Genomic DNA, 72,089 nt, shown 5'->3' with positions numbered 1-72,089 from the left:
ATCATCATACTTAAATATTTGAAATTTTTTTTATATATTTAATTAAATAGGAAAATTATTTTTTTGTTGTAAATTAATTTTATTAATTAATTTTGGGCCAACATTAAATTAGAATAATTTTTCCAGGATTAATTTTTTATTTTAACATGAATTTTCGAAAATTGTATTCTTAAAGACTTTAATTTTTCGAAATGCAATATATATTTATAGAAAATTAAATTTGAGTTGTAAATTAATATATATTAATTTTGTAACAACTTAAATTGAATATTTTTCTAAATATTTATTGGAAATTATTACTAAAATGGAAATAATTCATGTTATTTTTATATCCATCTAAGTAAAATTTATAAATATTAAATTAAAATTTATATTTAGAATTTTTCATTCTAAATTGGAAATTTTAAATAAATATATATTTAAAATAAATAAATTAAATAAAGAGAATCAAACAAAATACAACTCACTTTAAATAATGAGCTTGATTATTATTAAGACATTCGATCTCCATTGTGGGTTTTACACCGCGTTTGTTTTAGTGAGTAATCCTCCCTAATGGAGGAACGTTCATTAGCAATTTCGCACCGTTTAACCTCGCATGATAAGTAGTTTGTATGTGTTTTGTATGGTATGGATCACCCTAATGGTGGCGACCATACTTGACTTGCAAATTATGAAACAATGGTGGAAGCTCATAAGATAGAATTGCCTTGACTCTCGCCTAAACGGGACAACGCTGAATTCAAATCTTGATCGAATAAAAGGTTGCTAGAATAGTTATCATTTTAGATGAGCTGACAACTCTATTCAATGAATGATGATTTGACTCTCGCCTAAACGGGACACTGTATCAGTTTGTTGAAAACCTTGGAAATTATTTAGGATTATAAGTTTTAGTATTTTCACTTGTCATTCCTACTTGCTATATGCTTATAATTTCTGAATTGTGTATGAATTTATATTGAACCATGTTATTTTCTGTTATTAAGTTGTAGTTTAATTTCGAATCTTCATTGTTGGTCTAACATGTTTGTTTTTCAAATGAGATAAATCCCTAATGGATTTTCACCATTAGACATACATAATAGTGTAAGATCTCGAAAGATAAATATTGTATATGCGACATCTAGCTGTTCATCAATTGATGACACCTTAGACTTGTATTTTTACGATATGAAACAAGAAGATTGTATAAATAAGATTACTTTGACTTTCGCTAATCGAAGCATCGTTGGATTCTTATTTTAAACGAAATTATCCTAATTCCTCTTAGCTTATTCATTTCAAATTAGCTCAATAACATATCATTGGATGAATGGTCTATAAATCATTTCATGTCATTATATTTTCTCTTAAGAAATTAAATGACGCATATGATTATAATCCCGAAATTCTATTCCCAATTGATATAAATCCTCAATCTTAGAAATCTCCTACTTGTATGGGGAAATTTGACTTAGAGTTTGTATTAGTAGTGGTGGTCCAAGATAGAATTACTCATAATATTTGGTATAAATTTAAGTCTTTGACTTTAATTTTAGATTCCAAATAGAAATTTTCTTATATTTCTAATTCCAGAATACAATACAGTTACACTTTCTCAAGTGTTTAATATCCATCTTCTATTAGTGGATTAAAACTGTATGGAATATGAGTTAGGTATTCTGTGGCCAGGATCCACTTGCAGTATTCTAAGAACTCTTTGATGTAACTAAACCTATGTCATCAAAAGACACTACCACATTTTTTTTAATCTATGGCATTTGTATCTTGTTCATAGTGGATTTGACAAGATCCATCTCTGCAAAGAGTTAATATGCCTATATCCACTGAAAGTAGTTCATCTCATTCGTAGATGGATGTACATTCAGGGGTGGATATGAGTTTTTTCATTGTATTCTTAAAACGATAACTCTAGATTATACCTTTTAGCAAAGAAATTTGAAATGTTTGAAAAATTTCATTAATTTCTAGCAATGGTTAAAACCATTAAGGTAAGTGGTTAAGATCTTGCGAACTGATAGGGGTGGAGAAATAGTTAGTAGATATGCAGTTCAAAGATCATTAAATTGATTTTTGAATTATATCCAAACTTACCTCCTCAGAAATTACGAGTTGCATATTGATGATTAGTTACTAGTCGTTGCCTAAATCCTTCTATGGTAATACAATTTCAGAATGATGTAATGGTTGGGTACTTAATGTAAATCATTACTAGATTCATGGATGACCTAATCAAAATCTTAAGAAAAGCTAGAACTGTTAACCATGGTTTGTTAGCTATTCTAAGTGATTAGGGGTGGACCATCCCATTGTCAATAGATAAGAAAGTGTTTGTTCAAACAAATACTACTTTTCTAAGAAAATGACTAAGTCTAAAAAAAAAACAAGTAGCGAATAAAGGAGATATTTAATTCTTGATTCCAAAAGTGTTCTATCATCTTATTTGACATATGATGATCCCACTGCCTCTGTTGTCTTGTCACAACCAAAGAGGTTAATACCATTTTCTTAGACATAATTCACGGTACCTTGTCGTAGTGGGAGAGTTTCTAGGAACTCACCTTCTTATGACTTGGGAGACACTAGTGACTAAAATCCATTGTGAGTTTAAACAAGTAATGGATTGTCAAGATAAGAAACTAAGAAGAAAGCCAATAGAACTATGGTTTAATCCATTCACATGGAGTAACCTAAAGTTTTCTATTACAAGGACATAAATGGAAATTTTTGTTTATAAGTCCATTCAATGGACTTAACAAAACTTCCTATTCCTAGTATTATAGGTTTGAGTTTATCTAAACCTATGGCTTGTGGTATACCTGGTAATTACTTACTCTAATGCAAGCAACTTACTTTAGTAAGATGCTGAAGCATTTTCTTTCTAATGGAAATCTATAGAAGTTTCACAACTTCTTAGGTATAGATTTTATTTATCTAAGGAAAAGTCTTAACTATTCCAGAAAAGATAAAGCCATGAAAGAATTTCTTATATCAACAGTGAGAGGTCTTAGATATGCTTTTGTATGCCTTAGACCAGACACCTGCTGTTGAGTGGGAGTAATGAGTAGGTATCAGATTAATCCAGGAGAAGAACATTGGAAGACAATCAAGTAAATCGTAAGATTAAGAAGAGGAACTATATGTTAGTCTATAAGAGTGTGTTTAAAACTCTTAGACTACACCACATCAGATTTCAAAATTTGTCTATGTGCTTAAGTAAATCCTAAGATTAAGTAAATATTTCTGATAAGATGGTGGTTACTCTGGGGGTGGAATAGTGATTTTGGAGAAGTGTAAAAACCTATCTGAAGTCTCTAGGTCTACCAGAGAGGGACTGAATGTTAAGGTAGCAGGAAAGGTACTTATTCAGTCTAAGGAAAGTTCTATACATTTTTGGCATCATTCCAAATTGCCTTAAACTACTAGTGTTAATTTCCTGATTGACCAAAAGTAGTTTCCAAAGATATAGAATCCAGTATCCCAAGAGAGTAGACATATAGAAAGGAATTTCACATTATCAATGATTTTGTGATTAAAGGAAGAGTAATGGTGGAGAAAAGGTTGTGTTTAATTCAACCTTTCAGATCCTATTACGAGGAGTTTACTACTACTACACTTGATTTGTATATCAAGGTGTTGAGATTATTTGAAACGCACCTTTTGTTTTATATTAGTGCAAGTAGGAGTTTGTTGGGTTTTATGCCCTAAATAAAACTCATTTCAATATAATCAGATTTACTTATTAATATAGATCAGAAATAACATTTAATGTTGCATGGTTCACATGATTTATTTCATGATTATATGTACATAATGTATGAATTCATCTGAAACCCTTTTCACATACTTGATCCTGTTTATTGTGCTGTCATCACATTGGAAAGTAAACATGACTATGTGAATAAAGTTTCCTAGATTTATCAGACATAGGGTTTTACTGATATGATAATCTACAACAGAGTTTACTTGCATTTGGAGAAGTGCTATGTTCTTTCCAGAACATTGGTTAAAGTAAAGCTCAGGTTGGATGCATGGAGTATGCATCGGAAGGGACCGATATTGAACTTTGACTTAGATTTACTTAAACTTACCGTAAAATCTATTCAAGTCAATATCGCCAAGTTGATCCTAGATCAAATGATCTTAATCCTGTTATGATTAGGCTCAATCTTGAAAGGCTATTCGTGTTCTTTGATTTGTTAGTTAAGCCTACTTTTAGGTCAGGGTGATACGTACATTTTGGGAACACGGTAGTGCAATTGAGTGGGAGCGCTAGCATAAACATGGAATCTATAGCTTCTATCTGGCGAATAGTAAGCAAAGGATGATCTCCTTCGAGCTTGACCAAACGAAAATAAATGGTGGAGATCTCATTTCACATAAGCTGAAATATCATTTATACGGGGTCAAGTGTTTTAAGGATAAAATACATAGTAGGGTATTACGGTAATTTAATCCCTTTACTGTGTAGATCATTCATATAGAGGATCATTGATCACATTAGGATTATAACAATGGATAACTAATGATGTGTCTATATGGTGGAACATATAGAGCATTCTATATACTGAGAGTGCAATTCTAAGTTCTATGCGTGGATTCAACGAAGAATTAATAAGTTAGTGAATTTTAGTGCTAAATTCTTGATCTACTTATTGGAAGCTCGGTTATATAGACCCATGGCCCCCCACTAGTTGAGATAATATTGCTTGTAAGACTCATGTAATTGGTTTTGATTAATCAATTATAATTCTCAAATTAGACTGTCTATTTGTGAATTTTTCACTAAGTAAGGGCGAAATTGTAAAGAAAGAATTTATAGGGGCATATTTGTTAATTATGATACTTTGTATGGTTCAATTAATAAATATGATAAATGACAATATTATTTAATAATTATTTATATTTATTAAATAGTTAGAATTGGCATTTAAATGGTTGAATTAGAAAATTGGCGTTTTTGAGAAAATCAGATGCAGAAAAGATAAAACTGCAAAATTGCAAAAAGTGAGGCCCAAATCCACTAAGCATGGCCCAGCCAATTTTGTAGGCAATTTAATCTGATATTTTCATTATTTTAATGCCAAATAATTCAAACCTAACCCTAGTGGAATGTTATTAATAGATAGTGAAGGCTTCAGGAAAATTACACTTAAATTTTCTATTTTTCCTCCAGAGAAAAACCTGAGCCTTTCTCTCTCCCTATCTTTAGCTGCCACTTCTTCTTTCTCTTCCCTCTTGAATTTCGAAATTCTTAGTGTATGAGTAGTGCCCACACACAGCAAGTGATACCTCAATCATAGTGAGGAAGATCGTGAAGAAAGATCATCAGCAAAGGAGTTTCAGCATCAAAGATTCAGAGAAAGAGATCCAGGTTCATATATTGATAATGCTCTGGTACAGAAAGGAATCAAGGGCTAGATATCTGAACGGAAGGAGTCATATTATTCCGCTGCACCCAATGTAAGGTTTCCTAAACTTTATATGTGTTTATTTCATCGTTTTAGAAAGTTCATATTTAGGATGTTAATAAACATACTTGTGAGTAGATCTAAGATCCTGGTAAAATAATTTCCAACAATGACATACTCTCATTTTAGTTGTATTTATTATTGAGATAATACCAAGCACTTAGCTTGGCTCTCTTCAGTATTACAATGAAGTTTGCAAGTGAGAAGTGTGAAAAGAGTGAGGACTTAGAGATTATGAGAAAATGTTAAGAAGAGGTGGTCGTGGTCAAGAGGTGATGAAGGTGAGGAAGAGGTTCCTTTTCACATATGTCTAATGCCCTTTATAGAGTACCAGGGCTTACAAAGATGCAGATAGAGATGTCCCTAGAAAATAGGGACATTACAATATACATTTGAATTACAAAGAGAATATCTCCTAAAAACTAGAATTGTTATTTATTGATGGAGAGTCCCATCTTTATGGGGTTTGAACTGATCTGGAGTCATAGGCATGTTGAAGTTGAGTTGGAAGGCTTGTGAGAAAAACACAGGTGTTGGTCTGTTCTTGCACCTATGGCCGACTAGCCTTGCTAAAGGCTTCCCAATGCATGGAAGCTGGCACTCCAGGCCGACAAGCTATAGGTCTAGGTAGGACCTGTTTGGCAGGTACATGGATTCTTGTTGGCCTATATATGTCATGCAACATATAGTTTCCATGTCTAGAAAGCTGCTCGGCACTAATCTTGACAGGTTAGTGCTGAGATGTCTTCTATTTACTTCTTGCTTTTTGCCACGTGGAGAAGCCACATCAGGTAGACAAAATTTTGGATAACTAATTTGTTTTCAAAAATCTCAGTAAAGATATTGGTGCTTTCATTAAGAGTTGTAGAAAAATTTGAAGCTACTTTGCATCTACACAAATGGTGATTACTAGGAAAACTGTCGTCACTAAGCCTACTCCTCTAGGCTAGGTCGCCATCATGGACAACGCTAACCTACTCCCTCTAGGGTAAGCCAAGCTGAGCAATGTGAGGGATGGGGAAGTGTCTGAAGTTGGCGAATAACCGCTTGATAAGACCTATCAATGAGAATAGCATCTTAAGAAAGACCTCGAAGACGATGGAGAAACAGAAAATGGCACATGGTAAAAAATCAAGGGTGGATACTACCAAGATGGATATTATTATGAGCAAGACCCCGAGGTGGTTTGATTATCTAGTGAGTTAGCTAAGACCCAACAGAATTTGGTACATCAGGAAGAGTTTTCTCGCCAAATGGAGAAAACGATGGCACAACTACAAGTCAGACTTGGCGGTATAAAGGAAGACTCAAAGGAAGATGCTTCAGAAGAGCCTGTGAAACAGTTTATATCTGTCAAAGACTTTGACGGGGAGATTGGATCCTTGACCAACCTCAAATAGAAACCAGGTTAAAGCCTAGAAAACGTCATCCAATACATGATGGAAGTAGCAACAAAAACTAAATTCAGCGACTACATGAAACTTGTGGTCGTCTAATCTGGATTGACCATAGGCTCCTTCTTATGGAACTAAATGCAAAGAGAGAGGGCTAAGGCTCTGTCTGAGTTCATGTCCAGAGCCTAAGGAATCATTAATTTGGAAGATTCTTTTGTACAAGCTTTTAGAGTTGTTCCATTTCCATCCCCACCAGTTGCAACACCCACTTATGCTCTGCAAGTTATATTTTTGGCCATCACATTCGAGGAACCCAGTTTACAACTACTACAGTCTATGGACCCGCTGCCTCTGGGCACGCGCCTACACATACCAATTTCTCTAGGTTCAAAATAGCACAAATCGAATGCAATATCGCTCCCAAACGGTCAGGCAACAAATGGAGGTTCAAAAATCAAATGTGAGCCATTCCTAGAACAAGAGAGGTGGGAGAGCTAGAGTCGAAGTGAGGCTCCAAGTAAAGAAAGGAACCAACATGATCCCAAGCATATCGAGTACACTAGCCTAATTGATACTCAAGAAAAATTTTATAGGGCAACCTACAACATGTTCCACTACAGAAAGCTCCCTGAATGTTCCAAGGAGGAAAGCTATAAAGGGACCTGAGTAAGAAATGTGAGTACCATGGTGATATTGGTCATACCACCAAAAAATGTGATTATTTGAAGGATGAGAGTGAAATGTTGGTCAAATTAAAGCACCTTGGCCAGTGGGTACAGATTCCCATCATCTATCTTAGACAAGGTATAGTTCACGGACATCTCGCCATTCCTGGATAGCGCGGAGCCATAAATCCTACCCAGGGGGTAGGTCTCCTTCAAGCTCCCAAAACATGACTTCCGTCTTTACTTGCTCCAATAGTGAAAGCTGCAGTACCAGTCCTAGCTTTAAACCAGATTATCCGTATTCGCCAGGACTGGCTCCACCACCTGTAGATGGCCACGTAGCAATTATCTCTAGAGGACCACACCTTGCCAGAATCACTTGCAACTCACATAAGAGATACTTGAAAAAGTTGGAACATGAAGGGGAAGTATATGCCCTAGTGTAGTCTCTAGCCCAGCATCCACGAATGATGAACCTTCTCATCACCTTTATAGAAGAGGACACCAAGCACGTGCACTTTTCCCATAATGGCTCGTTAGTTATTGAAGCCCAAATCACGAATAAAAGTCTCTAGAGTTCTATTAGACAATGGCAGCTTTGTCAACATCTTGTTCAAGTTCTCCTTCCAAGTGATTTGGTAATTGAAGTTGGTCTATCACCATGTCTAATACATCTGGAAGACTTTAACGGAGATTCCCTAATGTTGATGGGGAAAATCCAGCTCCTAGTCACCTTAAAAGGGGAACATAATGTCACTGCTTTAAAATATTGCCTATTTGTAGTAGTAAATTGCTCCACTGCCTACAATGCCATACCGGGACACCCTGTCTCAGTTGAATTTGGAGCGGTCACCTCCATTCAACACATATGCATGAAGTTCCCATGTGATAATGGAAGTGTTGGAGTGATCAGAGGTTATTAGAAAAATGCAAGAAAATTTTATAATGTCTTCACCCAACCGATATTTATGGTTAGAGAAGAATTTGCAAATGATCATAGAATAGCCATCCAGTGAGGGACAGAGGCCATTTGAGAGGATTTACAAGATGAATTGGATCCCCGAGTTAGGATAGAAAGAATGATTGAGCCACTAGAGGATGTTGAGGAAGTTGACATCAACAAAACAAATCCTACTAAAGTTATCAAAGTGCGAAGAAACTTATCTTTAGTGGTGAAAGAGAAAATCGTGTACACAGTAAAGAAAAACCAAGATATATTGGCATGGAATCATGCGGATATGATCGGGATCAGTCTGAACACCATCTATCTTGCCCTGAACATTAATGAAAATGCGATGCTAGTTCTCTAAAAAATAATGCCACTACATGCAGTAAGGGCAGAAGCAGTGAAGGCAAAAGTTGAAAATTTAAATTCTATTAAGTTTCTTCAAGAAGCACTATATTTTTTTTTGTTGGCCAATTCGATGCTAGTCTCAAAGCCCAACAAAATGTAGAAAATGTGCATAGACTTCATGAATCTCAATAAGGTTTGCCTAAAGGACTGCTTTCCACTTTTGTTGATTGATCGGAGTGGACACCACATTTAGATATGAACTATTAAGCTTTATGGATGCATACCCCAGCTATAATAAGATAAAAATCCACGAGGTAGACCAGGAGCATACCAGTTTCCTTCTATGTTGTAATGCCATTTATATTGAAGCATGTTGGAGAAACTTACTAGAGGCTGGTAAATAAAATGGTCAAGGTGTTGGAAATTATTTTACCAGGATCTTAGATCTACTCACAAGTATGTTGATTAACATCCTAGATATGAACTTTCTAAAACGATGAAATAAACACATATAAAGTTTAGGAAACCTTACATTGGGTGCAGCGGAATATAATGACTCCTTCCGTTCAGATATCTAGCCCTTGATTCCTTTCTGTAGCAGAGCATTATCAATATATGAACCTGGATCTCTTTCTCTGATTCTTTAGTGCTGAAAGTCTTTCTTCACGATCTTCCTCACTATGCTTGAGGTATCACTTGCTGTGTGTGGGCACTAATCTAACACTAAGGATTTCGAAATCTCAATGAGGAAAAGAAAGATGGAGTGGTCGGCCAAAGATAGGGAGAGAGAGAGAGGCTCAGTTTTTCTGAATGAAAAAGTAGAAAATTTAGTGTGTTGATTTCCTGAAGCCTTCACTATCTATTTATAGCATTCCACTAGGGTTAGGTTTGAATTATTTGGCATTAAAATAATGAAAATATCAGTTTAAATTCCCTAAAAAAGTGGTCGGCCATGCATAGTGGATTTGGGCCTCACTTTTTGCAATTTTACAGTTTTATCTTTTCTGCATCTGATATTCTCAAAAACGCCAATTTTCTAATTCAACCATTTAAATGCCAATTCTAACTATTTAATAACTATAAATAATTATCAAATAATATTATCATTTATCATATTTATTAATTGAACCATACAAAGTATCATAATTAACAAATATGCCCCTAAAACTCTTTCTTTACAATTTCGCCCTTACTTAGTGAAAAAATTCACAAATAGACATAGTCTAATTTGAGAATTATAATTGATTAATCAAAACCAATTATATGAGTCTTACAAGCAATATTATCTCAACTAGTGCGGGTACCATGGGTCTATATAACCGAGCTTCCAATAAGTAGATCAAGAATTTATTACTAAAATTCACTAACTTATTAATTCTTCGTTGAATCCACGCATAGAACTTAGAATTGCACTCTCAGTATATAGAATGCTCTATATGTTCCACCATATAGACACATCATTAGTTATCCATTGTTATAATCCTAATTTGATCAATGATCCTCTATATGAATGATCTACACTGTAAAGCGATTAGATTACCGTCACACCCTACAATGTATTTAATCCTTAAAACACTTAACCCCGTATAAATAATATTTCAGCTTATGTGAAATGAGATCTCCACCATTTATTTTTGTTTGGTCAAGCTCGAAGGAGATCATCCTTTACTTACTATTCGCCAGATAGAAGCTATAGATTCCATGTTTATGTTAGCGCTCCCACTCAATTGCACTACCGTGTTCCCAAAATGTGTGTATCACCCTGACCTAAAAGTAGGCTTAACTAACAAATCAAAGAACACGAATAGCCTCTTGAGATTGAGCCTAATCATAACAAGATTAAGATCATTTGATCTAGGATCAACTAGACTATATTGACTTGAATAGATATTACAGTAAGTTTAATAAATCTAAGTCGAAGTTCAATATCGGTCCCTTCCGATGCATACTCCATGCATCCAACCTGAGCTTTACTTTAACCAATGCTCTGGAAAGAACATAGCATTTCTCCAAATGCAAGTAAACTCTGTTGTAGATTATCATATCAGTAAAACCCTATGTCTGATAAATCTAGGAATCTTTATTCACATAGTCATGTTTACTTTCCAATGTGTTGACAGCACAATAAACAGGATCAAGTATGTGAAAAGGGTTTCAGATGAATTTATACATTATATACATATAATCATGAAATAAATCATGTGAACCATGCAACATTAAATGTTATTTCTGATCTATATTAATAAGTAAATCTCATTATATTGAAATGAGTTTTATTTAGGGCATAAAACCCAACACAAGGATGTTCTGGGAAGAACACTGAAATGTATGTGGATGACATGTTGTTCAAGTCCAAGACCTCAGGAGAGCATAGCAATGATTTGGAGGAAGCCTTCACCATTATTTGAAACGGGATAAAGATTAATCCAAAGAAGTGCACCTTCGGAGTTTCTTCAGGAAAATTCTTGGGCTTCATTGTTTGCTTCTGAGAAAAAGAAGCCAATTTGGAAAATTTCAAGGCATTCCTGGACATGCCTTCCCTTAAGAAACATAAGGACGTCCAAAGTTTGACTAGAAGTATCGCTACTCTCAGTAGATTTGTTTCCAATTCTGCTGATAAATGTATTCTGTTCTTCAATGTCTTGCGCAGAAGCAAAAAGTTCAAGTGGACAGAAGAATGTGAAAAGGCTTTTAAGAAGATGAAAGAACATTTAACCAAGGCCCTAATTCTATCAAATCTAGTTGAGGAGAACCATCATACCTGTACTTGGCCATGTCAAATAACGCTATAAGTGTCGCATTCGTGCGAGAAGAAGGGAAGGTCCTACTTCCAGTGTATTGCATAAGAAAAAGATTGTTGGGCTCAAAGTCCAGATATCTAATTATAGAAAAATTGTCCTATTACTTGTTAATTGCCTCACAGAAGTCGCGACCCTACTTTCGGGCCCATGCCATTAAGGTTTAACAAACTACCCTCTCTGCTAGGTATTGTTAAAATTGGATTCATCTGAAAGATTAATAAAATTGGCTATGAAGCTCAGTCAATTCGATATTCATATCAACCCCAAATTTCCATCAAAGGATAGGCTACAACAGATTTCGTGGTGGAATGTACCAGATTGAATGATGATCCAGATGAGTCAATCCCCAAACTGGAGCTCTAGAAAGTCTTCATTTACTGAGCATTGAATGAGAAGTGTGCTAGAAAATGAGTAATTTTGGTCTCTCCACAGAGACAGCAGCTCTAGAGGGCCCTTCAATTCAAATTCCTAGCCTCCAACAATAAAGCGAAACATGAAGCCATGATAGTCGGCCTGCAATTAGCAAACGAAGTAGGGGCTCATAATATAAAAGTGTACTGTAAGTCCAAACTAGTTGTGAACCAGATATCCAGAGAGTATCAGACTAAGGGCAAAAGAATGGCCACCTATGTGTCTCGATCTAGGGAATTGTTGCAACATTTCAAAAAGTATAACATTTGTCAAGTCCTAAGGGATCAGAATTCATTCGCGAATATGCTAGCAAAGATGGAATAGATTCAAAAATCGTGCAGTACAGAGTGGTACCCATCGATCACCTGGAAGCCCCAAATATTAATACATAAGGGGTAAAAGTTATTGATCACTCTAATTCCTAGATAGGCCCAACTTTTCAATTTTTGAGTTCTTGGGAGCTTCCAGCTAATAAGGTTGTGGCCCAGAAGATTCAATATCAAGCTCCTAAATATGTCATTTTAGATGGACGACTTTATCATAGGGGGTTTTCTTTTCTATACTTGATATGCATAGCCAGAACAAAGATGAGCAGAGTCAATCATGAAGTTCACGAAGGTTCTGCAGAGACCACACATTCGGACCTAGCTTGGCAAAAAAGCTTAGGCAAGGGTATTTCTGGCAGTAAACAATAGTGAAGAGAATTGTATGTTGTATTCCATAGAAATGGTATATATTATATACAAAGCTAGGAGACTAAATAGAAAATTACTAAATACAAATAGGAAACTACTAAATACAAGTTACCTTATTTTTTATACAACTAATTCTAACACACCCCCTCAAGCTGGATCATAGATGTTAATCATGTCCAACATGTTACTAAGATAATCAACCCGCAACCCATTCAAAGTCTTTGTAAAAATATCTTTTCATTGTTCTTTGATCTTCACATTTTCTATGGAGATCAGGCCTTGTTGAATTTTTTCACGAACAAAATGACAATCAATCTAAATATGCTAAGTTTTCTTGTGGAACATGAGATTTGAGGCTATATAAAGAGCATCTTAATTATTACACCACAACTTTACTTGAATAGAAGTCTTTAACCCAAATTCAATTATTACATAAAGCCTCGCGGTTAAGGCAAAACCAATTATCTCCTCAATCATAAAAAAAGGGACTTGTCATTTCAATGTTATATTAACCTTTCTTTTATAGGGGCAAAAACTAGCAGGTTAAATATAAAATCATTCCCACATCTTATTTTTTCCAATAAGTTGAGCGTGCTCCATATCTTTCATTTCGTCGAGTTATATGGTACATGTAATTAATTTTCCAAATAATCAAGCTCCATCAACCACCATATGGTCCATATCTTACTGCCATGAGCCACATTTGTCAAATATTGTTTAATGTATCGAGTAAATGAAAAAGTAAATCCTTGTTTAAAATAATTCAAAGATTTAACTTTTTCTTTACAATGTTTCGTTTTCATGAATTAACAATGCTTGTAACATACACTAATAGATGAGAGAAAATTTTAAGAATAGATTTATGTAATATATATAATACTGCATTAAAAAATAATTAAAAAAATTAAATATTAGAGTAAATTCTTTTTAGTTATAGGTTTGGGAGTGTATAGTTGCTTATAGTGGCATGCTACCCCTTGGCACACCCATAAAGGGTTATTTTGTAACATGAGAATGCATTGATGCTTAATTATTAGTCAAGTATTACACTTAGCACTTTATTAGGAAGGGAAGCCACCTTAGTGGTAGTGGTTGAACTTTTGTAATTAGTTTTGTTTGTAGTTTCATTCATATGCAAGCTAATATTATATATATATATTTGAGATCTCTTGAAATCATACTAAGCTCTTTAAAGGTAGTGACTTGATAACTTATAAAACACCTTATCACCAGTATGATAGAAGTTAATTGTATACTCTTTTGTTCTATCAAAGTCATATACTAATAAAACGATGTTTATCTATACTTCTTTATATATAAACTTATATGGTCTAAGTGTTATCTGTTTGTTGCTTATTGCGCCATTGTGTATCATTTGCCTATTGTTTACTTGTGAGTTGTAGAATATTGATCTTCGAAATGACTAACTTTGAATTTACTCATACTTTATGGCTATACTCAATATGTGAGGATATGTATCGTGCCTAATTATTGAATTATTTATCTACAAGCGCGTTTAGGTTTTGCCAACGAATGTCGCACGTCCCAACTACTTAGTTAGGTCGTGACACTCATCAAAGTATTCAAGCAAGCATGTGGCTCTCGCAAATTGTAATAAGGTACATATGTTATGAGAGGCTTAGTGGATGTTTGGCATCATAACTAAAAAACTATTTTTTATTTTTAAAAACAGAAAACTATTTTTTGAAAACAATTTGGCTTGTTTGGCATTGTTTTTTGAAAACAGTTTCAGAAAACAAAATTACAGAAAATAAGAATTTTGAAAATAACAAAATGTTGTTTTCTGTTTTAAAAACTAATTCAATTTTGGTCAATATTATTTTTAAAAAACACTAAGGGTGCGTTAGGAAAGCCACAATGTAATTAGATTTGTGTGTAATTGGAGGTAATTACACAATTTGGCATATTTGTCTGACCATGTAATTACACTGTAATTGTGTAATTGGAAGTAATTGAGGGGTTCCAATTATACTCTCCAATTCTCATGGCCCCCCATGAGAATTGAATGTAATTACTAAAAACTTTCCATATTAAACATTAGCTACTAAAAAATATTATTTTCTCATGTAACTACTAACTATTTTGCCAAACAAGATATTAGGAATTCATATGTAATTAACACCTCATATCCAAACACACCTTGCATTTTAAAATATGGTGTAATTACTACACTGTGTAATTACCACCCTAGTAATTACCCTACTTAGTAATTACACAGTTACTTCAATGTAATTAGATTTGTGTGTAATTAAACGTAATTACGCAATTTGGCATGTTTGTCTGACCATGTAATTACACTGTAACTGTGTAATTAGAAGTAATTAAGGGGTTCCAATTACACTCTCCATGAGAATTGGATGTAATTACACTGTGTAATTACTAAAAACTTTCCATATTAAACGTTAGCTACTAAAAAATATTATTTTCACATGTAATTACTAACTATTTTGTCAAACAAGATATTAAGAATTCATATGTAATTACCACCTCATATCCAAACACACCTTGCATTTTAAAATATAGTGTAATTACTAAACTGTGTAATTACCACCCTAGTAATTACCCTACCTAGTAATTACACAGTTACTTCCAAACACACCAACCGACACATGACTTATTTTTAAAAACTTCAAAAACTATTTTTTTTCTCATTTCTAAAAACAATTTTTTGAAAACAAAAGACAGAAAACAATACCAAACATGCTCTTAACGTCTTCATCTTTGATTTTTGTTTCTTGGAATGGTTTTCTATGATCAGTTGGCTGTTTTCAATAGCGTTACCTTTTTTGTTGATGTCTTACGAGAATGGTGTTTGGGGAGGATATGGATTTGTTGAGACAAAAAAATGAAGTTTTTTTTTTCTCAAGTAATATAATGGAACTTTTCTTTTGTAAAAAAAAAAAACCGTTTGTTAAAATATTTATATTATATATACAGTAGGGAAATTTGAATTTCTATGCTTAATAAACCCATAAATTGGTCCCTTAAACTAATACTATGCATAATTAGTTATATATGACACTTTTTGTGTTTTCCCCATAATACCCTCCCCACCTACATCTACCCACTCCAACCCTTTTTCTCATCAATTTCACATGAGAATTTCCCACCCGAAAGCCTATCTTCCACAACCACCAATATTTTTTTTCTTCTCTTCACTCATCACTAGAAGCTACAACCTTCCACACTACAAGCTACCACACTAATCCACCACATTAGAAGCTAGAACACACTACAAGCTCCATCAATGGGTAATTAATTAATTTATTTTTTTTAAATCTTGTTTGTTATTGTCATATTTAATTAAAGAATGTTGTGTTTGATGATTGATCTGTGGATTGTTGCTGTTATTTTGCTATTTTTTCTGTTATAATGTTTGCTGCATGTGAAAACTAGAATATTGCTATTTTTCTGCATTTTTTTTCGTCGGGCCCGATGGGGTCCGATGCTGGCCCGATGGGGGCCCGATGTGGGGAAAAATTTTGTTGGCAGGGGCGAAGACCCGATGGTCCGATGGTCCATCACTGGGTCCGATGGTCGGACCCCCATCGGGTCCGATGGATTTTTTTTATTTTTTTTTATTTTTTGGAACCCGGGTCTGATGGTCCCCATATGGGTCCGATGGTCGGACCATCGGACCCCATCGGACCCGATTTGTTTTTGGAATTTTTTTTAGTTTTTTTTTTAATTTTTTAAAATAAGGTCCGATGATCCGTGAAATAAGGTCCGATGATCCGTGGTGGGGTCCGATGGTCGGACCAATCGGACCCTACGGGAATTGTTTTTTTTATTTTTTTTAATTTATTATTATTTTTTATTTATTATTATTAATTTATTTTGTATTGATTTATTAATATTTGTGTTATTAATTATTTTTTTATTAATAATTATTAGTTATTAATTATTATTTTAGTTAATGTTTTAAGAATTAATTTATTTTTTTTTAGTTATTTTATTAACTATCAATTATGAATTATTGTTTTATTAATTATTGTTATATTTTTTATGGTTTGAGTAATAATTATTAATTATATTTTATTATCAATTAATAATTATTTTTTAATTATTAATTATTGTTTTATTATGAATTATTAATTATTGTTTTATTATGAATTATTAATTATTATGAATTATTATTTTATTATCAATTAATTATTATTGTTTTGTTATTAATGATTAATTAAGATTTTTTTTTCGGTGAGATTTTTGTTGTAAATTATAACTGTGTTTTTTTAAATGTATGTGACATGTTCAACTGTTAATGCGTGTGTTATGTATAATGGTGTTTGGGAGTTTGATGGTATAGATTGGGTTTATAAACGGGGCGACAATTTGACATTTGACATTGATCTGAACCTAAGCTACTCAGGTTTGGTTGATGTTTTGTACGAAGAACTAGATGTCGACAAAGTGGAGTATGACTTGAAATTGGAAGTACATTACAAGTACAAGAAAGGCTTTGAGTATCGCCCTGAAGTTATTGGAAATGATAAGCGTGCAAGGTACTTTTTATCTGCACTTGCGAAGAAGCCAGATGAATTTACTCCTTTGTTTGTGACTTTGTTAAAGAAGAATGTTTGCGTCGATCCTAGTCCCACACCAAGTTCTGTTAAGGATAATCGTAGCGAGGTTGGGAGTTTTGTTCCAGAAACAAATCCAGAGGTGTTGGTTACGGATGTATTACCTGAATTAAACAATATGATGCCGAGTGCTGATATTGTAGCACAAATGCCGTTCATCGATCGTTTTTTTAATGGTCCAGACCCTGAATGTTATGTTGAGGGTAATGATGGCGTAAGAGACGACCAAGGTACAGAGGCCCCTGCTGCTGTACCTTTGAACTTGACTCCACTATCGTACCAAATACCACCGAGGCCACCGACACGGAAAAGAATGCCCCGTAAAGAAAATTGCCAAACACCTGGTACTAGTAGTAGTCGTCCAGGCGAAACCAATCATGCTAGAGGAACTACTGACAGTACAGGTCCTAATAATGGTAGAGAGACCAATGATATTAGTGGTCCTACTGATGCTCGAGGGACCAATGTGACTGGATGGAGCGATCCATTTTCTTCTTCGACAAGTTACGGTAAATTCAAGGAGAAAATGTATACAAGAGAAGACATTGAGGATCATAGTCATTATATATCTACGAGTGGCACATCAGGCGGGGAGTTACATGTGGGAAAGTTTTTTAGAGACAAAGAGCATTTAAAGATGGTTGTTGGCCTGTATGCAATGAAGAAAGGGTTTGACTACTACGTTAGGAAGTTCGGTACTGATATTTGGTACGTCACATGTAAGGATACAGATTGTGGGTGGAGATTAAGAGCGAAGAAGAACGTACTTTCTAACATGTTGGAGGTGAGTACATTTCATAATGTACATACATGTTCCCTTGATCTTCGAGGAAAAGATAACCGTCAAGCATCACCTGTAATAGTTGCCCATCTAATTAAGGATAAGTTCGCAACAAACGGCTCGGATCAGTTGCCCTCTGATATAAGAAAAAGTATGCACAAGGATTACGGGATCCAAATGAGTTATGAAAAGGCATGGAGGTGCAGAGAGAAGGCACTACACCTAGCTCGGGGTGCACCTGAAGATTCGTACTCGAAATTACCTTGTTACTTGCACATGCTGCAGTTGCGGAATCCAGGTACCATCACGGATTTTGTGGTAGAAGATGGTTCCTTCAAGTATTGTTTCTTCTCTCTGGGTCCTTCTATTCGGGGGTTTAGGTTTTGTCAACCTGTTGTATGCGTTGATGGGTCTTTGTTGAAGACTAGGTATGGTGGGCAAATATTGTGTGCAGTGGCTTTGGATGCAGGGAGTCATATCTTTCCGATAGCTTTTGCTATAGTTGACAGTGAAAATCACAATTCCTGGACCTATTTTATGAGAAAATTGAAAGAAACGATTGGTGATGTTGAGAACTTAGCTTTTGTTTCGGATAGGCATCAAAGCATTGTTCGTGCTTTGGATATCGTGTTCCCTGATGCACACCACGGTGCATGTTACCACCACATTATTATGAACGTCAACCACAAGTTCAAGACTGACGTCTTCACGAATCACATTTACACGTGTGCCTACACGTATTCAAGATCAGAGTTTCACAGAGAATTTGAGAACATTCGGGCCATGAATCCAGCGGTTGCACAATATCTTGAGGAAATTGGATTTGAAAAATGGGTCCGGTCGTACTTTCCAGGGGTACGTTACAATGTAATGACGAGCAACTGGGCTAAAAGCTTCAACAACACAACTAAGGATGCAAGAGGCTTCCCGATCACTGCTGCTGTAGCATTCCTGAGGTCCAAAGTCCAGAAGTGGTTCGCTTCACGAAAAGAAAAAGCTGACAAGTGGACGAAACCCCTAGCACCAGAAATGGAGGAGGACTTGACATTGCATTTTGAAAAAGGTCGGTATTTGAACGTTGACTCATGCGGGCCTTACACGTTGCAGGTTCATCCTGGAGGAACAGTTATGACCGGTGGCGTAGTGGACTTGCAGGAACATACTTGCACTTGCGGCTTGTTCCACTGCATGAAGTTTCCTTGTCCTCATGCATGTGCTGCATCTCAGGAGCGAAGTATTAGCGCGTACACACTATACTCGCCATATTACACGACTGAATATTGGAGGAGGACATATGAAGGAATAATTATGCCAGTTGGTGACGAGGATGATTGGGAATTGCCTGATGACATCAAGAACATGACAGTTGGAGTGCCTGTTGAGAAGCAACCAGTAGAGCGACCCAAGAAGCAAAAGGTTGGAAGAATTAAGAACAACCGAACTGCTTGTAACGGTGAAAGGATTATCAAATCACAAAATTGTAGCAAGTGCGGTGCCAAGGGGCACAACAGAAGCACTTGCAACTACCGAGGTTAAAAATGTTATTTTAGTTTATTTCTATCATGATGTGTAGGACTATTATGTATTGTTATTGAATTAATGTTGGACTATTTTAAACATTAGAATTTGTGATATTTTATGTTTACATAATTATTATAATTTGTTGCATGAAAGAAAGGCGTAAAATTTGTATGAACTCTTAAAAAAACATAAACATACTGTAATATCCCAGAAAATAAATAATATTTAAATAGACATATTTTATTAAATATGTAATTATTTTGGAAACGAAGTAAGATTATGATCTTACTTAGGTTAATTATTGAGAAATTATTTAATGAAATACGATATTTTCGGGCTCGGCAATTGTGAGAATTTAGCGATGTGGTTAGTAATGTCATGACATTAATGAAAGAATTATTTTGAGAATATCCTGAATTAAGTTAGAATTTTATTAGAGTGTCGGGTTGGGGAATTAATAAAATTACCAAAATGCCCCTAGGTTTTTTTTTAAAAAAAAAAAGTATGGAAGAGGGATAGATTAGTAAATTCATGGTGCTTTTGACTTTTCTTTTTGGCTGCCTATTAAAAAAAACAAAAGAAATGAAATGAAATGAGATGAAAACCCTATTTAAGGAGAAAGCTTACAAGGCAAGGAAAACTTCTTCTTCTTCTCCCCTTCGTGTGAACCAAAACCAGCCAGCAAGGGATCAAAATTTCACCCTTTAATCTTGAATTGAAGCAGCTTGTAGAACCTAGGCCAATCTTAGAAGCAATCAAGGTAAGTTCTATGCTTTGTCTTAAGAATTTAATTGGTTTTAGGTTAGTTTTGGGTGAGGGTATTGGGATTTCGTGGCTGTAGGTTTAGTTTGGTTTGAGATGGTGTTTTTAGGTTTATTTTGGAGTGTGTGGAAGTTTGAATTAAGTTGTTTTAATGGCTGGTTGAAATTGGATATGGTTGTTGAGAGAAAATTTAGTTTTTCTTCACTTTGAAGTGTGATTTTGAGCAAATTGATATATTGCATTGAAATAGTTGTTTGGTTATGTTATAATTGCCATAATAAACTGTTCTGGAAAGTTTGGTTAGGTTTGGTGGAGGTTTGATTGGTTTTTGGGGTGAAAAACCAGAAATCACCATGGTTGCCAGGGAAAAAAGGCGAGTAGTTTTTCTGAGTGTACGAAAAATGGTAAGCGCGTTTTTCCCGGGGAAAGGGGATTTTGGTTTTTTCTCCTCGAAGTCGATACGATTCGGGGTGTCTTTCGGAGTGGAATTCAAGGTGTTTTAGAGATGGTTAAGCTAGTTTGATCTGGGGGAAAGTACGGTGTGTTCGATTGTGAGAATTAAAGTTGATTATCAGAAATTTGATTAAGGTTTTCATTTGAGTTTTAATTGTCGTGACATGAGATAGGGATTGCTTAGCTTGTTTTCCACTCGAGGTCGGCCGTACTCTTGATTTACGAACCAAGGTAAGAAAAGTGGTAAGCCTTTGTATGTGGTTAAAGATTAATGGTTGAATGGAAGTGGCCTTGATTATTATCAAGACTTTGATTAAATATTTAGTAAGCCTAGGTTATGACCTAGGGTTGGAAACGGTTATTACCGTTACGAGTAATTACTCTTGAAACCGCGGTTAGGTTTCTTACTTATCGTTTGCTTTATCGGGCAACGATAGTGACATATTCAGCTCGTGGTTAACGAGTGGTAAAGGGGTACTTTATAAAGTACCAAGATTGTGTAATGTGAATGTGTAATGTGTAAAGGAATACTTTATGATATTGTATAATGAGTAAACATATTGGTATGAGATTAAATTGATAATCATTTTCAGTTAATGTTTTGGTTACTTTTCTTGCTGAGAGTCTACGCTGACTCACGGGTGCTTTATGGTGCGAGGTAAAGGGAAGGCAAAAGTTGAGCAAGCGTGAGTTTGTGGTCGCGGCGGCAATGTACATACCGGTGCATGATGGCACGGCCCAGTAAACAGGATGCTCTATTTTGATTGTATTTTAGAAATATAAAGTTTATGTTGTAAAATATTTTGAAACCAGTTTGTAAATATTTTGAAAACAGGGGGACCCCGTAGTCTATATCACTTATCTTTTGTTAAACAGTTTTAAAAGTTGAATTTTGATTATTAAAATTTAATTACCCACACTTTTCAGTATAATTACATATTATATAAATCAGAGTATTTTATTAAATTGCACACACGTGGCGTCCCTGTTGGACAGGGCATTACAACATGGTATCAGAGCGCCAAGGTTTTTAGATCTGAAGAGCGAGTTCGATATGTACATTGTTACGAAGGACCTGATCGACTCATGGTTTAGTAAGCTTTAAGTTAAAAGATAGCTTGTTAATTTTCTGATTACCTGATTATTTGAATTATGTTGATATCGTAATGGTGTGGGTAGAATTATAATATATGGAAATACTTATCAGTATTGCAATTACCTGGAATGTGATCGCAGGTGTATAGTTATGCACCCAAGGCGGACTGGTAGGGGTACCCGTGAGAAAATTTGGGCTGCGGGCTGCATAGGTGAGGGTGAGAGCCACTCCACCACCACTAACTAGGAAGAGTTATATCTTTGCATGACGGGAGACTATTCGGTAGCGGGGTGAGCAAATCGAGAGAATTGAGAGAAGCGGCGAGCTCGGCCCTGCAAACCACGATCTGATCCTCCGGCACCTCTGGTAGTGCCACAGGATGCAAGGAATCGTTTGGAACCATTGTATGAGCAGTTCAGGAAGCAGAACCCGCCAGTGTTTGAGGGTGGTGCTGATCCACTCAAGGCGGAGCAATGGATGAGTATGATAACATCCATTTTTTATTTTATGCGGGTTGAAGATAATGACCGGGTCAGGTGTGCTACTTGATGCCCGTATTTGGTGGGAGATTTTATCTCAGGGTCATGATCTGAATAACATGACCTGGGACGCCTTCCGGGCCTTGTTTTATGAGAAGTATTATAATGAGTCTATTCGGGCAGCAAAGGCAGAAGAGTTTATACGGTTAACTCAGGGTAGTATGACTGTGACAGAGTATGCCACTAAGTTTGATCGACTGGCAAAGTTTGCCTCAGATGAGGTGGCTACTGAAGCTGCTAGGAAAGAAAAGTTCATTCGAGGGCTGGATGAACACATCGCCCGGGACGTGATTGTTGCTTCTAAACAGTCGGGGGTTGCCCGAACTTATGCTCAGATAGTTGAACTCGCCCTAGTTTCTGAGGGTGCAGAAGCTCAGATACGAAAGAAAAATATTACGAGAAGAGATTCATGGAAGCAAACAGCAGGTGTTGGTTCTGGTAGGGGTACTGATCCCGGTGACCGCAAGAAAAGACCTAGTGAATGATCAGCAGCAGGCCCAAACAAAAGATTCCAAGGTAACCAAGGTTTCCGTCGTGGTGGAAACGAAAACTGGCAGACTTTTCCTGAATGTTCGAGATGTAAAAGGCATCACTTGGGCGAGTGTCAGGCCAGGGCCTGTTTCCACTGTGGAATGGTGGGTCACATGAAGAGAAATTGTCCACAAATTCTACGACTAGAGCAAAAGAAGGATGATACACCCACTCGTACAGAGTGTTTGCCACGACTCGAGGCGGGGGCGTCTTTGGTCCTTCCAACGTGACGGGAGTCGGCTTTGCATTCTTTGTACTTTATTGGCTTGTTCCTAATTGATTACGGTGCAACGCATTCTTATATTTCAAGTAGAATAATTGAGAAGTTGAATAGACCTAGTGATGTTCTTTCTAGAGGTTTCGGAACCTTGCGCCTCTTTGGGGGAGTTGGTTATCTCCAGCAGGTGGGTTCGATCCCTTCCAGTATTTGTGGAAGGGAGAGAGTTATCAGTTGATCTGATAGAATTGAATCTGGAGGATTTTGATGTTATCTTGGGGATGGATTGGCTTGCTAAATACAATGCCACTATTGATTGCAAGAGAAAAATGGTAACTTTTCAGCCTGAGGATGAGGATCCCTTTGTGTTTGTGGGTAAGATGCATGGATCCCTGATTCCCTTAATTTCAGCGCTTAAGGCAAGAGATTTGTTGTGTGAGGGGTGTATTGGTTTCTTAGCAAATGTAGTGGATACTACCTGGGAACCACAAGCGGGACTGGAGCATGTCCCAGTGGTTCGAGAATTTTTGGATGTTTTTCCAGAAGAGTTACCGGGGTTACCGCCAAAACGTGAAATTGATTTTGAGATTGATCTAATACCAGGAGCTGAACCTGTATCGAAAGCTCCCTACAGGATGGCACCTGCGGAGCTAAAAGAGTTAAAAGTTCAATTACAGGGGATGATGGATTTAAAATTTACTAGACCTAGCACTTCACCTTGGGGTGCACCAGTTTTGTTCGTGAAAAAGAAAGATGGAACTTTACGAATGTGCATAGATTACCGGGAGTTAAACAAGTTGACAGTGAAGAATAAGTATCCTTTGCCAAGAATAGATGATTTATTTGATCGAGTGCGGGGCTTGTCTTTTCCAAGATTGATCTTCGGTACGGTTATCACCAGCGAGGATTCGGGAGGAGGATATTCCCAGACGGCTTTAGAACCGGTATGGCCATTACGAATTCACAGTAATGTCCTTCGGATTAACAAATGCCCGGCGGCATTTATGGACCTGATGAACCGAGTGTTCAAAGACTTTCTGGATGATTTTGTTATTGTCTTTATTGATGACATTCTAATTTATTCAGACTCAGAAGAGACTCACGAAAGACATCTTCGAATGGTATTACACCGTCTCAGAGAGCATAAGTTGTATGCCAAGTTTAAGAAATGTTAATTTTGGTTACCTCAGGTGAGTTTCTTGGGGCATGTAGTGAGTAAAGATGGCATTTTAGTGGACCCAGTAAAGATCGAAGCAGTACGTGACTAGCCTCGACCTGAGTCAGCAACCGAAGTTAGAAGTTTCCTGGGGTTAGCAGGGTATTATCGAAGATTTGTTGAGGGCTTTGCAAAGATTTCTACGCCTTTAACTGAATTGACTCGAAAGAATTGTAAATTTGTTTGGACTGACAAGTGTGAAGGTAGTTTCCAGGAATTGAAGCAAAGATTGATTACCGCTCCTGTGCTAACCTTACCAAAAAGTGATGAAAAGTTTGTAATCTATTGTGATGCATCCAAACAAGGGTTAGGTTGTGTTCTTATGCAATCAGGGAAAGTGATTGCTTATGCATCCAGGCAATTGAAAGAGTATGAACAGCGGTATCCTACCCATGACATTGAATTGGCAGCAGTAGTCTTAGCATGAAAAGTTTGGCGTCACTATCTCTATGGCGAGAAGTGTGAGATTTATACAGATCACAAAAGCCTCAAGTACTTTTTCACTCAGAAGGATTTAAATATGAGGCAACGACGATGGTTAGAACTGGTCAAAGATTATGAGTGTGAGATTCTCTACCACCCTGGTAAAGCAAATGTCGTAGCGGATGCTCTAAGTCGTAAAGGACCAGGGCAAGTTTGTGAACTAAAGAAAATTTCAGCAGAGTTGGCTGAGGATATGACTAGAGCGGGAATTGAATTTGTAATTGGAAAACTTGCTAACATTACCCTACAGTCTGATCTATTGGAAAGAATTAGAATAGCTCAACAAGGCGATCTTGAGCTACAGGGGCATAAGGAGAAGTTAGAGGCCGGATTGGCAAGAGACTTTTCGTGTTTATCTGATGGGTTGCTGCGATACAAGAACAAAATCTGTGTGCCGGTTGACAAAGAAATCAGACAGGAGATTCTTGATGAATCTCATACTACACCGTACTCCTTACACCCGGGAACAACCAAAATGTATCATGATGTGAAAGCTTTATACTGGTGGCCGGGTATGAAGAGGGATATTGTTGAATATGTGTCAAGATGCTTAACCTGTCAACAAATTAAAGCAGAACATCAAAGGCCGGCAGGTTTGCTTCAACCTCTAAAGATTCCTGAATGGAAATGGGAAGACATCACCATGGATTTTGTAGTGGGATTGCCCAGAACAGTAGGGTATTATGATTCTATTTGGGTGATAGTGGATCGATATACGAAGTCTGCTCACTTTCTCCCGGTGAGGACAACGTATACAGTGGATCAATATGCTAATTTGTATATCAAGGAGATAGTTCGACTTCACGGTGCCCCAAAGTCGATAGTTTCAGATCGAGATCAAAAATTTACATCCAAATTTTGGGAAAGTTTACAGCAAGCAATGGGTACTAAGTTGAAATTCAGTACAACTTTTCATCCTCAAACCGATGGTCAATCTGAAAGGACTATCCAGATACTTGAGGATATGTTGAGAGCATGTGTAATGGATTTTGAAGGTTCTTGGAACAAGTATCTACCTCTGATTGAGTTTTCTTATAACAATAGTTATCAGAGTACCATTGGCATGGCTCCGTATGAGATGCTTTATGGAAGGAAATGTCGATCACCTATTCACTGGGATGAGGCTGGTGAACGTAGGTATCTTGGACCTGAAGCTGTCCAAAGAACGAGTGAGGCTATTGAAAAGATTCGAGCTCGTATGCTTGCTTCACAAAGTAGACAGAAAAGCTACGCAGATCCAAAGCATAGAAATGTTGAATTCCAGGTTGGGGATTTTGTTTTCCTTCGGGTATCCCCAATGAAAGGAATTCGAAAGTTTGGGAAGAAAGGAAAGTTGAGTCCCAGATTTTTTGGTTCGTTTGAAATTCTTGAGAAAGTAGGTTAGGTAGCTTATCGGTTGGCTTTACCTCCTGCTTTATCTGGGGTTAATAATGTGTTCCATGTCTCGATGCTTCGGAAATATGTATTAGATACAACTCATGTCTTAAGTTATGAAGACATTGAACTTCAAACCGACCTGTCATATGAAGAACAACCAATACAGATTTTAGACAGGAAAGAAAAGGTGCTGCGGAACAAGACTATTCCGCTAGTTAAAGTGCTGTGGCGGAACAGCAAGATTGAAGAAGCGACTTGGGAGTTAGAGTCGCAGATGCGAGAGTTGTATCCCGAGCTTTTCAGGTAAATTTCGAGGACGAAATTCCTATAAGTGGGGGATAGTTGTAATATCCCAGAAAATAAATAATATTTAAATAGACATATTTTATTAAATATGTAATTATTTTGGAAACGAAGTAAGATTATGATCTTACTTAGGTTAATTATTGAGAAATTATTTAATGAAATACGATATTTTCGGGCTCGGCAATTGTGAGAATTTAGCGATGTGGTTAGTAATGTCATGACATTAATGAAAGAATTATTTTGAGAATATCCTGGATTAAGTTAGAATTTTATTAGAGTGTCGGGTTGGGGAATTAATAAAATTACCAAAATGCCCCTAGGGTTTTTTTTAAAAAAAAAAAAGTATTAAAGAGAGGTAGATTAGTAAATTCATGGTGCTTTTGACTTTTCTTTTTGGCTGCCTATTAAAAAAAACAAAAGAAATGAAATGAAATGAGATGAAAACCCTATTTAAGGAGAAAGCTTACAAGGCAAGGAAAACTTCTTCTTCTTCTCCCCTTCGTGTGAACCAAAACCAGCCAGCAAGGGATCAAAATTTCACCATTTATTCTTGAATTGAAGCAGCTTGTAGAACCTAGGCCAAACTTAGAAGCAATCAAGGTAAGTTCTATGCTTTGTCTTAAGAATTTAATTGGTTTTAGGTTAGTTTTGGGTGAGGGTATTGGGATTTCGTGGCTGTAGGTTTAGTTTGGTTTGAGATGGTGTTTTTAGGTTTATTTTGGAGTGTGTGGAAGTTTGAATTAAGTTGTTTTAATGGCTGGTTGAAATTGGATATGGTTGTTGAGAGAAAATTTAGTTTTTCTTCACTTTGAAGTGTGATTTTGAGCAAATTGATATATTGCATTGAAATAGTTGTTTGGTTATGTTATAATTGCCATAATAAACTGTTCTGGAAAGTTTGGTTAGGTTTGGTGGAGGTTTGATTGGTTTTTGGGGTGAAAAACCAGAAATCACCATGGCTGCCAGAAAAAAAGGCAGGCCGTTTTTCTGGGTGTCTGAAAAAACGGCCGACCGTTTTTCCCAGGAAAGGGGGATTTTGGTTTTTTCTCCTCAAGTCCGATCTGATTCGGGGTGTCTTTCGGAGTGGAATTCAAGGTGTTTTAGAGATGGTTAAGCTAGTTTGATCTGGGGGAAAGTACGGTGTGTTCGATTGTGAGAATTAGAGTTGATTATCAGAAATTTGATTAAGGTTTTCATTTGAGTTTTAATTGTCGTGACATAGGACCGGGATTGCTTAGCTTGTTTTCCACTCAGGTCGGCCCGTACTCTTGATTTCTGAACCAAGGTAAGAAAAGTGGTAAGCACCGTATGTGGTTAAAGATTAATGGTTGAATGGAAGTGGCCTTGATTATTATCAAGACTTTGATTAAATATTTAGTAAGCCTAGGTTATGACCTAGGGTTGGAAACGGTTATTACCGTTACGAGTAATTACTCTTGAAACCGCGGTTAGGTTTCTTACTTATCTGACATATTCAGCTCGTGGTTAACGAGTGGTAAAGGGGTACTTTATAAAGTACCAAGATTGTGTAATGTGAATGTGTAATGTGTAAAAGAATACTTTATGATATTGTATAATGAGTAAACATATTGGTATGAGATTATATTGATAATCATTTTCAGTTAATGTTTTGGTTACTTTTCTTGCTGAGTCTCTGTGACTCACGGGTGCTTTATGGTGCAGGTAAAGGGAAGGCAAAAGTTGAGCAACCGTGAGTTTGTGGTCGCAGCAGCAATGTACATACCAGCCGCAGTGGCACGGCCCAGTAAACAGGATGCTCTATTTTGATTGTATTTTGAAAATATAAAGTTTATGTTGTAAAATATTTTGAAACCAGTTTGTAAATATTTTGAAAACAGGGGGACCCCGTAGTCTATATCACTTATCTTTTGTTAAACAGTTTTAAAAGTTGAATTTTGATTATTAAAATTTAATTACCCACACTTTTCAGTATAATTACATATTATATAAATCAGAGTATTTTATTAAATTGCACACACGTGGCGTCCCTGTTGGACAGGGCATTACACATACCAATAAAAAAAACCATTTACATTGTTATCTTAATAAATACCAAATAAAAAACACATTTGTTCATGCTAAATTCTGGTAAAACAAATCTACACACCACCGCTCTCTAAATTTCTTCATATTCTCATCGTGCATATTATCAAACGTAGTCTCCAGCATACTATGCTCAATGTGCTCTATCACGTACATCCCGCAGTTACCGCTGTATGAGACAATAAAAAGTAAATAAATAAAAGTATGCAAATTAAATTCAAGTTAAATAACAAAAAAATCAATTGTAATTAAGTTACCTTGTCTTTTTCTGTGGAACAACGGCCCGATCCATGACTTTTGAAGTGAAATTTCTGACCTGGCTCTCTGAGGCGGTAAGTTGAGGCACGAGGATCATGTCATGAGTCTCGAATAGGCCAGCCTGCAGCAGCAAATTTGGTAGTAATTTTTCCCACATTGCCAGGTGACTCTTCAATTCGTTCGGGGAAATCGATCCGAGGCTCGAGTCAAATATGTTCAACAACCAATAATCCAGATCTACCTCTAGTGCCACCCAATGCTTTGCTCCATCGAAGTAGAGGGTCATATATATTCTCTCCTTATTCTTCCAACTGGCCAAGAATTGACTTTCATCCCCTCGAATCAAATCTAATATGCTCTCGTCCCACTGATAGTTAGCCTGGTCATCACCCGCAGCTTCCCACCGAGCAATAACTCCTACTGGGAAAATACACGGCATGATGACACATCTATTTGGGTAGACCTCTGGATAAAAGTGTTGTCGCCTCCTCATCAAATGGAGTGCCGCATCCAAATGCTAAAACATGAAAATTAAATATGTCAGAGATTAAATAAAAAAGAGTTAGATAAAGTCTTTAAAAGCAAAAGCAGTAAAAAAGTCTTAAAAACTTACATCGTTTCCAAGCCAAAACTTCGAAGTATGTAGTTCGAGGAACCAAGACGAATGGTATCGACCGGTGAAGCACTCTCTCGAGTACTTGTTCCCAATCTGGCCGAGTACCCAATTGTGAAAAGTCTTGAGCAGCTTCCGATCAACCACTCTAAGTGGGTCCGCATTCACGAGTGTCGAAGTAGCTCTAGCCTTCTTCATTTCAGTGTACTCAGCGAACCACCTAGGCCGCCTTCTCTTCCTCCGGTTCTCCATGACTTCTGGAGCTATCTCTAACACCTGCACCTCAGAATCCTGAGTATCCCCGATGCTGGTGATATTCGTCTTCTCAGGTGTACAGAACATGTCATCATCATCCGGTGGGTAATCATTTGGGAGAATGAAGTCATCTTCCGGTGTCCGAGCCTCCTCTTCTGGTGCTGTGGCTGTGAATCTGCTGCCGGCCTTCCAGGATCTTGCAGGAGCGTCATTATGGTCTTCAACTGATCCATAATCGTTGTTTGTCCTCTTAGCAGAGCGGCCTGCCCTTCCCTCAAAGCAATCTGCCCCCTCTCCACAGTCTCCAACCTTGCCAAAATGGCAGGGTATACTGGATCGCGAGCCTCTGAGGTGCTGGGAATAGAAGCTGACGGGGGAACAGGAGGATCTTGTGATGCTGCAAGTGGGTCAACACCACACTGATCTGGAACTGAAGCTGCAGATGGGTCAACACCAGACCCATCAGGAATTGAAGCTGGAGATGGGTCAACACCAGACCCATGCAGGCTGCCGAGCGGTGCACGTGGTGGAGACGGTGGAGGTGGTGTAGAGTCTTTAATTATTCGGGCTGCCTCCGCTCGTTCTTCCAATGTGGAGGCAAGCTTTTTGGCCTGGCTTCGCAAAGCATCCTGTGTTGGTTGCCCATCCTCACCCAACACAAGTTCCTCCAAGTCAACAAATAACGGAGGCTGACCCCCGGTTATCTAACTCACAAACTCAATCTCGGTCGGCCGAGGACATAACATGAAGTACACTGTCAACTGAAAAATATAACAAATATATTAATATAATATATGGAAATTAACATGAATTCAACATAAAGCGTAACAAACTTACAGTTTTAGCAAATAATCTGGTCACTTCATCCTTCCCGAGTGTAGTGTTCGGCTTACTCTCCCAGTTGACCATTCTCGGAAAGCGATGCGACCTCCTCACTGCATACTCGTTGCCCAGCTGTAATATGGCCTCGTATGCCCAATACTGCAACGCTGCAGTATAGCCGTAGGCTGCGTATTTTGCCTCCTTCTGAGTGACTCCCTTCTCAATCTTTTTCAACATCTTATTCTTCACATCCAAGTAATCCTTGTTACAAGTTTCCATCACCTTGGTGTAAGAAATCTTTCCCCAGGGGTACTCGTAGAAGAATGGAAGGTTATCAACCATTCTTATCATAAAAGGAGGAACGATAGTCTTCTTCTCCTTACCAGTGAGGACGCCCATAACAAACAAGGCCATCCCCAACTTGTAGACATCATCAGCTTCTGTGCAGCTCTCAAAAACTCTGCGCAGTTGGCCGAAGCTGATCGAAGCACTACCGTTGAAATATTCCATAATCAACCGGTCAGAGCTTCCATTTTGTTTGATGTCTTCCTCAGTAGGGCCGGGCAACAAGTTTAACCCAGTGACCAAGCCGAACTCCACCCTCCCAGATCTACATCTCTTCCTTCCCACATAGAAATGCACCTCGTCCGGCTTGTCAGATTTTATTTTGTGAAGCATCAATTGATGAAAAAATGCTCCTGAAAATTGTATGGGCTCTCTCTCGAAAAACTGTTTGAAAGGGGATTCCCCCACCCTGTCCAATAGGTTGAATTCTTCAAATTTAGCCTTAATCTTCGGGTAGTAGTAACTACCCCCCGCCATGTGACACGACCTGTGTAATGGTCCGACACTGGAATTATAAGATGTGTAGTTCCCTGGAAAAAAAAATAAAAAAAAAAAAAAAAAAAAACCCAAAATTAAATCAACAATTAATAATAAAACCATAACCAATAAAAAATAAAATAATAATTCATAATTAATAATTAAACAATAATCCATAAAAGAATAAAAATTAAAAAAAATAATTAATAATTTATACTAAAACAATAATTCATAATTAATAAAACAATAAAAGATAAACCAATAATTAATAATTAATAAAACAATGATTAATAATTAATAAAACAATAATTAATAATTAATAAAACAATAAAAAATAAAACAATAATTAAAAAATATTAAAACAATAAAAAATAATACAATAATTAATAATAAAACAATAATTAATAATAAAACAATAATATAACAATAATTATTAATTAATAAAAAAATAAAAAATAATACAATAATTAATCATTAATAATAAAACAAAAATCAATAAATAATAAAAAACAATAATAAATAATTAATAAAAAAACAATAATTAATAAAACAATAAAAATTAATACAAAAATTAATAAATAATAATAAAACAATAATTAATATATAATAAAAATTAATAATTAGTAAAAAAATAATAATTAATAAAACAATACAAATTAATACAAAAATTAATAATTAATATTAAAACATTAATTAATAATTAATAAAAAAAACAGTAATTAATAAAACAATAAAAAATAATACAATAATTAATTAATAATAATAAAATACAATAATTAATTATTAATAATAAGACAATAATTAATTAAACAATACTTAATAAATCAATACAAATAAAATAATACATAAAACAATTACTAAATCATTAATATTTAAAAAAAAACAAAAAACAAAAAAAAAGTTAGGGTCCGATGGGTCCGATTGGCCCGATAGGGTACCCATCGAACCCATCGGTCCAATCGGACCATCACACAATCGCCCATACAGAACACACATCGGACCAAGCCAAAGGGACCCATCGGACCCCTGTAATCGGACCATCAGACCCGAGCAAAAGGGACCATCGGACCCATAATCGGACCATCGGACCGACCTGCACCCATCGGACCGAGCTTCTTCCCCAGATCCAAATGGCCATTTTCACCATTTTCACAGTGGGAATCCGATTTTCACGGATCCGAATCCCATTTTCACAACAAAAATCTTAAATCTAACCAATAATATTTCACAAACAATCCCAAACAAAATAAATCATTATACCCATTCTAAAAAAAACAAAAAGAAAAACTACATACCTTCGACATTTTCTGTGGGTTGAGCGTCGGTTGATCGTCGGTGAGGGTGGTTGGGGTTGGGGTTTTCTTCGAGTTCCGTGGGTTGAGCGTCGGTGACCGTTTGGGATTGGGGTTGAGCGTGGGTGAGCGTTTCGTGGGTGACCGTTTGGGGTTGATGGGTGGCATTGGGTGTTGGTGAGTTGAGAGAGAGAGAGTCGGCTGAGAGTAGGAATTCAAATGGGAGGGTTAGTTTTGAAAAATTAGTAAAATTGTCATATATTACCAATTTTAGTAAATATGTATTTAGGAAAAAAAATAATGGGGTTTTGTAAGTATGGAAATTCAAATTTCCCATACAGTATCAAATATCAATCGACTGTAAGAGATGCAGGGTACCCACAGTTGCAGAGTGGAGAAAAAGTTTTCCGTTTTTTTTTCATTTGAGAAATTACTCGTTTATAAGAACATAGTACTGCGTAGGCCAAACTACAACTGGAATCAATTAATTTTAACATAATTATTATGGAACTTCTTCAAGTCTTTAATAGAAAGCTAATAATAAGTATGATCTCAATACAGCATTATGTCGTTTGGCAAAAAGCTCGAGTTCGTGTGGAAGCACGACTCACTATAGCAACACAAAATTTAAAATAGGGGGCAAAAAACTAAAGACAATTTAATAAAAAATACCAACTACTAACCGAGCATGTCGGCTTGAAACAATAACCAAGCTGATCATAACTCGTTATACTCTATTGGCTTTCCAATTAACCCATAGCTGAAAGGCAATAATGCCAAGAAGTCATATCATCAACACACAGAATGAAGCCAATCTTTACAGACGGGAAGAACTGTTATATGTAGTCTCAGTCAGATAAACCAGCTTTCTTCTTCAAATGCGCCTTAAAGTCCATAATACCACCCTCCCATCTGGTCACAGCTTGATTTTCACAAACCCAAATCTCCTGGGCAACCTGGTTGATGAGCCTGAAATCGTGACTAACAAGAACCAAACCACCATCCCACTCGTTCAATGCCTCAGCTAGGGAATCGATTGTCTCGATATCCAAATGGTTAGTTGGCTCATCAAGGAGAAGCATATGGGGTTGCCTAAAAGCCAACCAAGCAAAGATAACACGGCTCCGTTGGCCATCTGACAGATTCTTCATAGCCATAACCTGAGCCTTACCTGTTAGGCCAAACTTTCCAATTGAACCCCTCATCTTTTCCTCCTCATTTCCAGGATACTCTTTGATCATATACTGCAAGGCCGACATCTCCATGTCAAGCTTCTCAGTCAAGTGCTGATGGAACTGAGCAATTCTAAGGTGATTGTGTCGTCGGACCATGCCATCTAGAGGAAATAATTCCCCCGTCATCAGCTTCAGAAGCGTACTCTTCCCAGCTCCATTGGGTCCAACCAAGGCAATTCGTGAGTCCAGATCAACTCCAAAATCAATGTTCTTGTAAATTAGGTTATCAGGTGTGTAACCAAATGTTACTTCAACAAACTGAAGCACTGGTGGAGGAAGCTTCCCAACATCAACAAAACGGAAGACCAAAACCTTGTCTCTGGCAACCTTCTCAGTAAGTCCACCACGCTCCATTTTCGCAAGGGTTTTCTCCTTACTTTGTGCTTGGCGAGCTAGTTTTGCAGATCCATGCCCAAACCGTGCAATATACTCCTTCATTCCAGCAATCTGTTCCTGCTCCCACTTGTACTGTTTCATTTGATTCTCCTCCAGTTCAGAACGTGTCTGAACATACTGATCATAATTTCCACTGTAAATCTTCAGTTTCTTGCTTTGCATGTGGATGATGTTTGTGCACACTCCATTCAGAAAATCCTGAGAATGTGATATTACAACCAGAATGCGCTCAAATTTCTTCAAGGTCTCCTCCAACCACACACAGGCTTCCAAGTCTGTAACAAATCAAAATATGTAAGTACATGGAAGTGTACATGTTATTCTTCTTTTGGGTATTATCTTAGGGTTGTGCCCAGCAAAACTAGCTTAATAACAATTACATTATCAAAATGGCGCAGCAGGTATTACTTACCAAGATGATTGGTTGGCTCATCGAGCAACAAAATGGTTGGGTTAATGAATAGTGCCCTGGCCAATGCTATCCTCATCCTCCAGCCACCAGAGAAATCTCTGGTTTTCTTTGCCTGCATCTCTTTGTCAAATCCAAGACCGTACAATATCTCAGCAGCACGTTTCTCTGCTGTAGCTGCATCCATGGCCTCCAGACGTTCATAAATTCTTTCAAGCTGTTCCCCGCCTCCATCATCCTTTAAAAAAGAGAAAAAAGTCATAAGCAACCACAAACATTCACTCATGCAAGAAGCTTTACTACACTAAGCCATTGCAACAGTGAACACACCTGCGCTGACAAGAGCTCAACTTCTTTCTCCAATCTTATCTTCTCCTCATCACAGCTTATGACAGCCTCAAGCGAAGACATGTCAGAAGCTTCAATTTCTCGAGACAGGTGATATATATCCATGTGGTCAGGTATGGGAAGCTCTCTGTGCCCAATTGCATTGAGAAGAGTAGACTTACCGCACCCATTTAATCCAAGCAAACCATAACGTCTGAGACAATTTGAAAACGGTAAAAAAAAACATCAGCACTATATAAGTTAATAATCCAGCAAGAAAATCATGACAGACCATGAGTGAAATTAAAAAGTATGGGCTTACCTGCCATAATTGAGCTCCAATTCAGAATCCACAATGAGATCATGCCCATGAAAAGTAACTGATAAAGACTCTATCTGCAATGTATATAAAATCAAAATTGCAAAGGTATATATTACTTACGAGAGAACCATTATCGTCTAGAAAACAAAGTAAAAATCTATCATCTGTATTGATATTTTATTTTCACATCTTCTATAAAAGGTTCAAAAAGTAGGTACGGTAAAATATATATTTATATTTATAATTATACATATACATATATGTATATATGAACACATACACGAGTGCTTTAAACATAGCTAAGAAACGACAAATTACACACACATCATCTGAAAAAAAAAATAAATTCCGAATATTTCAGAGAATAATTTATCCATTAACGAACTAATTATTCTCTACATATACCCAAAACAGCAGCCTAGAAACAATATTCCCTGAAAATTTAGTCTCTTAATCTAAATTTAAACCAAATCTTAAGCTAAAAGGGGCAAAATAAAAAAAATAAAATAAAAACCAATCAAACAAATACTAAGACCAATTCGAGACTTACGCGAATATCTCTAGAGAGAGGATGAGAGCAGAGGACACCAGTGCAAGTCCGATCGGATATTTCAAGCGCCCCAACCCCATTCGCCAACTTATCAGCTCCATTCTGTGACACAGCCGCCTTCGATGAAGCAGATGACGCCGCGGCTTTGCCTCCCCGCTTGGCCGCCGCCGCGGCCTTCTTCTGTGCGGCCTTCTTCTTGCTGGCGTCCGAAACCATCCTTATAACCTAATCCACCAATCGAAACAAATAAACCATAAAAAAAACTAAATAAACGAATCAAGAATACCAAAACAGAAAAATTGAGAATATTATATCAGAAATCGAACCTTCGTAGATTGCAGGGATGGGATCTGGGAGGGGCGATGAAGGAGAACGAAAGAGTACGATCAGATCTAGGGTTTTCAGGCGTTGGTATAGATGAACGGTGATGAAAAGAGTAAAGAATACCCAAAGAGATGAGAAAAAAAGGGTTAGAGGATTTCGGAACAAGGACCAGAGTTAAGAATTTATTTATAAGGGAGAGTGGGTTCCACGTGTTCCTTGTATATACTGTTCTATTTTAATACTAGTAGTACTAGTCCAACACATTAGGGCATACTTTTTTCTGTTGTGTGAGTTGCGTATGCAATCACAATTTTTAAGGTCCTCCCTTTGAAAAATATAAAAAAAAAAAGATAAAACAGCCAACTAGTTAGGTCGGTCTGATATTTTTCCCTGTAAAACGCTGCCGTTTTCAATTGGGCCACGAGACTTATTATTTTTCTTTGGAGAGTTTACCCCTCCATGCCAATAAATAATACTAATTTTTATTTTTCTTTGTTTTTTATTTTTATGATGAAGATAAATAATAGCAATTTTATTAAATAAAAAATAATGTACCTAAAATATAATAATTATTATTATATATGACTAATTTTATTAGGTATTAGAAAAAGAATGCACATTTTACCTAAATTTCTTAGCACCATTATTAACTTTCTTTAAAAAAATTTTTTAGCCAAATTTTTTTTTTGTAAGGTTTCATAATAATCTTTCTTTATTAACTAAATTAGAGAATTTATCCGCGCGAAGGTACTGAATAATATTTGTTGTCTTTTTTAAGTTTTAATTTTTTATACTAAATAAGTGATATAATATAAAATATAACATCATATTATAAGAATATTTGGAATTAATATAGATTTTTTGAAAGAATTTTTCTTATACAAATATCACATATAGCAACCAAGAATCTTTCGGTGTAATTGACGAAATACGTTAAAGTTATGCAATTTCACATCGTCTCGGAAGGTCAAGTGTGATGATTCTAAAACTTTATAGGCATGGGACTACACAATTAAATAGGGCTTAAATGGATTGATTGATACTACTTATATCAAGAAGGTGCATCTTATTTTTCAGTAGCTTATCACGAAAGAACTTCACGGTTAAGCGTGCTTGACCTGGAGTAATTTTAGGATGGGTGACCTCTTGAGAAATTTTTCCAGGAAGTGTGCAAGTAAGGACAAAACATGTTGGAAACACTCGTGTTGGTTTGTAAGGTCAGTCGTAATTCCATGAAGCAGCTAAAATGATGTACTCGTGTATAAGAGCTTTCATTCTGTGGGTGTAAGAGCCCAATAGAGGCTTGAAACGGGGATGTTACAATTGGTATCAGAGCCTTGACCCAGCTAGAAGTGTGGTCAATGAAGACGTCGGACCCCGTAAGGGGGGAGATTGTGACAGTTAGTAGTCTCGTAATCCCTAAGGGGAAATGCATGGTAAGTTGTGCAATCCCACATCGCTTGGGGAAGATCAAGTGTGATGATTCTAAGACTATGTAAGTATGGGACTACACAATTGAAGAGGGCTGAAAGGATTGTTTGGTACTACCTATATCAATAAGGTACATCTTATTTTTCGGTAGCCCATCACGAAAAATCTCTACGGTTAAGCATGCTTAACCTAGGATAATTTCAAGATGAGTGACCCCTGGGAATTTTTTCAAGGAAGTGTGCGAGTGAGGACAAAACACGCTGAAAACACTCGTGTTGGTTTGTAGGGTCAGTCGTTATTCTACGAAGTAGCTAGAGTGACGTACTCGTGTATAAGAGCCATAATTCTGTAGGTGTAAGGGCTCAATAGAGGCTTGAAGTGGGGACGTTATATTTTTGTTAACTAAATAAATAGCCTTTTTTTACAATAAATACACTATAGAATTTAATGATAATAAATAACACCAGATATTTTACGTAGTTTTGTAGTTAAAATCTACATACTCCACAAGTCCTTATAATTAAGAATATTTTTTAGAATATAGAATATATATCTCAATATTTGAAATAATAGAATTTCTCTTTATCTTTTTTCCTCCTTTTTTTCATAGATTCTACCCCTATTTATAGGAATATAGGTTGGTAGTTACTTTTATTGGGATTGATTCATTTACAACTGAGTGATTAGAAAATTGGAAGAGGTAGAGAAGAGCGATTGGACTCCAAACTCATGTTGATGAGTGGAAAAGATTACGCCCAGTGATATATGATCTAACGGAGCTCTGATACCACTGATGGTTTGAGAATAAATTTATATTGGTTTATATTTGTATAGGATGGATATTAGGTAGTGTAGTATGATGATGTTGATAAGTTGATAAGTTGGATGATTGGTGGGACAAGGAAGAGTTATGTGTTTTAATTTTTATGTGTGTAGTAAGAGAGGAGACAAGGTAGTAAGTTAGTAGTAAAAGACTTAATTTGGCTACTCAAGCTTGGTTACAATTTGAAAGCTTGATGGGATATTTATAGTTGTTTACCCATACATTTAATTTCATCTAGATTATTCTAGTTCTACATGATTTACAACTTTTCTAGACTTTTCTAACTGATTTACATTCTTCTTGATTAGTTACTTCTAGTTTTCTAAATATTCTAGGCTTTTCTAGTTAATTTATTTTGCTAAGGTTTCTAAAGTTTTCACTAGAATATTCTAGAAATGTGTAGCACATTTTAACAGTACTAAGTGCTTGAGCTATATAAGACTCACTCTTTTGTAATCTCGATGGATTTAATATAATACAATACATCTATTGTTTCTTTTCTTTTGTTCTCTGTTTTGTAATAATAATAGAGGTACTTAAATTAATGCAACTTGCTATATATATAAAGAATAAATATTGTATTTTTTAAATTTATTTTCATGATATTTATGTATAATGTAAATATGTTCAAAAATTATTATTTTAATAGTGTAGAAAATAAAAATAAAAAAAAACTATATATAGTATAATATAAAAGTATGCTAATATATGGGCCTTATGTAAAAGCTCACTTGAGTTTGAGGTTTTACATCCCTCACATAGGACAGGGAAAACAACAATGTAGATATAAGTTAGTATAGGCACTTTTATAATCGGAATTAGGGGTGTTCATAAAATAGCCGATTCAATCCAATCCGCACGATCCATATCCGCACTTTGCGGATTGGATTGGATTGAAAAATTCAAAATCTGTACTTGTGTTACAGATTGGATGTTGATTGACATGTAAAAGTAACCGATCCAATCCAATCCACACATATTTATAAAAAAAAAAATAAAAAATTATATGTATAAATAACATTTTAATTTAAAGAAACTAATAATTTAAAAGTCTAACACATATAATACAATTATATTGCAAAACTTAATAAATCAAATGTATATTCTATTCTTATATATTTTTTTCTACATACAATTTAAAATAAAATAAAATATTTTTTACACATATAATTTTTTTTCTTCCTTTGAATTTGTTATTTGTTATTTATTTATTTTAATGTGTTATTGGAAACATAAAATAATTATAATTTATTTTATTTTATTGCTAGTTATGTGAAAAAAAAATTATTTTTTTCATAAATATTAAATAATTTAATATTAAAAAGTAATCAATCCAAAATAACCGATCCAATCCATACTTTTGTGGATTGGATTTGAGCTATTGTACGGATTGGATTGGATCCAAAAAAATAAAATCCGCACTTAGTGCGGATCAGATGCACTATGAGCAAAATAGTGCGGATTGGATTGGATGAACACCCCTAATCGGAATGTACAATATTTATTGTTAAACAAATAATATTTAATCTTTTATTTTTGTTTATTTGAAATTAAGTCACTTTTTGGGGATAAATGTGTCAATTGGTTTTTTTTTTTTTGGGAAGATGTATTTTCAACTACCAGATATGTATCTTTAAAGAAAGAGAGGGTATCTATTTTAACTTGTAATATTATCTCTTTATGTTGTATAATAAATTTATATTTTATTGTTGCCAAATGAATGAACATGAAGTTAATAGAGTGGTTGCGGTTTCTGGTTTCAGCAAAAGTAATTTGCCTTTCAAATATCTGGGGATTTCGATATGTGCAAGGTGAATTCCAACTTCGGAATGTGAGATCATTATTGAAAAGATGGTGCATAGAATAAGAGTTTGGAGCTCTCAAAATCTATCGTATACAGGTCGAGTAGTGCTAGTTAACTCAGTGCTTATGTCCATCCATTCGTACTGGGCCCAATTGATGATTATTCCAAAGAAAGTTCTTTAGAGAGTCAATACAATCTGTAGAAGCTTTCTTTGGAAAGGTTTAGCCGAGGCTAATGGTCCAGGACTAGTGGCATGGGATTGCAGACCAAAAAAAGCTGGGAGTTTGGGTTTTAGGAGAGTTCAATAGTGGAATGAAGCTGCAATAGGGAAATATGTCTGGGCAATTGAAACAAAACAAAATTTCTTATGGGTCAAATGAGTACATGCAGTTTACTTGGAACAAAAGAAGTGGAAGGATTATGAAGCACCTACAACAAGTAGCTGGTATTGGAAACAAGTGGTGAAAGTGAAAGAGAAACTCAAGACAATCCCCACTATTGATTACTCCAAGCAGAGCTATCGGATCAAAGAAGTTTATGAGGTATTATGCCCAACTATTCAGATACAACCTTGACAAGGAGGTGTTCGGAACAGGCTTTCAATTCCGAAACATAGGTACATTTTGTGGCTTACCGTCATTGATAGATTGAGGCTAAAAGAAATACTATTTAGATTCAAGATGGTCCCGGATGAAAATTGTATCATGTGTGGCTCACACAGAGAAAGTAAAGACCATGTGTTTTTTGTTTTCCATGTGAGTGATGGATGTTTAAAAGCAATCAAACAGTGGTTGGAATGGGGAGCAAAAAATACAACGGTGGATGGGCTAATGAAAAGGCTAACCAAAGGAGAAAGCAAATTCCGACGACAAGTATATGCGGCTGCACTTGCTGCAACAGTATATCAGATTTGGCTATGCAGAAATGAGGCTCTCTGGAGTCTAAAAGTATACACAATTGAAACAATGGTCAAAAAGATTAAAAGGGATGTAAAGTATAGGATTAGGGGAATATGCCTAAAAAAGTTTCAAAGATAGTCCGGGATTGGTTTAAGAATTTGTAAATATTCAGGCCTAACGTTCAGTGCTGTGAATTGTAATATGTTATTTGTGGAATATATATACTTACTCTGATTCACCAAAAAAAGATTGTATTTTATTGCTTTGTTTATTTATTTTATTGATATGATTATTTATTTACATGTTATTTGGTATGATTATTATTGTTACATAGATCAAATCTTATATACATTTATAAACATATTTTATTTATCTAATTAGTAGCAGTGCGTTAATTCTTAGTACCTCAAATAATTATTATCTAAATTTATTTATATATAGCTTAAAAATTAGTTATTTAAAATCCGTTACAAAGTTTTACAAAATTTTACGATGCACTCTTATTTATATTGGTATTTATGAGTATTTTTAGACTATTATTATTTTTTTTTTATAATCGTGAACATTTTACTTATTTAAGACATTTTATAAAATTTTAAAAAAATTAATACATTGAGCATAAGGTTTCAAAAAGTTTATTACATGCATGTCTTTTTTATTTTTTTACGTGTGAAATAGATTGTTTGAACAGTGTTTTCTATATCGTAAATTATTTTAAATTTCTCAAAATTTACAAGATATCTTAAATAACTACAACGTACACGGCCATGAAAAAAATTTAAACTTTAAAATTTTCCTGGATGTTAAAACAGTACGGGTTGCATCGATGCACCATTTTCTAAGGAGAAATGCTAAAGGACACTCATGGTGCCTAGCACCATTATGAGTGCTATTTGTGCAATTCAATATTGAGTCCCACTTATTTTAATCTAATAAAAATTATAGAAAACTGCTAACCAATTATAAAACGCTATGTTATAGAGGTGATAGAGACCTTTATGCCCCATAACAATGCTTTTTTTTGAAGAGGTGCACCATAAAAACTCCCTAAACTCTTAAATAATAAGTTTCACTCAATTATAAAACAATCTTCAACCTAATTTGTTTTCATATTTTAAGCACATGGATAGGTAATAATTCAAAAAAAAAAAAAAAATCTATATGAGAATGTATATTGTAATTATTAAGAATTTTGACATTTTAAGAAAATTTTAATTAATTTACAATGGTAAAAATATGAAAGAGGTTATTTTAAAGTTTATTTTATAAACTCGTATAATATACATTTTCATATAAAAATAATTTATATTATAATTTATCTAATGTTGTCAAAAGAGAAAACTTATATAATGTTAAACTTTATTATAAAAAATTTAAATTAATTAAATAAATATTAATTATATATATTTTTTTGGCATTCTAATTATATCAATAAGCATTAATCAAAATAGACATATTTATATTTCTACGGCACAAAATTATAAGTTTATGATATATATATGGCATGTTTTTTTAAATTATTTAATGTAATTTTGCACTCCTTTTATGTAGAGATAAATAAATTCTTTGTGTATTAAAATTGCAGTAAAAGTCTTAAAAAGTTAAGTTTGATGCAAATAAGTCCTTAACCTTGAAAAATAGCAGTAATAGTCCTCAAGCTCGAGATTCTTGTAAGTTCGTTAGTCTTCATTTTAATAGATTCATTAATTGCTCAAAAAATATCACGTGTTGATATTAAATTATGGTTTAAGTACTCAAAAAGTTCACTTTGATGCAAATAAGTTTTTAATCTTTAAAAATTGTAGTAATAGCCTCAAGCTCAATATTCTCGTTAGTCTGTAGGTATCCAATTTAATTGCTCTGTTTGTTACTCTCAAAAATGACACGTGTTGATATTTTATTGGTCCAAATTATCATTTCAGTTTAAAATAAATAAATAAATGAATAATTAATTTCCAAAACTAATTAATTAACTTTATTTTTTTTTTATCTTTTCTATTTTTTTCTTTCTTCTTCTTCTTCTTCTTCTTCTCGTTCAATCCAAGCCAAACCTACCCAACCATGATCTGTTCTACTAAAACTCTCTAATTTCCATTAGCAAGAGGGGTCACTCTAAAAAAATTATCTATGTAAATTTTGAACCAGAAAAGTTGAGGTCAAAGAATTAATCGGCCACCAAAACCCACCACCCATATCTTTTTTTCTCTATCGCATACTCCATCCATATCTCTCAGTTTCCTACAGGGGCAGAGCCAGAATTAAGTTCTTGGGGGGCCAATTATTAAAGGATAAGTATGGACAAAAAAAATTAACATTTATTTAGCAACAAAAGTTGGTATTTTATAAAAAAGATCTATTAACATAAATAAGAAAGAATTTTGAAAACACAGGATCAAAATTTTAAGGGACAGTACTTAATTAATCAATTAATTAAAAATAATAGAATAAGTCTATAATACGTGCACTTTTTAAAAGGGGTGTTTTGACACACTTCCTATTGTTTTGATATTTAGGAGAGTTTTTAATTTTTTTTTTCATGATTGTGTATGATATAATTATTTAGGATCACTTATAAATTTTTAAAAGATTATAAATAGTTTGTAATGTCGAAAAGATTTAAATAATTATTTATATTCTGTGTTGGAAAAGAAAAAGTAGTTACTTGTACAATAAAATATTTGAATCTTATTTTTGGTAATATCAACTATTTTAATAATTTATAAATTATTTTAAATAATTATAATATATATGATTATAAAAAAAAATAGATTAAAAAACTATTATGAATGTCTAAAGAAATAAAAGGTATACTTAAACAATCAAATGTACTATATTTTTTTTTAAATAACATACTTGAATATTTGTAGTAAAATTTAAAAATAATACACTAAATGTTATTTTCCACTCTAATAATTATTTTCTTTCTATATAATAACAAGCTATTATTAATTTATAAATAATATATTATCATATAAATTATTATAAAAATAAAACAATCTAACAATTAACTATATCACTTTTTACTTTTTTTTTTCCTTGACTTTTCTGACTCATGAGGAACTATGAATTAATGTATGATTTTTGTTCATTAAGTAGAATATATATATATATTTGTTTTTAGAAATTCTGAGGGGGCCAAGGCCACCCCACCTATACACATACATCCGCCCCTGGTTTCTTAGAAACATAAAGAAAAAAAAAAAAATCTCATCTCTCTCAAAGATCCGATCCCAATCCTGATCACATCTCTTCTTTTTTCTTTTGCTTAATTGATTTTCTGAGATAGTGGGATGGACAAGGAAGAATGTGGAGATGAAGGAATGTTACAGGTCGACACTCGACAGTAAGCCTCCACCAGTGAAAACAAGAAGGGTCGGTAACAAATCGTAGGAGTTTGTAAAAACCTTTATTTTCTTATATATATAAAGTTTTTTAATCTTTAATAAAAGAAAATAAACAAAATAGGTTATTAAAGTTTTTAATATTTTTTTATTGTTCAAATAAATTTTTTATGATGTGGACCAATAAAATTTTGACACTTGACAATTTTAAGAACTACAAATAAAGCTGTTAAATTGTGTACCTATGGACTAACGAGAATCTTAAGCTTGGGGACTTTTATTATAATTTTTTGAGATGAGAGACTTATCTGTATCAAAGTGAACTTTTAGGGAGCTTATTTTGCAATTTAATATCAACATGTGACATTTTTGGAGCAACTAACAGATCTGTTAAAATGAGGATTAACGGACTTACAAGATTCTCGAGCTTGAGAATTATTACCGCTATTTTTTGAAGTTGGAAATTTATCTGCATCAAAGTAAATTTTGTAAGGACTTTTGTTACAATTTTTCCTAATTGATTTGGAACTATGTAAAATTATAATAATGATGTTCAAAATAATAAATTTAATTTTCTAAAGACAAATTGTTGATATTAATAAATTTTCTGAAATTATTATAACATTAGATTAAATTTCTACATACATATAAGTAGAGTTAAAAATATCTCCAATTGCCAAAAGGTATTTATTGAAGGGAACAAGAACATGAGTTTACAAATAAAAATAAAGTACAATGGCACAAAAGAAAATAGATCACCAATTTCTATTGTTATGTTGCCCTTACTTTTTAGTTAACATCACATATCCCTTAGATCTTAGCAAAAAATCATTTTTTGAAATCTAACAGCTAAGATGTGTTATGGTAAGCAATTCCTTGAAAAGGTATACGAGGTTTTACATCATTTGCCTTAAATATAAAAATAAAAATTGTAGTGATGTATTTGAAAAGATAAGCAGAAAGTGAGCATGAGTGTGCTTTTAGCATCTATCACAACTATAAAAGACAGGACAAAACAAACGCCAAGTCATCGATCTGAGTTAGAAATAGAATAGCTTGCTTTCCATGGACTCCGGTTACACACTCCTCACCTTCAATCTTTCACTTCTGATCTTTCTCCTTATTGGGATTTTATGCCCTAAATAAAATCCATTTCAACTTAATCTGATTTGTTATTAATGAAAGATTAGAAGTCATTTATGTTTACATGTACTTTTCATATTTATGGTTTAATATATACAAAATCTGGTAAGTCCTGAACATATAGTCATTCACAATTACAATGATGTCAACACAGTGGAAAGTGATTGTGATTATATTCTTCAAAAGACAAAATCCCTGATTCATCAGTGCACTGGATTTACACTGATGTGATAATCAACGATGAAGTGTACTTACACTTTGCTTAAGTGTTATGTTCTTTCCAGAACATTGGCAAAGTATGTTAGTTTCGGATGTATGGAGTATACATTGGACTGGGACCGATATTGATCTTGGTAAAGATATTATAATCTTACCGTTGTATCTTTCTAAGTCAATATCACTGGTTGATCTTAGATCAAAAGATCTTAATCCTGACATGCTTAGGTTCAATCTCAGGAGTGCTATTTATGTTCTTTGATTTGTTAGTTAAGCCTATATTCTGGTCGGGGTGATACGTATATTTTGGGAACATGGTAGTGTGATTGAGTGGGAGCGCTAGACATAGATATAGAATCTATAGCTTCTATTAGGACATAGAAGTGAAAAAATAATTTCCTTCGAGCTTGGCTTAATAGAGGTAAATAGAAGTGCTCTTGTTTCAGTGATTATATATTAGTTCAGTGAAATATCATTTATAGGAAGCTAAGTATTTTAAGGATAAAATACATTGAGGGGTCAAACGGTAAATTTATCCCTACTCGGTGTAAATCATCTATAGAGGATCTTTGATTATTGAGATTAGAACGATGGTTAAATGTTTATAGCGTATCTATATCGTGGAACATATAGAGCGTTCTATATGACTGAGAGTGCAATTTCAAGTTCTATGGTGGATGCAATAAGGAATTAATAAGTTAGGGAATTTACTTGGTAAATTCTAGTTCTGCTTATTGGAAGCTCGGTTGTATAGGCCCATGGTCCCCATACTAGTTGAGACCATACTGCTTGTGTTGACCGAGGTTTTCGGCAACTAATAAAATATTATAAAGTTAGAGAGATGTAAGAAAATTAGAGAAGGATTTTTACGTGGTTGGGGCGTTAATGAGCCTTAGTCCACGAGTCTTTGTTATTTATGGATGTATTTAATACAGAGAATGTATCTGGGGAGTGTTTTACCCTTATAAATACAGAGAATGTTCTTGGTGAGTATTTACTCTACTTGCTCTTATGCAGCCCAAGATTCTCGATCCCATTTAATGAGCTTTGAGGGGGTATTTATAGTGTTTTTGGTGGGGTGATCTCTAGAATTATCCTTACCAATGTATCTGTAAGTATCCATAAAGTTGGGCATTCCCAATGAATATACCATGGGTAATGCATGGTTAAATCCCTAGGTGCTGTAGGGTTTTTATGTGGAATGTCCCTATGGTCTTTTGACTGATGTGACTCTTCACAGTGTAGCCGTCGCTAGACTTAAATGATCATTACTTTGTAGCTGCTGGTTGGAGCTTGTGCCGTCAGACTTTATTGCGTGTAGCAGTCCCAACACGCTTCCTCCCATGCGGCATTAAATGCGACTTGATTGCTCAGGAGAAACCTGACACGTCACGGAGATGCCTTAACGTTACTTCGAGCTTCCGGGAGCATATGGGGTTCCGTATGCTTTCTCCGGGAGCTACGTCCTGGAAGCTACCTTACAGCATAAAGACTTGGCAAATATGTTTGGATTGTACATTGCTTGATCCACGTGTCCTTATTTGGTTGGTCCACGTATATTAGGAAAAATCAGGGGCAACAGCTTGTAAGACTCAGATAATTGATTTTAATTAATCAATTATAATTCTAAAATTAGACTATGTCCAGTTTATGAATTTTCACTAAGCAAGAGCTTAATTGTGAAGAAAAGAGATTTTAGGTCTTATTTATTAAATAAGAGACTTTATTAAGTCTAATTAATAAATATATTAAATGACAATTTTATTTGATAATTAATTTTAATTATTAAATAAATAGTTTTGGCATTTAAATGGTTAGAATTGGAAAAATTGCATTTTTGAAAAAAATAAGGAAAAATTTGTCAAAAGTGGAAAAATTTCAAAGTGGGGCCATTACCATGGCCGCCACTTGTGTGGTAATTTATACTTAATTTTTCTATTATTTTAATGCCTAATAAATCCTAATCTACACATAGGTGGTTGCCTATAAATAGATAGTGATGGCTCACACTTAAAAGATGATGAAATTTCTTTGAGCCATCTATTCTATACCTATATTCGAACCACTTCTCTCTTCCTTCTTCTTCATATTTTCATACCTTGAGTGATAGAGAAGTGGTTCATACCTTGAGTGATAGAGAAGTGGTAGCAGAGTCAGAATACAAGGGTTAGAGATCTGAGCGGAAAGAGCCATTAATATTCGGTTGCTGTAAGATTTCTTAAACTTTATATATGTGTTTATTTACATTGTTTTAAAAATTCATATTTAGTATGTTAAATAACATGCTACACTCCTCTCCTATCCATCCGTATCAGAATCGAATCAGGTCAGTCTTCTATTTGGTTCACGAGGAAACAAGATAGAAAAAACAAGAAAGAAAAAAAATTGCACGCTTTGTTTGTGGCAGATTTGTTTTGACTGAATTGAATTTATTATTTCTTTCAATTTTGTGATGCTGGAATTGGAGATGGTCACTCCACCTGTGGGTTTTCGACTAAATCTTTGTCGAAAATTCTAATCAAGGGAGGTACCGTTGTGAACGCTCATCACGAGGAGGTTGCTAATGTTTATGTTGAGGATGGCATCATTGTGGCCGTAAAGCCTCATATTAACGTATGTTTTGAGCATTCGATGTTCGATTCATTCTTTCTTTTCTCTTTTTATGAATGATTTTGAAATTGAATATCATAGTTTTTTGTGCTAGCTCTGGTTGTTGACTTTGCAACGGCGGTTTTTAACTATGCCTTTTTTTTTTGAATGGGGCTATGCTTTTATTATTATTATTATTATTATTCATTGTCTATTAATTGGTAAATTAATATTAAACTAAGTGACTGTGAATGATGTATGTTTATTAAAGTTTACAACTTTGCTCATTAATTTCGCCTTTACTGTTACATCATACATTAGGTGCAACTTTTTTCCTGGAATGCTTACACAGTTTTTTTTCTTTTCAATTCTTCGATATTTATGTATCCAGTTTTTGTATATGTCAAACTGTTAATATAGTTTGGTTTTTCAGTACTTGTAAATTGATTCTATTTTTCTTTTTTTACCATGTGCGTTAAATTTATCACAATAGCTAAACTGAGATAAACTTTGTTTGTCTGCGTAGCCATCTGTAGAATGTTAAAACTTAAAAGTTTGTAATATTTTGTTTTCCTTGGGATTCCTATTAATATGGCTTTTTTTTTTTTAATCTTTATGATTTAATGAATGTTCGACCTAATTTGTTTATGCCATATGCAGGTTGGTGATGATGTCACTGTGATTGATGCTGTTGGAAAGTTTGTTATGCCAAGTTAGATTCTTTTTAGAGTGCATACAACGTAGTTGTATTTTTTAGAGCAGGGGGAGAATAATGCAAGCACTGACTGAGTAAGTAGTTCCTGTTAGAAATACTGTAAATCTGTATATAGCCCTAATTAATTCAAGAGAATCAAATAATAAAATTAAGGAATAGCGGAAGCGTACCGGAGTCCATAGAATCGACTTTGTAATGATCTTTATTGGTATGATCTTCCAATTTGCATCAAAACCTTTCTCTGTAAATTTTTGCTCTTGGTGATGGGGATACAAGAGTGAAAAGATTCGATGCAAATGGGGACCATTACCCGTTATATTACCAACAGACAAACCTGTTGGTAATATTTATTGACTATTTCTATTTGGCCCCTCATCAATATAGAAATTGTCTAATTGGTATCCACATATTAAAATCATGACAATCATGCCCTTAAGTCATAAACTTTATTCCAAAATAGACCACATAAATTTGACTTATTTATTTGATGACCCAACACACATTTTATATATACAATTGTGACCCCAATTATTTCTAACAATCTCCCACTGGGTCACATATGTATACATAATAATGTGTTAACCTTATTGAGCTCATAACTTTGTCATCATAACCATAGGCATGTGCAATCTCGTCCATTAACTATATCAACATAGGATCAAAGCGATTTTCGTTGTATCAATCACAACTAAACCCATCAATGGTCACATATATCAACATAGCCAAATGACATAGATCAATCATGATAATGTGGTATGAAAATTACATGCACGGTGATCTATTCATGTCAATTTTCAATTGGTCCTACTTTACTTTATGGAGATCAAAACTTTAGCTTAAATGTACAAAGTGTAATAAACTGAATAACATAATTTCTGATCAGAAAAATATCCAAATACAGATGTTTCATGAAATAAATAAAACACACTAAAGACAAACTCCCACTGAATCTAGATATCCTCATAATCTAAAACACTCATACGAGCAGTGTGCTCATGAAAGACCTTGGGTGGCAAACCCTTAGTAAGGGGGTCTGCGATCATGGAGTTTGTACCTAAGTGTTCTATACAAATCTGTCCACTTTGTACCCTTTCTTTTACAACAAGGAACTTGATGTCAATGTGTTTTGACTTCGTCGAGCTCCTATTGTTGTTGGAATACAATACAGCTGACTTATTGTCACAATACAACTTAAGTGGTCTTTCAATTCCATCCACAATGCGCAGCCCAGTGACAAAATTTCTCAGCCACATACCATGGTTGGATGCCTCATAACATGCAACAAATTCTGCTGCCATGGTGGATGAAGCTATGAGTGTTTGTTTTGCACTCCTCCATGATATAGCTCCACCACCTAACAGATATATGTAGCCCGAAGTGGATCTCCTACTATCTTGGCATCCCGCAAAGTCAGAGTCAGAGTATCCAATGATCTCAAAGTGATCTGACCTCCTATATGTGAGCATGTACTCTCTTGTTCTCTTCAAATATCTCATAACCTTTTTGGCTGCTTTCCAGTGATCAATTCCTGGATTTCTTAAGTATCTGCCTAACACTCCAACAATGTACGCTATATCCGGACGCGTACAAACTTGAGCATACATAAGACTCCCAACAGCTGAAGCATAAGGAATCTTTTGCATTTCTTGAATTTCAAGGCTTCCTTTAGGGCATTGTTTAAGACAAAATTTGTCTCCTTTAACGACAGGGGTATCACCTGGTCTACAATCTTGCATGCCAAACCGTTTGAGTACTTTATCGATATAGCTCTTTTGTGATAATCCAAGAATACCCCGAGAACGGTCTCGATGTATTTGAATTCCTAAAACAAAAGAGGCGTCACCAAGATCTTTCATCTCAAAATGCTTGGATAGAAATCTCTTAGTTTCGTGCAATAAGCCTATATCATTAATGGCAAGCAATATGTCATCGACATATAGAACCAGAAATATACACTTACTCCCACTAAACTTATGATACACACAATCATCAACAGCATTCATCTCAAAACCAAATAAGAGAACCACTTGATGAAATTTGTGGTACCATTGACGGGAAGCTTGCTTGAGTCCATAGATGGATTTCTTTAATTTGCAAACCATTTTCTTTGGGTCACCAACCACAAAGTTTTCTGGTTGCTCCATATAAATTGTCTCATCAATGTCGCCATTGAGAAACGCTGTTTTAACATCCATCTGATGTAACTCAAGATCAAAGTGAGCAACAAGTGCCATTATTATCCTGAAAGAGTCTTTCGATGAAACTGGAGAGAAAGTCTCTTTATAATCAATGCCTTCTTTCTGAGTATAGCCTTTTGCTACAAGACGTGCCTTAAACCTCACCACATTACCATTTTCATCCCTCTTGGTTTTAAATATCCATTTACAACCAATGGGTTTTACACCTTCTGGTAATGGGACAACTTCCCAAACTTTATTGTCTTGCATAGACTTATTCTCTTCATTCATGGCATCATTCCACTTTTGAGAGTTAGAACTTTTCATGGCTTGATGAAAGTTGATTGGATCATCTTCCATCATTCCAATGCCATCCTCATGTTCTTGAAGATACACTATATATTCATCTGGATTAATAGCATTTCTTCTTTCTCTAGTGGATCGTCGCAAAGGCACTTGTTCTTGAGGTTGTTGAGTTTGTACCTCTGGGGTTTGATTGACTATGTTTGGTTGCTCTTGATCTAAAACTTGATCAATATTAGGAATGGAATCCTGGATATTGTCAAAAGCAACTATTGGAATAGGAATCAACTCATCCTCAAGAGGAGTGGTTGATTCTAAATCCTACTCAAAAACAAAGTCTTTAACCGTATTTCTCCCCCCAAACTCAATATCCTCGAAAAACTTTGCAGTTCTCGTTTTAAACATATTCTTTACTTTGGGATCATAAAACTTGAAACCCCTGGATCGTTCAGAATATCCAATAAAGTAGCTGCTCATAGTTTTGGGTTCCAGCTTCTTTTCATTTGGCCTATAAGGCCTAGCCTCAGCTGGACATCCCCAAACATGAAAGTGCTTAAGACTAGGCTTTCGCCCTGTCCAAAGCTCATAAGGTGTTTTTGCAGCTGCTTTAGTTGGTACCCTATTCAAAATGTAGGCTGTTGTCTTAAGTGCCTCTCCCCAGAGTGATTCTGGTAAGGTTGAATGAATGATCATACTCCTTACCATATCTTTAGGAGTACGGTTTCGTCTTTCAGCAACACCATTCATGCTAGGAGATCCTGGCATAGTGTACTGTGGGACAATTCCACACTCCTCTAGATATCTGGCAAAAGGTCCTGGACGTTGTTCACCTGATCCGTCATATCTGCCATAGTACTCACCACCTCGGTCAGACCTGACTTGCTTTATTCTTCTGCTAAGTTGATTCTCAACTTCAGCCTTAAAAGATTTGAACACGTCCAACACTTGGGACTTTTCATGAAGTAGAAATAGGTACGCATATCTTGAGTAATCATCTATGAATGATACAAAATATCGTTGACCATTCCAAGAAGGTGTAGGAAATGGCCCACAAATATCTGTATGTATCAACTCTAAGACATCTATAGCTCTTTTCGCACCCAATTTCTTTGTTTTGGTCTGTTTGCCTTTGATGCATTCAATGCAAACATCAAAGTCTGAAAAATCAATTGAATCTAAAATTCCATCAGACACAAGTCGCTCAACTCTATTTCTAGAGATGTGACCTAACCGTTTGTGCCATAAGGAACTTGATTTTTCATTATCCATTTTACGCTTAGTACCACGTGATTCCACATTCAAGGTTTCATTATAAGAAGCAACATTGTCAAGCAAATATAAGTTGTCATAAACCATAAGTGAACCAGTTCCAACAGTATTTGAATTAATAGATAAACTAAAACAATTGTTTCCAAATGAACAACAATAACCCAATTTGTCCAAACAAGAAACAGAAACCAAATTCCGTCTAAAAGACGGTACAACAAAAGTATCTATTAAGTCCAAATAGTAACCAGTACTTAACAACAACCTAAAATGCCCTATTGCTTCCACATTTACCGACTTGCCATCTCCCACATAAATGCTTCTTTCAGCATCATTTGGCTTTCGGTAACTCAGGCAACCCCGCATAGAAACACTGATGTTAGTAGTAGCACCGGAATCTAACCACCAAGTGTTTCTTGGTACTGAAGCTAAATTTACCTCAGAACAGACCAAAGTAAGAAATGTACCTTTCTTTGCTCGCCATGCAATATACTTAGCACATTCCTTCTTCATGTGTCCTTTCATGTTGCAAAAGAAACAACCATCATCACTGTTGGTTTGAGTTTGTTTCTTATGTGCAGGACCTTTATCCTTAGCAGCCTCATTCTTTCTTTTCTTGCCCTTATCTTTAGAGGTGCTTGCCAAATGAGCACTTTCAGTCTTCTCTTGCTTCAATCTTTCTTCCTCTTGAACACAAAATGAAATGAGCTCATTAAGAGTCCATTTCTCCCTTTGGCAGTTGTAACTGACTTTAAATTGACTGAATTGTGGAGGAAGAGAGATAAGCACTAAATGCACAAGCAAGTCATCCGAAAGCTCAAGCTTTAGTGCCTTCAACTTTGAAGCAAGGTGAGACATTTCCATAATGTATTCCCTTATGTTTTCCTTGCCCTTAAACTTCATGGAAATAAGTTTCTTTAAAAGAGTACTTGTTTCCGCCTTATCGCTTTTTGCAAAGCGTTTCTCAATTTCAGCAAGGAAAGTTGTGGCATCGGTGACCTCCTCGGACACCGCACCCCTAAAAGCCTCAGGTATGCCGCGCTTAATGATCATAAGACTCATGCGGTTTGAACGGTCCCACTTCTCATAAATCCTCCTTTGCTCAGAGGTACTGGTATCCGTAAGAGAAGCAGGACGATCCATCCCTAATGCAAGGTCAAGATCCATGCAGCCAAGAACAATAAAAATGTTCTCCTTCCAGTCCTTAAAGTTATTACCATTAAGGACCGGTACCGAATTAAGGTTAGCAGATACACTAGCAACAGCTGAAAAGAACAATACAATTACATAAATAACATGCTCATATAAGAATCCAAATAAAACAATAAATTCAAATATTGGTTAATCCCATCTCAAGATACCAAACACAACATTAATATTAAGTCTTTGGACAGTAATATTAATTGTAAGCGGTACTCTTGTTGTAGTGATCAAACATTGACAATAAATTATGTCAAACAATATGCAATCTTTAGACTAACACATTGTTCACATAAAATGCCTTATAATTGTCACACATTTATCACCACAAACATGCATGAAATTCAACTAAATATTAACTCACCTTTGGGTTAGTTAATAAATTTATGAATCACATGCACACAATTATCATAATATTTTTATTAAATTAATCTACACAAAAGAGATCACTTTGGTGATATTTTGTTTCAATTAATTTAACTAAAATATTATATATCCTTAATAAATTTTTTAAACTAAAATTTGAATTTAATTGTTACTGTATTATTATTATAATTAAAATTATTATTTATTTTAATAAAATAATAATATTAATAAATAATAATAATAATAATAATAATAAAGCAAAAGAAAGGAAATGCATCGCGTGCATTCTCTCTCGCAAGGGAACAAACCAAAACATACTGTAACAATTCAATCTCACTGACTTAATCAAAAAATACTGTAACATTTATATCAAATGCATCACATGTGCACACACAGAATGCACACACACAATATATATATATAATTTCTTTTGACATTTTGACTATATATATAATAAAAGACTTAAAATTGTCTTTTCCTTCGGAGAGAGATATATATATATACAGTATTACAGTAATCAACGATTGATTACACAAAACACTTCAATCGCATCGCAGCAATATATATACACAAAAAAAAAAAAAAAACTTCAATCGCAAATAGATACTATATATATATAGCATGATTCACAAAATATTCCAAATGCAAAAAGATCAATACTACCATAAATTCTCAAGAATTAATTTAGGGATGCTCTTGATACCACATGTTAGAAATACTGTAAATCTGTATATAGCCCTAATTAATTCAAGAGAATCAAATAATAAAATTAAGGAATAGCGGAAGCGTACCGGAGTCCATAGAATCGACTTTGTAATGATCTTTATTGGTATGATCTTCCAATTTGCATCAAAACCTTTCTCTGTAAATTTTTGCTCTTGGTGATGGAGATACAAGAGTGAAAAGATTCGATGCAAATGGGGACCATTACCCGTTATATTACCAACAGACAAACCTGTTGGTAATATTTATTGACTATTTCTATTTGGCCCCTCATCAATATAGAAATTGTCTAATTGGTATCCACATATTAAAATCATGACAATCATGCCCTTAAGTCATAAACTTTATTCCAAAATAGACCACATAAATTTGACTTATTTATTTGATGACCCAACACACATTTTATATATACAATTGTGACCCCAATTATTTCTAACAGTTCCATGCTAGACAAACTCCCACACATTTTTATTTAAGTGTTGCAGCCCGATCTTGGTCATTTCGTCTCCACTAAGGAGGCGTTTGGTTGGGAGGAATGAAAATATAGGAATAGGAATGAGAATGGGAATGAGAATAGGAATGGAATAAAATTTAAAATGCATAAAAAAAAATTGATAAAAAAATAATTAAATTTTTTTTCTTGTTACATTGGAATGGTCATTCTTTCCTTTTTAAAATGGAATAGCCATTCCACCAAAATGGTGGAAAGAGCATTCCATTAGAATGCCATTCCAATACTTTAAAATGCAACCAAACAAAGGAATGGAATGAAAATTGTTTCCTTTCCATTCCATTCCATTTCATTACCTCCAACCAAACGCTACCTAAGTGTTGTCTTAGTTTGTTTCAGTTGTTAATTGGAATAGTTTCACAAGTCTCTTGTCTTCTGTGGTATCATGAACTTAGATCATAAGGCATAAATATACAGTTATTGTCACTACATTAGTGTTTAGATTTCTAACTTTTGGAAAATTAACTGAAGGCATTTGTTTTTTCTGCAACAACAATTAGTAAAATGGTGCTTCTTTCATGAGTAGTAATATGTTCTGACATTAACAGGAGGCATCGATGCCTCATGTGCACCTTGCCATGGACTTCATGGGTACCCAAAGCATAGATGATTTTTTCAGTGGTCAGGCAGCAGCACTAGCAGGTGGAACAACTATGCATATTGACTTTGTTTTACCTGTTGATGGAAGTTTGATGACCGGATTTGAATCTTATGAAAAGAAGTCCAAGAATTCCTGCATGGACTATGGTTGCCATATGGCGGTCACAAAATGGGATGAAACAGTCTCAAAAGAAACGGAAATAATGGTTTAGGAAAAAGGTTTGTAGTTAATGCCTCTATGGTAAAGTGTAAGTTATGGTATCTATATTAATATTTCCATACAAGTGTAGTTATATTGATTTGTGTCTTTTCAAATACCAGGGATAAACTCTTTCAAGTTTTTTCTCGCTTACAAGGGATCTTTCATGATTAGTGATGAGCTTCTATTACAAGGATTTAAGAAGTGCAAATCTCTTGGTGCCTTAGCTATGGTCCATGCAGAAAATGGAGATGTTGTGTATGAAGGACATAAAAGAATGATAGAACTTGGTATTACTAGCTCGAGGGACATGCTCTTTCAAGGCCCCCAGTGGTAATTATGAAATATGTTCTTTATGCAAACTAATCTTGGCTGATAACTTTGCTTTCCTTAGGGGCCATGTTTATGGTCAGATGTATTAAATACATTATTGATGTCCTATTGATCTTGCATAAGTTGAGCTCATGTAAATCCATTGCTCACAGTTGCAGCACTTTACTGTTTTCCCTGTATAGTAAGTATTAGTATTGAAAGGAGGAGTGTTCATCAATAAAAAACTAGGATTTTTGGGGGGTGGGATGTGATGCACCATAGAAGGATAACTATTCTATAATCCCTTTTTTCTACCATACTAGTTTGACAAAGTCATTGCTCATTTTTTTTCTTTGAATTTGTCATATTATGTTTGCTTGAAATAATCATATAGAATATTCAAAAGATATTTTTATGCATTTGATCCTTATATTTCACATAATTTTTGTAGCTGGAAGGAGAGGCAACCGCTTGAGCTATTCGATTGGTAGAGTTTGTTAATACTCCTCTCTATGTAGTTCATGTGATGAGCATTGATGCTATGGAAGAGGTTGCTAAAGCTCGAAAATCAGGTCCTCTAAGACCATAAAATGTATTTATTAAGTACATTAATTTCACAGCAGCATGATTTTCTTTCCACTCATTGTTATAAGTTCTACATTTGGCTGGTTTCCTTATACCGTTGCAATTGCTTAGACTGATTGCAATTTCAATACTGCAGTATTCACTCTGCTGTGCTGAAGTGATAAGTTTTCTTTTTTCTTTTTAAAGTTAGAATCTTCATCATCATTTTAGAACAGAAATAATAGCTGAAATTCTCTTGAGCTTTCTTGTTTTTTAAATATTACAGAATGGTAAGCTTTCGAGAGGCTTGCAATCTCTTATTTCCAATAACCCGAGAGAAATGGAGCTCTCCACAATGAGACTAATCTCTAATCATTCCATACCCCAAATGAAAGCTATTCTTATCTCTATAGTCTTTGGTACAAGAATTATCCCAGTCCACTAACCTAGAATTACAGTAGTACCCTTCATAAAAATACTCTCCTATAATAAAGCCTTGAGGCTTTTTCTTGAAGTAAGTTTATCATGAAGTTCTTCTAACTTTCTTTGAACTTCAAGAACTAACAAAAATGGGAAAGAAGCAGTTATGTGCTTTGACCAGCTATAAATATGGAATAAATTGTGACAATTTACATCCTTTTATTCAGAACGAAGTGCAAAAGTCTATACAAATTAGGAGCATGTTATTTGTTTACTATTGGTGTATAAAGTTGAAAGAATAGCTATAAGTTAGTATGTTCTCATTGTCACTCTCTACATAAAGTTCAATATCTTTTAGATTTTTTTATCATGATGCAAATTAAAGAAGTTCAATTTTTTTTTTTTAAAAGAGAAGGAGGTGTCTAAGACTGATCTCCTCCCAAATTTATTAGGGAGGCCCTCACTTTTGGTGGAGGAAAACTGTGGTAACAAAACAAACTAAAACATTAGAATGCTTGACATAACACATCAAAATGCATAGGCCTAAAGATCATAAAGCATAGCAATATAGCTATTAAGCAAAAGTAAAAGTACCTTGGTGGAGAATACATCCCCAATCTCTGTTGAGGTCTTGGAAAGATAGACCTTCAAATCCTTTTCTCTTATAAACCCAAGTTGCAACCCAAAATTAAAGAAGATAGGATTTGTTATAATTAATTAACCCGAAATATTTTGGATTTTTTTAGTAGTTATAGTTTTCGATATGTTTTATGTTCTTAGAATTAGTATTCTAGTTGATTTCCTATCAATAAACAGACCTAAGTGATATTAATTATCTGTAGACTGTTTATGAAAGTAGACACTGTTCAGAGTTGAAAATATTCTGGTGGATTGAACTTTAGCACTTTGTAAAATGTTAATCATCACTAATTTCCTCTCTAATATTAATTTTGGAGAAGGATCTGATTACATCGCCAAGCTTTCTATGTGTTAATCTTGGAGCCAGAAAGGTAGTTCCAGTGGAAAAGAGCATACTGTTTTTTTTAAAAAAAATTATGGTGTTTACACAAATTATGGGATATAAGTTTGCCAATTTGATGGTTGGTTCATTTATTATTCATCCGTTTTCTTTAAAATCTTATCTTGATATACTGAAAGATCTTAATTATTTATCTGATTGGGTTATTTTATTTCAACCTGCAGGGTTGAGGGTTATTGGAGTAACTGTAGTATCTGCCTTAGTCCTTGATGATTCTTGGCTCTGGCATCCTGACTTTTCCATTGCGGCAAAGTAATAAGCTGGACATTATCTCATTATTTCATCATCACTGATAGTTCCTTCTATCATTACTGTTGGTTATGATTTGTAAACCATATCAAACTTCCCATGTTTCAGGTATGTAATGAGTCCTCCCTGTTACAAAAATAATTACAATAATAAAAATGATAACACCTGAGGCGTGCAAACAAGACACTGTCCTTAAGGATTTACAAAGTAATCCCCCAGAATTCAACAGGTCTTTTGATTACAATAAAAGAACCAAGAAAATAAAAACAGCAAAAACAATATAATACCCAGCCAAGAACAATTATATATATAAGTAATAGATATATCTATTCTATATAAAGTGTGTCTATATAATTAAATTCTTGGTTTATGAGAAATTTGGTGTGACTTTTTATTTATATTTAATAAAATAATAAAATATTATTTATATATAATAAAATAATAAAATAAAAATTTAAACTGATATTTAATATTTGAACTGATATTATTTATATATATACAGTATTATATATTGTTCTCATGTAATTAAATATTATTTATATATAATAAAATAATAAAATAAAAATTTAAACTGATATTTGATATTTGAACTGATATTATTTATATATATACAATATTATATATTGTTCTCATGTGATATTATTTAAACCATAAATTTACTATCCTATTTTGAATTTAATTAAAACCAATAAAATATATATACCTAATCTTGTACGTTCTCATTTTTTCTAATTTTTTTTATTAAAGTTAATTATTTTAAATAAATAAAAATTCATAATAAAAATCTAATTTCTAAATTTTCTCTATTACTATACTATTTTGAATTTAATTAACAACAATAAAATATATGTACGTATATTTTTCATTTTTTTAATATAAATTTTCTATATACATATATATTTATTCAAAAAAAAAATAGAGATAAAAAATAGTAGTGAAGAGATCCAAAAAATTTCACATAAGCTTCAAACACACTCTAAAAAAAGTATCATTTATAATTCTATGTGTAACTAATTTATTTGTTTATTTGGATGATTTTAGTCTATATATCTCAAATTATACTTTTTAATTTTTATAATTCGGTTATAGCAAGTAAGAATATTTGGATTGATGTAATCATAACAGTATATATATAGCTTTATTAGTTGAGCATGAATTGTCTATTTGATTTTGTTTTAAGTTTAGATTTTACAATTGTATTTGAATACTTAGCTATATATATGTGGATCTTGAGTTTATCGGGTTAATTTGTTGAAAATATATGTTTACTGATTTGCTCAAAATAAATATACATAAACACATATATTTTGTTGAATCCAAATATACATAAACACATATATTTTGTTGAATCTATCATGGAGTGCTATGAGATTGATGAGAGGCTTCAAGAGAAGAATGATATTAAGATAAATTTGGAGAGCATTGCTTTGTTATAATATTATTTGGAAGCTATCATATTTCTTGTTTTTTATATTCTTTCTTTCATATGTCCAATTATATGCCTGCTACCCTTATTCTTTATAATTTTATTATTACCGGCTCGAGTTAAGTGTCCATAGTAAGTGTGTAGTATTATTATTTTTTAAATATATTTCAAGCTAATCTCCATTTTTCTCTTCTCTTTCTGCAAATTTTAAATTTGACTTTTCACTATTGATTTTTAAATAACCCCACACACTAATTAAAATTAGTTTTTAAATCATTTTAAATTATATGATTATTTATTGAATCTTTCTTAATTAAATTATAGAACACATAACATAAAACTAAATATACGTGCCTTGCACGTAACTTTCTTCTAGTATATATATGTATATATAAGTTGTATATGGTATATATATAATACCCTCTGTGATATATGTTATCTAACTTCTGCTCTCTCCTTAAGATTAAGTACGATATATATATACATACAAAGCAATAACGTTACCTTATGCTCTCTCCTTAAGTACGATATATATATACATACAAAGCAATAACGTTCATTATCAACGTTGCTTTTAATCTTTTAGAAAAAGGTGGATCTTGATCCTAATTAATAGGAACACAATAAACTCTACTATATTGCCAAGTCAAAAATTAAGTGGCACACATGCATATACTATCAAGTCCAAAAAAAAAATTAAGTGGCCACGTTTCCTATTTAAAATATATATTGATTATATAATATATAATATATAATCACCTATATAATAATTTACAACAATCCCCTACATATTTCAAAAGAAATTTTATAAAATTAATTTTTGCTGGGTAAAATGTATGAGTGTAAAATGCTTTGAGTATGGTGTCTTTTGGACTATGAACCAGTTCTAGAAAGATAAGACACAATAAATAGAATATTGGTGAAACATTTAGCTTTTATAAACCAATAATCTTTAATATAAATTATAATCTTATCAATCACATTACACCCCCACAACTTTACTGTTTGCGCGGTGTTGCGCAAATAGGCCGTAGGCGTGCCTGGCAATTCATGAGTGCTTTAGAAATTATGCCACAATCTCATAGGAGTGGCCCCACTCCACATTCATATAGGTGATTTCATCACGTATATACTGCATTTAATACACAACCCATAATGGATATGAAATTCATTAAGAGCACAGTAGCTCATCCTCACAATTATGCAGTCTAGCACTTCTCACATATAGGAAGGGACAAAATTAGTGCTAGCAGTATTAGCAAGCAACTTGTTGTTACCCATATGAACCTTATTCATGGGATCTCCAATAAAAAAGGTTGGGTTACTATCACTGCTAATATCTTAAATAGGCTTTTAAGTCTCATTCCCCACGATGTTTCATTAATTAGTTTTCTACCTAATGGTTTAGTCAGAGGATCGGCCATATTCACTTCTGACTTCACATAATCAATGGATATAGATCCATCTTTTAGCAGCTGCTTGATCACTTCATGTCTTAGACGAATATGTCTATTCTTACCATTGAAGGTTTTATTCTTTGCAATAGCAATTGTTGCTTGGCAATCACAATGCAAAGACACAGAAGGTGTTGGTTTTATACCCAATGGAATATTGGCTAAGAAGTTTCTCAACCACTCAGCCTCATTTCCAGCCGACGCTAGAGCTACAAATTCAAACTCCATAGTGGATTTTGCAATAATAGTTTGTTTGGTTGATTTCCAAGAAACTGCACCTCCACCTAGAGTGAATATGTAACCACTAGTGGATTTTATCTCATCTGAATCTGAGATCCAGTTAACATCACTGTAGCCTTCTAATACAGTGGGAAATCCACTATACAGGATACCATAATTCATGGTTCCTCTCAAATATTTCATCAGTCTGACTATTGCAGCCCAATGATCACGATTGGGATTGTGTGTATATCTACTCAATCTGCATACTGCATAAGCTATGTCAGGTTGAGAGAAATTCATTAAATGCATCAAACTCCCAATAATTTGTGCATATTCAGATTGAGCAATAGGCTCTCCCAAGTTTTTCTTTAATTGAGTATTAGCATCATAAGGGGTACTCACAGGTGTGACATCAAAATGTCCAAACTTCTTAAGAAGTTTCTCAAGGTAATGTTCTTGTGATAGCATTATACTATCACCCTTCCTTATGATTTTGACACCCAATATCACACTTGCTTCACCCATATCTTTCATATCAAATTTAGAAGTAAGGAAAGCTTTGGTATTAAGTATAATGTCAATATTAGTACCAAAAATAAGCATATCATCCACATAAAGGCTAATTATTACACACTCGTTATCAACAACTTTAGTATATATGTATTTATCAACCTCTAAAGAAGAAAATCTATCACATATTAACACATGATCCAACTTCTCATACCATTGTTTAGGAGAGCTTGTTTTAGGCCATAAAGAAATTTTAACAATTTGCACTCTTTATTCTCTTCACCATAAACAACACATCCTTCAGGTTGTACCATATAAATTTCTTCTTCTAAATCACCATTCAAGAAAGGCAGTTTTAACATCCATTTGATGAATCAAAAGTTTATGGATAGAAGCTAAAGCAATTAAAACTCAAATTGAAGCAATTCTAGCAACATGTGCAAAAGTGTCAAAATAATCAATATTTTCTTTTTGAGTAAAACCTTTTGCAACCAATCTAGCTTTAAATTTATCAATAGACCCATCTGGATTATATTTTTTCCTGAAAATACACTTACAACCAATAGGTTTAACTTCAGGAGGTTTTTTTTTTTTTTTTGGTGAGATTAACTCCAGGAGGTAAGTCAACCAAAATCCAAGTTTTATTTTTAATAAGGGAATCAATTTTAGTATTAATTGCTGCATTCCAAAATGATGAATCAAATGAAGAAATAGCTTCAAGAAAGGTTAAAGGATCACTTTCAATAAGATATGTATAAAAATCATCCAAAAGAAGTTTCTTTCCTTTGCCTTTTACTTTTTCTAAGCTCTTCAGAAGAATTTTCAAAATTATTTTCAGCAGGCGCATGAGAAATTGAATCAGTTTTTAAAGGAAAAATATTATCAAAAAATTCAGCATTCTTTATTTCAATAATAGCATTACAATCAAGCACATCACTTTTCACAACAAGGAATCTATAAGCAACACTATGATTAGCATAACCAATGAACATGCAATCAGAAGTTTTAGAGCCTAATTTTTTTTTCTTAGGATCAGGTCACAAGACCTTTGCAAGACACCCCCATACTTTTAAGTATTTTAAGTTAGGCTTGTATCCCTTCCATAGCTCATAAGGAGACTTACCTGTTTTCTTGTACGGGATTCTACTTTGTAAATGACAAGCGAACAACCAAAGATTATTAGGTGCACAAGAACTAATAAGCATTGCATTCATCATTTCTTTTAAAGTTCTATTTTTCCATTCTGCAACTCCATTTGATTCAAGAGAATACATAGGAGTTACTTCATGAATTATGCCTTCCTTTTCACATAAATCATTTATCGAAAAATATTCTCCTCCACGATCAGATCTAACTCTCTTAATTTTTTTATTTAATTGATTTTCTACTTCAGCTTCATAAGATAGAAACATATTAAATGTTTCATCTTTATTTCTAAGTAAATATACCTTAGCATATCTAGAAAATTCATCTATAAAAGTCACATAATATTTTTTACCACCTATAGTCATAGTTTGTTTTAAATCTCCCAAATCAGTGTGAATCAAACTTAACAATTGAGATTCTCTTTGAACAGATTTACAAGATTTCTTAGTTAATTTAGCTTCAACACAAATTTCACATTTATTTAGACTAAAATTATTAAGTCCAGAAATTAGACCAAGAGATTGCATTTTATTTACATAAGTAACACTAACATGTCCTAATCTAGCATGCCATAAATCAATAGAATCAACCAAGTAAGCAGAAGAAGATGCATTCTCATTAATAACACCAGAAACATCCAATACAAAAAGATCCTGATTACAATAGTCTTTCCCCACAAATATATTATTTTTGGTCATTATAATCTTGTCAGATTCAAATGACACCTTAACTCCAACCTTTCCTAATAGAGCCACAAAAATTAAATTTGCTCTTATATTAGGAACATGAAGTACATCATTTAGAGCCAAAGTCTTGCCAGATGTGAGTTTAAGAACAACTTTTCCTTTACCAAGAACTTGAGCAGTTCGAGAATAACTAAGATAAACATGTTCTTCACCATCCCCTACTGGTTTGTAGGAGGAAAAGACATCTTTGTTAGCACAAATATGTCTGGTAGCACCAGAGTCTACCACCCATTCATTCACATTGGTCACAAGATAAGCTTGAGAAATGACCGCAGCAATAATATCATCTCCTTCTACCAAATTTGCATTTGGTTTAGGAGGATTGTCATTTCTCACTCTTTTTCTACACTGAGGTGCATGATGACCTGCTTTCCACAAACAAAACAACTCCCTTTTTTCTTAAAGGTAGTGGTGTTATTAGCTTTGGGCTTGTAAAGAGAGTTATTTGAATGATTGGGTTTGTTGGCATACCTTTTATTTTTGTTTTGTGTTTGTACCAGATTCGCCTTTGCTACCATTTCTCTCGCTTTGGTAGCTTGGAGTTCCTTGCGGTTAGTATCTTCAATAATGGTGTGGGTAATCAGATCTGCAAGGGACATCTGCTTATGCTTGTGCTTTAGGTGACTCTTATATTCTTTCCACGATTCAGGAAGCCTTTCAACTAATAATCCAGTCAAAAAATTTTCTGGTAGGATAATGCTCTCTACCTTGAGATCTTCATTCAGTTTGTGATACTCATTAATCTGAGCCTTGATGTCTTTGTTATCCTCCATCCTCCAACGATCAAGATTGCCAACCAAGAACTTTTGTTTTCAAGCATCTTCAGCAGTGTACTTTGCAATCATAGAGTTCCATATCTCCTTGGCTTCCTTATAAGAGCAGTAAACATCAAACAAATTATTAGAAATTATACACAAAATTGTGTGTCTACATACCTTATTGGCATGAGTCCAAGGATCAGCATTAGTGTTTGTTTTCTCTTCAGAAAGCGCCCATGCAACAACATGTATATCAAGGAGTGAGAAGATTCTTTCTTGCAATCTTTTGAAAAATTGACCATCAAACATTTCTATTTTGGAAATGTCAAGGAATGGCTTGGAGCATGGAACAACAACAGCAGATGAAGAAGGAGCAGCTGTGACAGAGGGAGTACCGCCAATGGGAAGAGAACGTGAGGTATTATCAACAACAGCAACAGTAGTAGCATCGAGATCCATAAATCCTTAAGATTGTTAGAAAAATAATTACAATAATAAAATGATAACACCTAAGGCATGCAAACAAGACACTGTCCTTAAGGATTTACAAAGTAATCTCCCAGGATTCAACAGGTCTTCTGATTACAATGAAAGAACCAGGAAAATAGAAACATCAAAAACAATATAATACCCAACCAAGAAAAATTATATATAAGTAATAGATATATATATATATATATATGTATATATAAATTGTATATGGTATATATATAATACCCTCTGCGATATATGTTATCTACCTTCTGCTCTCTCCTTAAGTACTATATACAGTAGAACCTCTATCCAAGAATACACTTGGGACTAAGCAAATTATATTCTAATTGAGAGGTTATAAATAAATAGAGTTACACTAAAAAAAAATTCAAAATATAAAAAAATATCAATGTAACAACAATGACATTAAACAATCATTAATATTATATTATAATAGAATTATTTTTGAGTAAATATAATATTTATACATGTATTACAATTTGGAATCAAATTACTAATTCTACATAAATAATTTTATAAAATATATGTATAATTTTATTAAGATATAATTATTCTTATATAGAGGTATACTTTGTTAATACGTGACTTAGAAATCGTATAACTAATTACAATTTAGAGGTTATTCTTATTTATAATAGACCCAAATTGGGACTTGATTTTTTTTTATAACAAATGTTCATTATGAACGTTGCTTTTTAATCTAAAAAGGTGGATCTTGATCCTAATTAATAGGAACACAATAAACTCCACTATATTGCCAAGTCAAAAATTAAGTGGCACACATGCATATACTACCAAGTCCAAAAAATTAAGTGGCCACGTTTCTTATTTGAAATATATATATATTGATTATATAATATATAATATATATAATCAGCTATATAATAATTTACAACACTCCCATTAGAGCATCAGGATTCAGGACATAACAAGGCCCTTCAAGCTGCACTTTCAATGGGAGTTCTACAGGTTCTCCTTCATCATTACAAAATATTGTGAATTTAATCAATTGAGCATTAAAACAGACTAGATTTCCATCATATCTTCAGCTTCTTGGCTTTGCCATTTCTGATATTTAAAATTATATATAACTTTGTCCTGAAAAGAGTAGCACAATAGCGCATGGGTTCTGAGTAAGCATTGGTTTGTGACTAGCAGTTTGTGACCTTGATTGAGCGTAGTTATAACTTATACTGTTGTGACCTTATTATCTATTGCTAGAGGAAGATTGTTCTACTCTCTGTTGATCCGTATTTTAGTTTTTTATTCTACAAATTATATACCTCATATAAGTTAGAAATCGTATTAGAACCATTAGAAGAAAAAAGAATGGTATAACACGAGAAAAGCTAGTACACCCTTATTTAGGAACAGGAGTGAGTGTAACTAAAGAGTTCATGTCTTGTGTGGTGATATGGATGGGATCTTTAGGTTCCATTGGCTTCCTCTTCGTAGATGCAGCTTCTAATGCACAATATATAAGCATGTTGAAGGAGAGCATTTGGAGTGGCGTTAACTTCTTAAACAAAGAGATTTTATTAACTCAACCCCACTCAAGACAGCAATGGATGAACCCAAGAGAATAGAACAATGAGAATTGCTCAGTTGGATTTACTTAACCATCATTACTCACCTGCATAGTTTGTTGAGGAAGTTAGTGACAGTGCTGACTAGACCGTTAGTTAGTTAAGGTTGTTATTTTTCAGTTAGTTTCTTGGCTTGGTTGTTATCTTTTCTGTTCTGTATCGAGGCCTATATATTGGCTTCTCTCCTTTGTATTCATTCATTGATTCAATAATAAAGAACTTCTCTCCTCTCTTTTCTCTACTCTGTAAATCAACTTGGTATCAGAGCAAGTCGGTCATGGCGACCTCCGGCGATACCTCAGCTCAGTTTTCTGGTGTCCCCACTACTATGCTTTTACCTCAGCTTCAGTTGGATTGCAACAACTATTTTTTTTGGCGGTCTCAAGTTCTTCCCGCCATTAGAGCACACGACCTGGAAGGATACAAATATTATATACATTTTCTTGATGATTACACAAAGTATACATGGATCTTTCCCCTCAAAACCAAGTCTGACACTTCTCTTATTTTTTCACAATTTAACTTATATGTTGAAAGGTCGTTTTCAACCAAAATAAAGTCTGTACAATCAGACTGGGGAGGAGAATATCGTCCTCTTGCACCTGTTTTAGCCAAGCTTGGCATTGTTTTTAGACACCCGTGCCCTCATACCCATCAACAACAAGGACGGGCTGAGCGAAAACACAGGCACGTTACTGAAATGGGCCTTACTTTACTGGCACAAGCTCAACTCCCTCTTGTTTACTGGTGGGATGCATTCACTGCTGCCACTTTATTAATAAACAAGTTGCCTGTCCAAAAGGCCAATTATGTCACACCATTTGAACTCCTATTTTCTAAGAAACCTGATTATACCTTTCTCAAGGTATTTGGCTGTGCATGTTTTCCTCTACTTAGACCATATCACACACGAAAGTTCAATTTTAAAACAAGCACTTGTATCTTCTTGGGCTACAACCCTTCCCACAAAGGGTACAAGTGTCTTCATCTCTCAGGCCAAGTCTACATCGGCAGAAGTGTGTCATTCGATGAAAATAACTTTCCTTACTCCAAGTTATTGTTGGGTTTTGTGCCCTAAATAAAACCCATTTCAATATAATCAGATTTACTTATTAATAAAGATCAGAAATAACATTTTATGGTGCATGGTTCACATGATTTATTTCATGATTATATATATAATGTATGAATTCTATTTAAGTCCAGAACATATGAATTTGTTAATGATTATAGTGTTGTCAGCATAGTGGAATATAATCTTAATTATATGTTCGAAAGTTTATTCCCTGATTTGTCAGAACATTGGATTTAGACTGACATTGTATAATCAGCGATAGGTATTCTTACACCTTGGAAAAGTGTTATGTCCTTTCCAGGACATTGGCAAAGTTTACCAGTATCGGATGTATGGAGTATACATCGGAAGAGACCAATATTGAACTTTTATTAGATATATTAAAATTTACCGTAATATCTATTCAATTCAATATCACCTGTTGATCCTAGATGAAATAATCTTAATCCTGATATGGTTAGGTTCGATCTCAAGAGTACTATACATGTTCTTCGATTTGTTAGTTAAGCCTACTTTTGGGTCAGGGTGATACGTACATTTTGGGAACATGATAGTATAATTGAGTGGGAGCGCTAACATAAATATGGAGTCTATAACTTCTATAGGAATTTAGAAGTGAAACGATGATATCCTTTGAGCTTGGCTAAACAGAGATAAATGGTGGAGATCTCATTTCACTTTGCTGAAATATCATTTATACGGAGCTAAGTGTTTTAAGGATAAAATACATTGAAGGTGTAACGGTAATTTAGTGCCTATTCAATGTAGATCATCTATTAGAGGGTCATTGATCAAATTAGGATTATAACAATGGATAACTAATGATGTGTCTATATCATGGAACATATAGAGTGTTTTATATGACTGAGAGTGCGATTCCAAGTTCTAAGTGTTGATTCAATAAGGAATTAATAAGTTAGAGAATTTACTTGGTGAATTCGGTTCGACTTATTGGAAGCTCGGTTATATAGACCCATGGTCCCCATACTAGTTGAGACCATACTGCTTGTAAGACTCAGTTAATTGATTTTGATTAATCAATTATAATTCTAAAGTTAGACTATGTCTACTTTATGAATTTTCACTAAGCAAGGGCGAAATTGTAAAGAAAAGAGATTCTAGGTTTATTTATTAATTAAGATACTTTATATGTCTAAATTAATAAATATATTAAATGGCAATATTATTTAATAATTATTTTTAAGTTATTAAATAATTAGAATTAGCATTTAAAAGGTTAAATTGGAAAATTGGCATTTTTGAGAAAATGGGAATGAGAAATAACAAAATGGGAAAGTTACAAAGTGAGGCCCAATTTCCTTAAATGGCCGCCCACTATGCAAAGCCTTTTACCATTTTATTTTTTCATTATTTTAATGCCATACAATTCTAACCTAAACCTAGAGGGCATTCTATAAATAGAAAGTGTTGGCTTCAAGAAACTCATGACTTTGTACATTGTTTCCTTCAGAAAAAAGCTTTGCCGCCCCTCTCTCTCTTTTCGTCTCTAAAATTTCGAAATTCCCTTAAGTGATAGAGTAGTGCCCACACACATCAAGTGGTATCTCAATCATAGTGTGTAAGACTGTGGAGAATCAACATCAAAGAAGGAGAGAAGGAGATCCAGATTCAGATCTTGATAATGCTCTGCTACAAAAAGGAATCAAGGGCTAGAGATCTGAATGGAAGGAGTCATTATATTCCGCTGCACCAAATGTAAGGTTTTCTTAAACTCTTATGTGTTTATTTCATTGTTTTAGAATTCATATTAGGATGTTAATGAAACATACTTGGTAGTAAATCTAGATCCTGGTAAAATATTTCTAACAACTGGTATTAGAGCCATGATAATGATTTACTTTCATGAAATATGAATTAAAACGATGTTTTGTGTTGATTTGGATGGTTTCATGTTGGTTTATGTGCTTATGTGATGAATGTATGTGTTGTACGAATTTTTTCCATGAAAAATATTTTTTTTATTTTTGAAAATATTTTATTTGGATTCCTTGTGAAAAATTAAGCAATTTTGTTTTTTACGGAACTCGATTCCGATAAAAATTGAGAAAGTTATGATTTTTGGAAAAATCAGATTTCGGGTGTCCATGGGTGCTCAATCGCACGCATCAGGCTTCGGATAACGAAACTGTGCGCGCGCGTGTCCCTCACCCATGATAAACCCTGCAGGCGCCGACGTTTCCCACACATCCCAGCCTGCTGCCTTCCCTGCGCGCGCGCGTCCAAGCTTTTTGCAGCCTCCTGGGGCTGCAGCGTGCAGCCCTTGTGGCAGCCAACCCAAATTGCGATTTTTGTGGTTTTTTCCCCAAAAATCCAATTTTTTATGGGATTGTTTCCCCAAATTCGATTTTTTCTAATTTTAAAATTTACCAATTTGAAATATTTCCAATTATGATAAGATTTAAAAATTTATTAACTTCTTTAATATTTATATATTATTAATTTATAAAATTAGATATTTTGATATTTTACATATTTTAAATTAAAAGATAACTTTATCTTTTTATTTAAAATATTATATTAAAATTATCTTATATGACAAATTAAATAATTAATAAATTTGAAATTAACATAGATATTTTTATAGATACACTTACCATAATATTTTCAAATTCAAAATTTGTTATTTTGTTAAATATTTAATTATTTATAAATTATAAGTTTAAAAATAATATTTTTCTATATATATATATCATTTTTTTCCTTATTGGAAACTTATAAATTATATCTTAAATATTTAAATAACTTAGATATTTTTGTAGAAATTTGAATATTGCTTAATTTAAGATATTTTGACAAATAATTATGATAATTATTATTTATTTATTATTTTATTCCTAAAAGAATAATTATCTAACCAAATCTATTTTAAAATTGGTTTATTTTAATTAAATTATAAGATTTGAAAGTAATATTGAAGATTCTTTCTTTCAAATCATTGATCTTATTTGATATTTAATTTGATTCAAATAAACCTAGACATTTTAAAATTAGTTGCCTTTATTTTGAGATTTTAAGATTTGTTTTAACAACCCTAAATTTTCAAAAATTTAGTTGGTTAGTTTAAGAATAATAATTTAATATATTAATATCTTATTTCACATCTGTTACATGGACAATGTTTGTTTATTTATTTATATTGTTTATTCAAAAATTTTTTAACAAACCTATTATTTATTTGATCTAAATTGCTATGATTAACTTGTTGACAGATCCAATGATCTGATTTTAATCATAGTTCAATTGTCAATAGATCTTATAAATAATTTGTAATAGGTAAATTTTTGTACTTCTTTCATCTGTGTAAACCTAGTAACATGATAGGGCCCAACCAAATCATTTGACCTGTGTGAGCCTATATGTTTGCTATTGGGCTTAGATGCATATAGGAAACCCATTTAAGTTTTACTAAGTAAATGGACTAGATTGCTAAAATAAAATTTGACATAAGTAATTT

The 72,089-nt window shown here is 34.1% G+C and overlaps 3 protein-coding genes and 1 long non-coding RNA gene across 6 annotated transcripts; 1 reads left to right on the top strand and 3 right to left on the bottom strand.

The window, feature by feature from the left end:
- Positions 1–28,597: 28,597 nt before the first annotated feature.
- LOC133034806 (uncharacterized) lies at positions 28,598–29,900 on the bottom strand. The gene is made up of 3 exons (XM_061110205.1): positions 29,553–29,900; positions 28,939–29,456; positions 28,598–28,850 (listed from the first exon to the last, which is right to left on the bottom strand). Exons 1-3 carry the CDS (start codon positions 29,892–29,894, stop codon positions 28,712–28,714), a joined length of 999 nt encoding a protein of 332 aa, XP_060966188.1. The 5' UTR covers positions 29,895–29,900; the 3' UTR covers positions 28,598–28,711.
- Positions 29,901–30,327: 427 nt separating this feature from the next.
- LOC133034805 (uncharacterized) lies at positions 30,328–33,103 on the bottom strand. The gene is made up of 3 exons (XM_061110204.1): positions 32,747–33,103; positions 30,645–31,504; positions 30,328–30,568 (listed from the first exon to the last, which is right to left on the bottom strand). Exons 1-3 carry the CDS (start codon positions 33,078–33,080, stop codon positions 30,512–30,514), a joined length of 1,251 nt encoding a protein of 416 aa, XP_060966187.1. The 5' UTR covers positions 33,081–33,103; the 3' UTR covers positions 30,328–30,511.
- Positions 33,104–33,245: 142 nt separating this feature from the next.
- LOC115719766 (ABC transporter F family member 1) lies at positions 33,246–36,627 on the bottom strand. The gene is made up of 6 exons (XM_030648952.2): positions 36,309–36,627; positions 35,983–36,207; positions 35,433–35,506; positions 35,114–35,324; positions 34,787–35,021; positions 33,246–34,649 (listed from the first exon to the last, which is right to left on the bottom strand). The coding sequence occupies exons 2-6, from the start codon at positions 36,196–36,198 to the stop codon at positions 33,592–33,594; spliced, it is 1,794 nt and encodes a 597-aa protein (XP_030504812.1). The 5' UTR covers positions 36,199–36,207; positions 36,309–36,627; the 3' UTR covers positions 33,246–33,591.
- An 11,491-nt stretch (positions 36,628–48,118) lies between these two features.
- LOC133034804 (uncharacterized) lies at positions 48,119–59,613 on the top strand. 3 transcript variants are annotated; one of them, XR_009686145.1, is made up of 5 exons: positions 48,119–48,576; positions 49,213–49,341; positions 56,440–56,632; positions 56,735–57,496; positions 59,112–59,613. It is a non-coding gene; the product is annotated as an uncharacterized LOC133034804 (long non-coding RNA). The 3 variants fall into 3 exon arrangements; XR_009686144.1 differs by having other exon boundaries at positions 48,128–49,341; positions 56,735–56,945; positions 57,376–57,496; positions 59,112–59,607; XR_009686143.1 differs by having other exon boundaries at positions 48,120–49,341; positions 59,112–59,612.
- Positions 59,614–72,089: the final 12,476 nt, after the last annotated feature.

This window comes from Cannabis sativa, chromosome 2 (genome assembly GCF_029168945.1).
Source record: "Cannabis sativa cultivar Pink pepper isolate KNU-18-1 chromosome 2, ASM2916894v1, whole genome shotgun sequence".
In the NCBI taxonomy this organism is placed as follows: domain Eukaryota; kingdom Viridiplantae; phylum Streptophyta; class Magnoliopsida; order Rosales; family Cannabaceae; genus Cannabis; species Cannabis sativa.
The sequence above is the reverse complement of the archived record's forward strand: the minus strand, read 5'-3'. Positions and strand labels throughout refer to the sequence as shown.

Excerpts from the sequence above, each read along its gene's own strand:
- LOC133034805 (XM_061110204.1), bottom strand. The coding sequence starts at position 33,080 with ATGGGAAATTTGAATTTCCATACTTACAAAACCCCATTATTTTTTTTC. Across the intron at positions 31,505-32,746 it reads ACCCACAGAAAATGTCGAAG|GGAACTACACATCTTATAAT; the intron begins GTATGTAGTTTT and ends TTTTTTTTCCAG. Across the intron at positions 30,569-30,644 it reads CCAGATTATTTGCTAAAACT|TTGACAGTGTACTTCATGTT; the intron begins GTAAGTTTGTTA and ends TATATTTTTCAG.
- LOC115719766 (XM_030648952.2), bottom strand. The coding sequence starts at position 36,198 with ATGGTTTCGGACGCCAGCAAGAAGAAGGCCGCACAGAAGAAGGCCGCG. Across the intron at positions 35,507-35,982 it reads CTCTCTCTAGAGATATTCGC|ATAGAGTCTTTATCAGTTAC; the intron begins GTAAGTCTCGAA and ends TATACATTGCAG. Across the intron at positions 34,650-34,786 it reads TGAGCCAACCAATCATCTTG|ACTTGGAAGCCTGTGTGTGG; the intron begins GTAAGTAATACC and ends GATTTGTTACAG.
- LOC133034806 (XM_061110205.1), bottom strand. The coding sequence starts at position 29,894 with ATGTTCTGTACACCTGAGAAGACGAATATCACCAGCATCGGGGATACT. Across the intron at positions 29,457-29,552 it reads AGTTTTGGCTTGGAAACGAT|CATTTGGATGCGGCACTCCA; the intron begins GTAAGTTTTTAA and ends TTCATGTTTTAG. Across the intron at positions 28,851-28,938 it reads GTTCCACAGAAAAAGACAAG|CGGTAACTGCGGGATGTACG; the intron begins GTAACTTAATTA and ends TGTCTCATACAG.